General features: G+C 47.0%; 1 protein-coding gene across 1 annotated transcript; it reads right to left on the reverse strand.

The window, feature by feature from the left end:
* Positions 1-39,144: 39,144 nt before the first annotated feature.
* On the reverse strand, positions 39,145-49,495 carry Calm1 (calmodulin 1). The gene is made up of 6 exons (XM_075948318.1): positions 49,308-49,495; positions 46,613-46,643; positions 45,299-45,442; positions 43,109-43,215; positions 42,646-42,781; positions 39,145-42,517 (listed from the first exon to the last, which is right to left on the reverse strand). Exons 1-6 carry the CDS (start codon positions 49,308-49,310, stop codon positions 42,489-42,491), a joined length of 450 nt encoding a protein of 149 aa, XP_075804433.1. The 5' UTR covers positions 49,311-49,495; the 3' UTR covers positions 39,145-42,488.
* Positions 49,496-71,938: the final 22,443 nt, after the last annotated feature.

A 71,938-nucleotide genomic window follows, 5' to 3' on the forward strand; every position in this document is an offset into this window, starting at 1 on the left:
ATGTATTTATATTCTGTGTGTGTGTGTGTGTGTGTGTGTGTGTGTGTGTGTGTGTAAATGTCATGGAACATGTGTGGAAGTCATAGGATAACATGCATGAGTTGGTTCCCTTTTTCCACTGTGTGATTTTCAGGAAGTGAACTCAGGGCATTCTGCCTGGTGGCAAGTGCCATTATCCACTGAGCTACCCTGCTCAATCTCCTTCATTTTTTGAGATGGATGTCTCTCACTGTGTAGCTCAGGCTAGCCTAGAATCTTGCATTCTCCTGCCTCTGCCTCTCACGTTCTGCAGTTGAAGAGTGAACCACCAATCCTGACCCTTACAAGAGAGCTTTCATAATATGATCTTAATTTTAGTAGACATATCACAGCTGCACATATCTCAAGGTGTGTTTCCATGTGGATACATTAGTATAGTATGCAATAATCAAATCAGGATATTCGACCTATATATCACCTCGGGAATAGCATTTCTATAGGAATAGTTTACCATGAAAACTTCCAAATATATACCAAAAGATGAGTTTGGAGCCTATGAAATGGATGTTTTGAAAGTGTCTCACCTGCGTCCATCAACACCCATCTCCAATAAGAAGCAGCCAGCGCTGACCTTGGCTTAGTCAACCCTTTCTGCTCTCCCTCGCTCCACTATGGACATAAAGCTCCTCCCAGACATCTGCTTGTACGAATCCCTCAACAATCAGACAGCTTTTAAACAATATCCCAACACCATCTTCACACAGCTCAAACGTGAATATCACCCCTGATACCACTAACTGTCTGGTCTACTTCAAATACTGCCAGTTGTCTTGGGAATGTTTTCCTTTGCATTATGACGGTTGCTCAGTCTGCAGGTGTTTGGTCGTCTGTGTTATAAGTGGTGGTAGCTGTTTCTTTGATTCCGTTAATCTTTTCTTTCCCTGTGGCTTTTTTTTTTTCATAATGATCTTGAACTTATGATTCTCTTGCCTCCACCTTATCAGTGCTGAGATTTCATGTGGGAGCCACTCCATCTAGGCTCCCCCCCCCCCCCCCCCGCGGCCCCAGAGTGCTGAGGATTAAACCCAGAGCTTCTTACATATAAGGCAAGTGCTCTACCAACCAAACTGCATCCTCAGCCAGCTTCCTCCCCAGCCCCACCTTCTCACCCTTTTCCTTTCCACACATAAAATCTGACCCTAGCCCTATGGTGTGATTTAAACACATTAACCTGTTCGTTTATTGTCTTCTTTGTCATGCCAACAAATCGCATGGCTGGGGTCACTTCTAGAGGCTTGCTCTGATTTGGGTTGGATGTTTTGGCAGAGTGGCCTTCCATCTAAAGTGGCAGGATTCCTAATGCCCTGTGATGTTAGCTGTCGTTGGTAACCATGGCCTGGAGTACGGTCAGGTAGCAGACCCAGCTGTAGAACCACTCCCTCTCAGTTCCCTTTTCTCCATCCCTAGCTGTTCTGCTGGAGAGAGGACCTGGGCTGTAATGCTGCATCCCCCATTTCTCACTCCTCCCCTCCTATACCCCTGAGGGAAAGCTCCCCCATTAAGAGATCGCTAGGGAATTAGAGCCTTGAGTCTGGGCCTAGCCCTACAGATGCCAGCCTCCGAAGTTGCTGGGTTGCTAGGATACGCAGCTCCCAGAGCCTTCTCAAGCTGCATCCTTCTGGAGTAGCTCATGGACAAGTATGGACAGGGTGTGCTGGGGGTGGGAGGAGATGGTTCCCCATAGACAAGCCTGTCAACTGGTCCAGGCCCCTCCTAAAACTACATGGAGTTGGGGGAAATGTCCCCCGGAAGCATCTACCCAGGAATAAATTCTGCTCCTGTGGTAAAGGCCACTCTGTGTATTTTTAAAGCAACCCCCCTCCCCCCCAAACACCACCAAATCCTGTCCTCTATTGCTACCTGCATTTCTTCTGCCACATGTTTCTACTTCCAAAGCAGTCTGTGAGTGAATGCAGGTCTCCTGCCCAGCTGTACTACGGGTGTCCAGTCCCCGTGAAGGCTCACCCAAAGACGGTGAAGCGGCCTTCAGGGCCGCTGCCTGTGCTCCCAGATGCCCATAGTGGCTTTTAGGGCCTCTGCCTGTGCTCCCAGACACCCATAGTGACCTCTCAGTGGCACTCTCCAGGGCTACAGCAGCAGTGTCTGGTTCTCTGCTTGTTTGCCTGCTCCTCTGGGCACTCGGGACTCTTCTTCCTGCCTCTGCAGACAGGGGGCTCCCTCACCGCCATAAGAAGACTCATTCTGGATAGCTTCCAAGCTTTTGCTATGAGACCCTTGGTGAGTCCGCCAATGCCACACTGGCTGAGCCGGTGGTTTCTTCCACCAGACAGCCCTGTGGAGCTGCATCTTTCTCCGCTGCCTTCCAAGCATCCACCAGAAGTAATAGGCAAGAGGATGAAACGTGAAGGATCTAAGTGAACAAGTTTGGCTTTCTGGAGGTCTCCCTAAGGCCTGAGATGCCCATTCTATTGAGCCCCCAGATACCTGCTTCCTCCCCCCTGGTCCCACAAAGCTAGAACCCCCCAGGGACCAAACTGTGGGGCTCAGGTCTTCATGCCAGCATGCTTGGAGTTGAACGTGTCCATCCTTTCCTAGTGCTGAGGCCTGAAGAAGCGGGGAGGACAAGAAGGAGGACATTTCACAAGATCATGGGAAAATCTTCAGCAATTAAACTTCAGGGCTGGGAGATCAGCAACGCGCCAGCATCAAATGCCACAGTGGACCCGACAAGTTTCCTCTGATTTACACACCACTCTCCGTGGGGTGGCGGGGGAGCTGAAATTCTCCAGGGGCTCTGGAGACTGATCCTCAAAATGGTGTGTGCTGATGAGACAGCTGGGGAGGCTCCCAGCAGAACCGCCTACCAGGCAGGGAATTCAAACCGAGTATGACGGTGGGGTAGGTGGCCTCCTTCCTTCCGCAGGCAGGGGGTTATATGCAACCTGCCTTCTGACTCAGTCCTGTCTTTCTGTGAGCTCTAAGGCCCGGTGCCAGCACAGCTTCTCCTCACCCACCTTCCAAGGCTACGGTGTATATCTCTAAGCAATCGGGACTGCATGGGGAGTTAGTATCTAGACAGGATGAACTCCTGGATGAGGCTCAGTCCTGGATCTGATCTTTAGAAAATGCTCAGTTAGCATTAACCATTATTTCAAAGCCCACTTCCCAAATGAAACACAGGACAGGCAAAATTGGTTCTAGGACTCCCAGTCCTGGGCAGGGCGGTCCCTGTGAGTGCGAACTAGAAGGCCTGGACTAGGCAGTTACTTCAGATGGTGAAATCTAGGAGGGTTGGGGCCGAGGAAATCGTTGCCAGCGGACTCCCTGCCTCTCTCCTATTTAATGACCGAACCAGACCTCCTGCAGGCCCAGAGCTCCTGCCCAATCCCAGAGTTCCCTTGTTCTCTGGGAAGTCCGGCATAGAGTTTAGGAATCGTGAGCTGCTAACAGGCCAGGACTGAGGTTACGATGTCCGCCAATGAGAGCCCACAGTGATGATGTAATGCTTAACTTCTACCGTCATTGGATGCCTGTCGTGCTAATCTAGACACTCTTCTGTCTCCGCAGAAGGCTTTGCTGCGTAGACGGAGGTCTAGGGGTGGCTGATTCAGGAGCTAGTGTCCCCGCGGTCAAGAGAGCCGGAGTTTCTGCCTTTACCAAGTTCACAGCTCCCAGGGGAGCTCAGAGAGGAGTTTCTAAGCACCTGCACTTCATCACCCCCTGGGGCAGAGCGGCTCTCCTAGAAGAGCCCAGAGGAGACAGGCGGTCGCCCAGCCCGCTGTCCTAGGAGGGAAGCAGAAATAAAGCTTGCCATTCCAATACCCACGACCCACGGCAGACCTCTGGGAGGTTCCCAAAGTACAGGTTCCCAAATGTGAGGCCCACAGCCCCGAGCTCCGCAGAACTTGGATTTGTCTTGGGGACCACTGTACTTAAAAAAATAAAAATAAAATAAATAAATAAAGTCATTCAAAAGGCCAGGGGCGGGGGAGAGGGGGGACAGGGGTAGGTTTTCTTTTTTCCAAGGAGAATCTAGGAGCTCCGAATCGGAGGGTTCTGAAATGGACGGAAGTTGCATGCTGGGAGGGCTCCCTCCCTCTCCTCCCCGCCCCCCCATCCCGCCCCCGTTTCCATCTGAAGTCCGGGAGTTCCAAGTATTGATGGGAGGCAGTCCACCTGGATGCTCATGTAACGTTTCCTGAGACAACTCCCGCCCCCCCACACACATATTGAGCAACCAACACAGAGGCCTAAGACGACCCCCACCCTCCCAGTTCTCCATGCAGGGTCTCCTTCCTAGCTTCATAGAACCCCCGGTCTTCCAACTTGGGTCTGACTGCGTGGGTTCCTACTCCGCCCGTTTGTATTCCTGCACATTAGCCAAGGAAACGCCATCCAGTGAGAGGAATACTAGAACCCCCTGGGGCTGCTGTATCAGCTTTTGAGAGCAAATAAGAAGAAAGAAAACGAAGGGCTAATAAAACACCCTTCCCCGGGTGAACCTGTTTGGTGATGAATTTCGCAGACATCCAACCTGCAGTCTGGTGCCTGTCAGTCATGTAATGAGACCTTCATTTAATCAGTCACCTGACAGCCAGTCCAGCCAGTCAGACAGCAGAGGTTTTGGATCCTCTGGGTTGAGGGCACTTTGGGGTTGCCCTCCGTCTCCTCTGAACCAGAGGTTTGGATGCTCATTCCCTGGCCTCAAGCAGCCCCATAGCTCTCATCCTCAGAGTGGTTTTCTTTCCTTTCCCTCTGCCTTCATCCAGCCTTTCTCAGTTGCCTGTTGTCAATCACAGTAGCTCTCTACCACAGACCACAGAGCGCTGTAGCTTAAGGATGCTTTTCTTTTTGTGGGAGAGTTTTAATTCCGCCTGGTCTCACTTATGCATCTGCGGCCAGCTGGCCGATCAGATGTGGGCTGACTCTCAACTGGTCTGGAGCCTTTGTTGCAACATCTGGGCTGAGTTGGCTCTGCCCCATATGGTCACTCATCCTTCAAGAGGTTAGTCCAGGCTTGCACACTCTGAAGAGCTGCAGAGTGAGATCCTCTTAACCACTTGGGCTTGGGGCTACTCACTGTCATTTCCACTGAAGTTGACTGCTCTGACAAGTACCAAGGCCATCCCCAAGGCACGAGACTGGAGGAAGCTACAGCGCTCCCTTACAAAGGGTATGGCTTCAGGGAGGTGCCTGGTGGAGCCGTCAAAGTCGTCGTAGTATAGCAAACACCATCTTAGACTGTTGCTATGTTTCTTGATCTGTTCGTACGTGTGAGTGAGTGTGCGCATGAGCGCACGCACACATTGGCTAAAGGCAGCTGGTCTAGGCCGAGTTGGTAGGTTGCTCTGTAGGTATTGAATGAACTCATGCTGGCTTCAGCTGGCAGGCTTGGAGATGGTTCTATTGCACCTGCCTTTCATCCTCCATCTATCACTTAGCTAGCCAGAGTATCTCCCTGTCGTATCAATGTTAGAGGTGCATATTCTGCCCCTCAAGGGCTTGTCAAACTGCTTGTAATATCCTATTGGCCAAAACAGGTCACGTGGTTAGATCGGTGATGAGGAAACGCCTCTAGCTCATAGAAAGAATTGCAAAGTTCAATGGCTACAGTTTTATATTTTGAACCTCCTGAAATCATTCAATTCCTTGTGACAATACAGCTCCCTAAACATCCCTTATGCGGTTGAGTCCATTGTATGCCATATATCAAGACATATCAAAAACAGTTCCCACTTTTCAACCCTCCCAACTTAACAGTACTCATGAGGCTGAGGCAAGGGGATCTTAAGTTCAAGACCAACCTGAACTACATAGTGAGACCCTGTCTCAAAAACACAAAACAAACAAACAGCAAAGAGATAGGAAAGGGCCTCCCGTCCACGATAACCATGGGGCTGAAGTTATAGGGTGCAAGTCAAGGGCCCAGGAAAGGGTAATAAAGGGACCGTCCACGTGGTCTGGGGCTTCTGACAAAGCAAGCATTTGCACCTGCTCTCCTCTCTTCCTGGGTAGCCTTATGCACAGGAAGGGTATCCTCATTACTCAGAAGAGCGAGCTGATGCTCAGAGGCGCACTTCCTCAGGATGACAGCTAATGGGTGTCAGAGGCCTCATTTGAACCTAGTCCTGTTTGGGCCCGTGTCCAGCACTTACTAAACCACACCACGGCAGCCTTTCAAATCTGCAGGTTCCGTACTCACAGGCCCCAACCTTGGATTGAAAATACTTAGCCCAGGGGGCTGAAGAGATGGCTCAGTGGTTGAGAACATTGGCTGTTCTTCCAGAGGACTTGGGTTCAATTCCCAGCACCCACATGACAGCTCACAACTGTCTGTAATTCCAAGATCTGACATCCTGTCTCACACAGACATACATGCAGGCAAAACACCAATGCAAATGAAATAAAAGTAAATTATTTTAAAAAAAAACCTGGCAGGAAAAGTTGTGACTGTTTCAGACATCTAGACTTTTCCTTGTCGTTATTGACTCCTGTGTAACCAATTGTATAAAACCAGTACCTTTACCTTGTAAGTACATCAGTGCACATGTCACATGCCAATGCAGAGTCATTTTATATGTGGAATGTGAGCATCTTCAGGTTTTGTTATTTGTGAGGGTCCTAGATCTAATCACCCATGGAAGACGACTCATTCCTGTGATGGTTGTTTCCATGGGGTTCTAGAGTTGCAGACATTAAAAGCTCAGCCTTGATTGGGAGCAAACTGAGTGAATCACAGACCAGAAGAAGCAAGGAAGAAACGGGCAGGGGGTGGGGGTGGGGGGAGACGGACACACCATTGTGAGGCTGACTCAGGCAACTTTGTCACTCAGGCTCAGAGTCGAGCTCCTAGGGAGTCTGATTGGCTCAGCATGAAGCATAGTGCCCACCCACTGGGTAGGGCTTGATAATTAGCAGGCCAACCCAAGGGGAAGGACTCTGAAAAGACACGTGAGTGACAGCACCACAGAAAGGAGGAAGTGGGGGGTGATTTGAGGGGAGTGTTCATTGCCTTTCAGGAGGCGGGACGTGTTGCTTCCAGTGGATATGGAATCTGACTACCTAGGTTTCCAATCTTGACATTACTACTTACCGGTTTCCAATCTTGACATTACTACTTACCGACAAGTAGGGTTCTATACACCTTTCTGTGCCTCAGTGTCCCCACTGGCAGTGGTTTGTGCCATTACACAACCACCTTGCTGAGTGATTGTACAGTGGAGATGAGCTCACTCTCTACACAGACATTATGATGTAGGTGCAGACATTGCGATGTAGGTGCAGACACTGTGATGTAGGTGCAGACACTGTGATGTAGGTGCAGACACTGTGATGTAGGTGCAGACACTGTGATGTAGGTGGAGACACTGTGATGTAGGTGCAGACACTGTGATGTAGGTGCAGACACTGTGATGTAGGTGCAGACATTGTGATGTAGGTGCAGACACTGTGATGTAGGTGCAGACACTGTGATGTAGGTGCAGACACTGTGATGTAGGTGCAGACACTGTGATGTAGGTGCAGACGTTGTGATGTAGGTGCAGACACTGTGATGTAGGTGCAGACACTGTGATGTAGGTGCAGACACTGTGATGTAGGTGCAGACGTTGTGATGTAGTGCAGACACTGTGATGTAGGTGCAGACACTGTGATGTAGGTGCAGACACTGTGATGTAGGTGGAACACTGTGATGTAGGTGCAGACACTGTGATGTAGGTGCAGACACTGTGATGTAGGTGCAGACACTGTGATGTAGGTGCAGACACTGTGATGTAGGTGCAGACGTTGTGATGTAGGTGCAGACACTGTGATGTAGGTGCAGACACTGTGATGTAGGTGCAGACACTGTGATGTAGGTGCAGACACTGTGATGTAGGTGCAGACACTGTGATGTAGGTGCAGACACTGTGATGTAGGTGCAGACACTGTGATGTAGATGCAGACGTTGTGATGTAGGTGCAGACACTGTGATGTAGGTGCAGACGTTGTGATGTAGGTGCAGACACTGTGATGTAGGTGCAGACACTGTGATGTAGGTGCAGACCTTGTGATGTAGGTGCAGACGTTGTGATGTAGGTGCAGACACTGTGATGTAGGTGCAGACCTTGTGATGTAGGTGCAGACACTGTGATGTAGGTGCAGACACTGTGATGTAGGTGCAGACGTTGTGATGTAGGTGCAGACATTGTGATGTAGGTGCAGACACTGTGATGTAGGTGCAGATGTTGTGATGTAGGTGCAGACGTTGTGATGTAGGTGCAGACATTGTGATGTAGGTGCAGACACTGTGATGTAGGTGCAGACACTGTGATGTAGGTGCAGACACTGTGATGTAGGTGCAGACACTGTGATGTAGGTGCAGACACTGTGATGTAGGTGCAGACACTGTGATGTAGGTGCAGACGTTGTGATGCAGATGCAGATGTTGTGATGTAGATGCAGACCTTGTGATGTAGATGCAGACACTGTGATGTAGGTGCAGACACTGTGATGTAGGTGCAGACACTGTGATGTAGGTGCAGACACTGTGATGTAGGTGCAGACGTTGTGATGTAGATGCAGACACTGTGATGTAGGTGCAGACACTGTGATGTAGGTGCAGACACTGTGATGTAGGTGCAGACACTGTGATGTAGGTGCAGACGTTGTGATGTAGGTGCAGACACTGTGATGTAGGTGCAGACACTGTGATGTAGGTGCAGACACTGTGATGTAGGTGCAGACACTGTGATGTAGGTGCAGACACTGTGATGTAGGTGCAGACACTGTGATGTAGGTGCAGACACTGTGATGTAGGTGCAGACACTGTGATGTAGATGCAGACGTTGTGATGTAGGTGCAGACACTGTGATGTAGGTGCAGACACTGTGATGTAGGTGCAGACACTGTGATGTAGGTGCAGACCTTGTGATGTAGGTGCAGACGTTGTGATGTAGGTGCAGACACTGTGATGTAGGTGCAGACCTTGTGATGTAGGTGCAGACACTGTGATGTAGGTGCAGACACTGTGATGTAGGTGCAGACGTTGTGATGTAGGTGCAGACATTGTGATGTAGGTGCAGACACTGTGATGTAGGTGCAGATGTTGTGATGTAGGTGCAGACGTTGTGATGTAGGTGCAGACATTGTGATGTAGGTGCAGACACTGTGATGTAGGTGCAGACACTGTGATGTAGGTGCAGACACTGTGATGTAGGTGCAGACACTGTGATGTAGGTGCAGACACGGTGATGTAGGTGCAGACACTGTGATGTAGGTGCAGACGTTGTGATGTAGGTGCAGACACTGTGATGTAGGTGCAGATACTGTGATGTAGGTGCAGACACTGTGATGTAGGTGCAGACGCTGATGTAGGTGCAGACACTGTGATGTAGGTGCAGACGTTGTGATGTAGGTGCAGACACTGTGATGTAGGTGCAGACACTGTGATGTAGACGCAGACACTGTGATGTAGGTGCAGACACTGTGATGTAGGTGCAGACACTGTGATGTAGGTGCAGACACTGTGATGTAGGTGCAGACACTGTGATGTAGGTGCAGACGCTGATGTAGGTGCAGACACTGTGATGTAGGTGCAGACACTGATGTAGGTGCAGACACTGATGTAGGTGCAGACACTGTGATGTAGGTGCAGACGTTGTGATGTAGGTGCAGACACTGTATTGTAGGTGCAGACACTGTGATGTAGGTGCAGACACTGATGTAGGTGCAGACATTGTGATGTAGGTGCAGACACTATGATGTAGGTGCAGACGTTGTGATGTAGGTGCAGACGTTGTGATGTAGGTGCAGACACTGTGATGTAGGTGCAGACACTGTGATGTAGGTGCAGACACTGATGTAGGTGCAGACACTGTGATGTAGATGCAGACACTGTGATGTAGGTGCAGACACTGTGATGTAGGTGCAGACACTGTGATGTAGGTGCAGACACTGTGATGTAGGTGCAGACGTTGTGATGTAGGTGCAGACGTTGTGATGTAGGTGCAGACACTGTGATGTAGGTGCAGACACTGTGATGTAGGTGCAGACACTGTGATGTAGGTGCAGACACTGTGATGTAGGTGCAGACACTGTGATGTAGGTGCAGACGTTGTGATGTAGGTGCAGACGTTGTGATGTAGGTGCAGACACTGTGATGTAGGTGCAGACACTGTGATGTAGGTGCAGACATTGTGATGCAGGTGCAGACACTGTGATGTAGGTGCAGACACTGTGATGTAGGTGCAGACACTGTGATGTAGGTGCAGACACTGTGATGTAGGTGCAGACACTGTGATGTAGGTGCAGACACTGTGATGTAGGTGCAGACGTTGTGATGTAGGTGCAGACACTGTGATGTAGGTGCAGACACTGTGATGTAGGTGCAGACACTGTGATGTAGGTGCAGACACTGTAATGTAGATGCAGACACTGTGATGTAGGTGCAGACACTGTGATGTAGGTGCAGACGTTGTGATGTAGGTGCAGACACTGTGATGTAGGTGGAGACACTGTGATGTAGGTGCAGACGTTGTGATGTAGATGCAGACGTTGTGACGTAGGTGCAGACACTGTGATGTAGGTGCAGACGTTGTGATGTAGATGCAGACGTTGTGACGTAGGTGCAGACACTGTGATGTAGGTGCAGACGTAGTGATGTAGGTGCAGACACTGTGATGTAGGTGCAGACACTGATGTAGGTGCAGACATTGTGATGTAGGTGCAGACACTGTGATGTAGGTGCAGACACTGTGATGTAGGTGCAGACGCTGTGATGTAGGTGCAGACACTGTGATGTAGGTGCAGACACTGTGATGTAGGTGCAGACACTGATGTAGGTGCAGACATTGTGATGTAGGTGCAGACACTGTGATGTAGATGCAGACGCTGTGATGTAGGTGCAGACACTGATGTAGGTGCAGACACTGTGATGTAGGTGCAGACACTGTGATGTAGGTGCAGACGTAGTGATGTAGGTGCAGACACTGTGATGTAGGTGCAGACACTGTGATGTAGGTGCAGACACTGTGATGTAGGTGCAGACACTGTGATGTAGGTGCAGACACTGTGATGTAGGTGCAGACACTGTGATGTAGGTGCAGACGTTGTGATGTAGGTGCAGACACTGTGATGTAGGTGGAGACACTGTGATGTAGGTGCAGACGTTGTGATGTAGATGCAGACGTTGTGACGTAGGTGCAGACACTGTGATGTAGGTGCAGACGTAGTGATGTAGGTGCAGACACTGTGATGTAGGTGCAGACGTTGTGATGTAGGTGCAGACACTGTGATGTAGGTGGAGACACTGTGATGTAGGTGCAGACGTTGTGATGTAGATGCAGACGTTGTGACGTAGGTGCAGACACTGTGATGTAGGTGCAGACGTAGTGATGTAGGTGCAGACACTGTGATGTAGGTGCAGACACTGTGATGTAGGTGCAGACGTAGTGATGTAGGTGCAGACACTGTGATGTAGGTGCAGACACTGTGATGTAGGTGCAGACACTGTGATGTAGGTGCAGACGTAGTGATGTAGGTGCAGACACTGTGATGTAGGTGCAGACACTGTGATGTAGGTGCAGATGTAGTGATGTAGGTGCAGACACTGTGATGTAGGTGCAGACACTGTGATGTAGGTGCAGACACTGTGATGTAGGTGCAGACGCTGTGATGTAGGTGCAGACACTGTGATGTAGGTGCAGACACTGTGATGTAGGTGCAGACACTGTGATGTAGGTGCAGACACTGTGATGTAGATGCAGACACTGTGATGTAGGTGCAGACACTGTGATGTAGGTGCAGACACTGTGAGGTAGGTGCAGACACTGTGATGTAGGTGCAGACACTGTGATGTAGGTGCAGACACTGTGATGTAGATGCAGACACTGTGATGTAGGTGCAGACACTGTGATGTAGGTGCAGACGTTGTGATGTAGGTGCAGACACTGTGATGTAGGTGCAGACACTGTGATGTAGGTGCAGACACTGTGATGTAGGTGCAGACACTGTGATGTAGGTGCAGACACTGTGATGTAGGTGCAGACACTGTGATGTAGGTGCAGACACTGTGATGTAGGTGCAGACACTGCGATGTAGGTGCAGACACTGTGATGTAGGTGCAGACGCTGTGATGTAGGTGCAGACACTGTGATGTAGGTGCAGACACTGTGATGTAGGTGCAGACACTGTGATGTAGGTGCAGACACTGTGATGTAGGTGCAGACACTGTGATGTAGGTGCAGACACTGTGATGTAGGTGCAGACACTGTGATGTAGGTGCAGACACTGTGATGTAGGTGCAGACACTGTGATGTAGGTGCAGACGTTGTGATGTAGGTGCAGACGTTGTGATGTAGATGCAGACACTGTGATGTAGGTGCAGACGTTGTGATGTAGATGCAGACACTGTGATGTAGGTGCAGACACTGTGATGTAGGTGCAGACACTGTGATGTAGGTGCAGACACTGTGATGTAGGTGCAGACACTGTGATGTAGGTGCAGACACTGTGATGTAGGTGCAGATGTTGTGATGTAGGTGCAGACGTTGTGATGTAGGTGCAGACACTGTGATGTAGGTGCAGACACTGTGATGTAGGTGCAGACACTGTGATGTAGGTGCAGACACTGTGATGTAGGTGCAGACACTGTGATGTAGGTGCAGACACTGTGATGTAGGTGCAGACGTTGTGATGTAGATGCAGACACTGTGATGTAGGTGCAGACACTGTGATGTAGGTGCAGACACTGTGATGTAGGTGCAGACACTGTGATGTAGGTTCAGACACTGTGATGTAGGTGCAGACACTGTGATGCAGGTGCAGACGTTGTGATGTAGGTGCAGACACTGTGATGTAGGTTCAGACACTGTGATGTAGGTGCAGACGTTGTGATGTACTTGTAGGCAATGTGAAGTAGGTGCGATGGCCATTCTGTCTGCATCACAGTGTCATGGGAGCTGAGGCAGCAGAGTGATGGCCTCCCTGGAGACACAGCACAGCTGTCCAATGGAGCTGCGCTGGCTGAGACAGCTGTGTCCTGGCCTGGAGAGGCGCAGAGGCTGCCAGGCTGGCCAGGCTCCTGTGTTCTGAGTTTAAGTGGAGGAACTGAGAACTGAGAATTCAGTACTGGCTGAGTCACCCTCTCAGGAAAGTCCTTTGGAGAATGAGACAAGGGCATACTCATGTCTCCAAGTCCTGCGTTTGTTGGCATGCCACTTGAGGTTCTGGGTCCTGCCTTTGGTCCCTGGGTCATGGTTTCCTCAGCTGGTACAGGATGAAAAGGCAGCATGGAGAAGCCCTCCAAACACGAGACACTGCTTCAGCAGATGCGGCCCTAGCGTCCTCCATATGTGCACTTGACAAGCTACCCAAGCAGGGTTCACGCTGTCCAGGAAGAGGCTGACCGAGGGACTCCAACTGCCACAGAACTCCCTGGCTCTGCCCCACAGAGCTTAACCCCAGAGTGGGGGCCAAGTCTACCATTTCTGACAAATAGCCAGGTGACCCTAAGGGTGCCACTTTGCTTTTCTGCCTAAGCAGGCACCGGGGTTCAAAACAACCAAAGCCTCAGATACTCAATTCTGTTTAGGTGAACCCCATAGTCTAACAACTCACAATTTGAGTCCCTGCACTGGCATTTCTGGCTGTGAGTATCAGAGCAGCGTCGTGATTGGACGGCGGTCGGGGGTGGGGATGAGCAGTCAGAGGATGAGGTGGGCTCACTGCACAGGGTACTCAGGGTACACAGGATACTCTCGTCCTCTCCATCCGAGAGATGCAGGAAGAACAAGGCGGCTCCTCCTAACCCCTGGCTCTTGGCAGGGCTCCACAAGCCACCAGCGTGTTATGCCCCCAGGCTGCCTGTTCACTCATAATCTCATGATCTCCAGGAAGGAAATCAGGTTAGCCTGGCAGGCTCATCTTTTATAAAGCAGCTTTTTTTCCCCCCTTGGGTGACACCAGACTGCAATAAAGGATTATCCTTGTGGAAACAGACTCGAGATCTCGCCAGTGTCTAACCCCTTCCTTCTCAACCTTCTACCAAAAAAGAGGGAGACAGGGTAGTCCAAACAACCAGGGTTCAGATCCTAGCTCTAGCACCGAGTGACTCCAAGCCTGTCATTTAAGCCTCACTGTGCCTCAGTTTCCCCATCTGTGTAAAGGAAACAGTAATGCTCCATTTGAAAATAGAGTAAGTGCCAATAAAACTGTCAGGGTGTTTTCTCAAGTGAGTTAGCACATGGGGTGCTTAGGGAAGTACCCTGTACATCTGGAGGGTCCCCAGCTTCCAGCCCTGAACTCGCTTCCTTGCTGGAGTCTGTAGTATTCCTGGGGAAAGGACTGTGTCATCCTGAAAAGGGGCCAAGGGAGTCTATAAGGAGCACTCCAGAGGGCTTTTCCCTAGGCCAGGGGCTATGGCAGGGCCTTGTCTTCACAACCTTGTCTCCTTTCTAAGCACTCTGACCCCAGCCGTGTTTCTAAAATGCCCAGTTTGTTAGTTTCTGATTTTGTTTTGCTTTGGTTTTTGGCTAATCTGCCCTGCTCACACACTTCAGCCTCTGTCTGCCCGACATCTCCAGGCTCAGATAATCATGTCCTCTCCTTCATTGCCTCCTCTCTCTAGCCGAGCAACACCCCTCCTCCCAAGTCTCGCCCCCCAAGAATGCAGCAGGGGATGTGGCCACCTTCATGGGGCTCCCTGAGACGATATGAGGGAATCATTATTTCTGGTAGCTGTTGAAAGTTATTGGACAGCGTTTCCAAGACCTTAAGCATCCGAAGCTAAGAGACTGGGAAAACACAGAGCAACATGAATGAGCAGTTCTCCAGGGAGGAGCAGGAGTCTACTCTGGGATTTCCAGCTGCCACAAATGCCACGATTTTATGCGATTTTTTAAAATTAACATATTTTAATTATATATAGCAATGGAGTTTCATTATGACATTTTTATATATGTATACATATATAAGCATTTTGATTTTAATATATAATTTATCTTCATCATATATACCCCTCATTACTTTTTTTTGTCCCTTTCATCTCCTGTTGGTCCCCTTCCTCTTCTCCCCTTCTATTTTTATATCTTTCGCTGTGTTACCCAATGAGTTTAATTGGAGTAGCATGGCTGAGCCTCAGTAAGGGATATTTGAGGAGCCCTGGCAACATACTAGTGGCTACAGCACTGAAGAAAATATCTGCTCCTTCCCCAGCTAACTGCCTATAGCTCCAACAGCTCTTCAGAGTGGGTTGGGGGGGTCTTAGGAAAGCTCTGTTTCCAGCATTTTAGTCTAAAAGTGTTGGTCTGAAAGGTGAGGCTGCCTACTTACATTTCGGGCTGACTTTAACATTGTGGCCTAACTCATATGTGGACATACGTGCTCAGTGAGGTTTCTGTCTATGGCAGAACATACATTCAACAATGGTCCCATAAGGATTATAAGAAAGTTCAAGAATTTCTAGGCCTAGCAGCATCGGTGTCATAATGTCTCAGCACAAGACATCGCTTGTGTCCTTAGAGATGCTGGTATTGAGAAACCGGCCACCACTGGAGAGTCATAAAAGCATAGAACATCAATTGCAGCCAGGACAATGTATACAATAGTGACGGTAACGCCGCTGTGTTGCTGGTTTATGTATTTACTCTATTTTCTTATTATTATTTTAGAATATGGTATTACTGATTTTTGTTTGGTTTTTGTTTTTTTGCGGGGGGGGTGGTTGGTTTTCGAGACAAGGTTTCTCTGTAGTTTTGGAGCTTTGTGCTTTTTGGAGGCAAGGAAGTTGTTTTGTTTAGTGTTTTGTTTTTCGAGACAGGGTGTCTCTATAGCTTTGGAGCCTGTAGGTGGAGCCTGCACCACCACCCCGGCTCCTGATTTTTAAAAAAAAAAAAAGAAAAACAAGCCGGGTGGTGGTGACATACACCTTTAATCCTAGGATTTGGGAAGCAGAGGCAGGTGAATCTCTGTGAGTTTGAGGCTAGTCTGTTTTACAGAGCGAGTTCCAGAACAGCCAAGTCTACACGGAGAAACCCTATCCCGAAAAACAAAAACAAAAAGGGAAAGAAAAGAAAAACAACAAAATCAAGGTAAGTGGGTAGAGGTGCTTGTTTCTAGACTGATGGCCTGAGTTCTGTCCACATGGTGAGAGAACCACCTCCTGAAGCTGTCCTCTGGCCTCCATAAGGGCACCACGTCATGTGCATGCCCCCTAAAGCCGGTAAATGAACTGATAAATAATCACGACTTAAAAAGGAACGAGTGTGCTATAAGCAGCAGGCCACGTTATGCCGACAGCAGCCTCTTGCCTCTCGTGTTTACTGCCTCTCTAGATTGCATCATTCTCTCTTGGGCTTGGCTTAATTTCATGTTGTTTTGTTCATCACGGTCCTAGGAACAGTAGATTATTGTGCGCGCGTGCATGTGCACACACACACACACACACACACACACACACACACACCCTGAGAAGCAGGGAGGGAAGGGGAAGAGAGAGAGACAGAAAAGAGAGATGCTGTCATGATTACACACACACACACACACACACACACACTGAGAAGCAGGGAGGGAAGGGGGGAGAGAGACAGAAAAGAGAGAGATGCTGTCATGATCATATACACACACGTATAGCCTAGACACATGGTACCTTATGACATATAGGTTTGTAAGTATACTCTGAGATATTTATACAATGACATAAATTATATAACATAAAATTCATTAGTACGTGTCTGGTCACTAAGCCCAATGTGGCCATTGAAGAAACTGAAAATGACTAGCCTATTGCTATAGCTTGGTTCCACAAAATTCCTCAAAGGCCCATGTGTAAATCCTTGGTTGCCAAACTTTGCCTGATTGGGAGTTGGAACTCTTAGGAAATGGGGCCTGGTAAAGGGATCATAGGTCATGTGGGACATACCCTGGAAGCAGTTGCTGGGACCTCAGCCCCTTCCTGTCTCTTTTGCTGCTATTTTGAAGTTCTGCCTTAGTGCAGTCCCCAAGGCAACCAGTTGTGAATTGAAACTTCTGAAATCGTGAACCAAAATGAGGCTTCCCTCTTTTTAAGTTAAATTGCTTGGGCATTTCATCCCGTAAGGATGGCTGGCTAGCACAAGAAGGGCTGAGTGACAGGACACAGGACACATGCTGTTTGAGGCTGGCTAGCACCTCCTCCTAGTTTGCTTTGAGGGACTCACCCTTCCACCAGAGTCTCAAAGGAGAGTGATTTCAGGTGCAGGGCTTCTTTGTCTGGAGCCTGTGAGTTTGACTCAGCCACATGGACCATCTCTTGTGTCCTCAGTCTACCAGGGTGGCCTGGGAGGTCATCACTGGGCAGTGCAGTGAGAGAGTGTGGCTTCCCACCCCACTCTGCAGTGACTAGGTGCTTGTCTTTTGATGTGCCCCTCAAGCTCTCTGGGGAGCCGTTTCTTCCCTCTCAGAAGACAACTGCGGCTTTGAGTTGCTGGATACAAGCAACACATACTTTAGGGTGCCATAGACGGACCCTTCAGAAACCCGCAAAGGCTTTATGACTTGGAATGAAAATACCCTGTCATAATTGGTTTTTCAAAAGGAAATGAGACCCGACACAGCACACACCAGTAGTCCTCAGCTACTTGAAAGATGGGACAGGAGTATCCCTTGACCCCAAGAATTTGAGACCAGCCCACATGACAACACAGTGAGACTGCCCCACCCTGAAAAGTTAAGTAAAAACCAGGGATAAAATTGTCTCCGTAAAACCCTGGAGCAGTCACTAGGGAGTGTAATGGGGAGGAGTGAGGAACTGGTACCTGCCCAGGTTGTGGGTCACATGGATGTCTATGATTGCCAATAACTGTGTGTGTGTGTGTACACATGCATACGTGTAGAGCCCAGGCATCATTCCTCAGTTGCCTCCCACTTTGATTTTGTTTTTTCTTATGGAGCAGAGTTGGGGTTTAATAAACATATATTGAAAATTTTTTAGTTGCTTTTAGTTATTTTATGTGTACGTGTGTGAGTGACTGAGCATTTGTGTGCATACTACATATGTGCATGAGCCGGTGTCGAATCCTCTAGAGCTGGAGTAACAGGCAGTTGTCAACCACCATGTGGGTGTTGAGAACTGAACCGGGGGCCTCTCTGCGAGAGCAGTAAGTGCTCCTAACTGCTGAACCATCTCTCTGGTCCCTAATATAGACCAGTGCACAAGAGTTAAGACGGGGGGGGGGATACTCAGAAGAAAGCAAGACACCCCCAGAGCACAGTGTGGGCCTCTCTGAGAAGAGTCTCAGAAAGTAAGACACACTCAAGCGTGGGTACAGGCTGGTCAAGGGAGCATCACCCCACCTTACTTTTTGGAGACAGGGTCTCTTGCTAACCTCGGGCTTGCCAAGTCCGGCCAGTCAGTGAGCTCTGAGAATCCTGCCATCTCCACCTCCCTAGTGCTGGCTTCCAAGCCTATGCCACCATGCTAGGAGTTTTTACATGTGTTATGGGGCTCAAATTCAAGTCTGTGTGCTCGCATGCCAAACACTTTACTGACCTGACCCCTAGCCTGTTACTCGTAAGCCTTCCTGTCGTTCGTGTCTTTTCCACGGGTCTGCTCTGAGAACAATGGATGAAAATGGACCATGGTTTACAGCAGTCTTGTAAACTGCTGCCCACTGTTTTTTAAATAATAAATAATGAAAAACCCTTCAGCAGTCAGTCTGAAGAGACTGCCACACAGCTCCCTTTGGTGGGGCTTATTATAGTAAGGGCCTCAAGGCCATGATCAGGCCTCTAGGTGTGCAGAGAGATTGCATAGCATACAGCAGCAATGGAAGATGATAGGGCCTTAAAACAAAGGGAGGCTTCCTTTTTAAATCTAAGAGGAGCCTTTTCAGAGAGCAGCCTTGCTCTCTAAACCAACTTCAGGCGGCCTCCCTGAGGAGTCTCCAATCCCCAGAACAACAGACATATCTGACTTATATAATCCTTTTAGAAATGACCGGAAGTTCTGCATCACGTGACAAGGACCATGCATGGAGGAGCCAGGTACCATAAAATGAGGATGACTTCTTAACTCTGTGCCCCAGAGAGAGCTGCAGGGAAATGTGGCCTTGATTTAGGTTATGGGATCTGGCATGTGTTCTAACACCCACCGATTAGGGCTCATGAACAACTTATTCCCTTGTGTCTTTTTTTTTTTCAGGTTCATAATCCAGATTGTACAAGACAGAAAAGACCAATCTTGTTCAGCCTCCCTTGTCCCCTCTTATGAAGGAGTGAACTGAGGCCCAAGAAGGCACCACCTAGTCTTCTCTCCTAACCCCCCTCTAAAGGTTCGGGACCTAAAGTATGATTTCTCCTGGGATCTGAGGTTCTCTTGCCTTCAGCTTCTGGAGTGTGCGGGGAATCAAGAGCCCACAAACCATTTCCTCTGCTTCTCGACTCCATCTCTGGCTGGAAAAAATAAAACACTGGCAGTTTCCTCCTGCCTGCAGCTCCACTCAGATGTGCTCAGCCTCACAGTAGAACAGGCTGTCTGGTGTTCTTAAAGAATGCATGCGCACCGAGCCCAGCTCACATCCCTGTTTCTGCGCAGCCTTCTACCAGCCTTCCAGAACTGTAAGAACTGGGTGGGGAAAGAGCATGGGCCTGCCGCAGAGGGAGCAAAGATTCTGGCTCAGACCGTACAGATCAGGGCGTGGCTCTTTGTCCACTCCTCACCTCAGCAACCGCAGCCTTAGCGGCCTTATTTCCCTCCGCATAAACTGCCTCCGCTTGGAACCGACAGGAACTTTGAAAGCAGCCCAGTTTCCGAGGCTGGTAATTTGCCAGACATCAGCAGTGACTAAGCCACACTAGCCTCTCTTTGTTCCAGGAGAGGGGACCAGCTTGTCTTGTGGTGGATAGGAGGGCCCGAGGCAGCCAGGGCGAGGGCTGATCTCTGAGGTGTGCCCGCAGCCCTCTGCCTCATGAGAGCACTGGCTTGCCCTGATGGTGGTGCTTCTCTGTCCTTTTTCCGTTCCCCTCGTCCTTGTTTTCCAGAACAAGAGAGAATCACAATGCAAAGACGGAATTCCATGTTGCCAGCGTTTTTAGAAGCTTCAAATTTTCCCAAAGACCGCGGAGACCTCTGCCTCTAAGAACAAATGAGAAAGGTTCGGACTCGAGTTTGCGGACCTGTAATTTGCCCCCAGCCCAGGCAGGAAGCCACCACATGATGGATCCTACCTTATGAAGGACCAGGCCCAGACCTTGGTTGCAGTTTAAAGATGGGATTAACTTTCTTTCTCTTTTCTTGGGCTCATCGTTTGTCCCGGCAACCAGACCCACGCCAGGCTGTGATCTGAAGAAATAGTAAAATGTCAGGGCCTGACGCAAGAGGCAAATGTGAGGTCCTTATCCAAAAGTTACTCCAGTTTTTGAGATGGTAACTTAGCATTATGCTAAGTGTGGGTCCTTCTGAGTTGGCTGTCCAGGTTTGTGTACCTGTGGAATCTGTTCTGGGAGAAGGCATTCATTCATTCATTCATTCAGCAAACAACGAAGGACTACTTGTGCCAGGCTCAGGTCACACAGCCACCAAATAAATGCTAAATGTGTGTCACGGGCCTGGTAAACAAGTGGATGTGCAACAAGTGGTGCCGTGTGTGTGTGTGTGTGTGTGTGTGTGCCCGCACGCGCATGTACATGTGTGGGTGCGTATGTTCATGTACAGGCATACATGCTAGTGCACTTGCACAGGGAAGCTAGAAGAGGCACTGCCCTTCTTTGTCGCTCCGCTGTCTCATCCTCCCAAACCAGGATGCCACAGTCGTGCAGCCTGTACATGGCACAGTGAGAACGAAGCTCCCTGAGTCTCCGACGAGCTGCAGAGAGCCGAGGCTACAAGCCAGTTCACCCCCGTTTCATGCTCAGTTCTTGAGAACTGGTCCCTTAAGCCCCTGCTGGGTTCCCAAATGGATAGAGATGGGTTAGCGATTGTACCTTTGCCTCCACCCACAAACCCACCAAGTACAGCTTAAGCCAACCCTGCAAACTGACTTGAAGGTAAGTCTTCGGATGGAGAGGTGCATGGTCCCCGAGCTGTAATCATGGAGATTCCCAAGTCAACTCTGGGCTCTCCCTAATGTCACGTTGGGGGGGGGCGGATGTTCCCTCTAGTTCCTTTGGCCAGTCCAAGGTTAGACAACAGCCTTTTAATCAAGACTTCATAGAAGTCCTGGGGTGGCAAAAGGGATAAGCTATCCAGTCACAGCTTGCTAGTTGTAGCTGTCTCCAGTGCAAAAGGGAACTTGGGAGGAATTCATTCCCAGCTTTCCCCTCTCCTGCCTCAGGACCCCCACCATGCAGGAGAGAGGTCTTCAGGGAGCAGAGGGAGCCATGGTGGGGGGGGTGGGGTAGTCACTTTGGAGAGAGGCAGCCTAAATTCTAAGCCTCCTGGACCTCCTAGTCTCTTGTCACTATCTTCCATTGATTCTCCTGAAGTTCCTTTTTTTTTTTTTTTTTTTGGTTTTTCGAGACAGGGTTTCTCTGTGGCTTTGGAGCCTGTCCTGGAACTAGCTCTGTAGACCAAGCTGGTCTCGAACTCACAGAGATCCGCCTGTCTCTGCCTCCCGAGTGCTGGGATTAAAGGCATGCGCCACCATCGCCCGGCTTTCTCCTGAAGTTTCTATCCTTTTGTTTGTTGAGACAGGGTTTCTCTGTGTAGCTCTGGCTGTCCTGGAACTCACTCTGTAGACCAGGCTAGCCTTGAACTCACAGAGATCCTCCTGCCTCTGCCTTCCAAGTGCTGGATTAAAGGTGCCCAGCTGAAGTTTCCGTCTTAATCAATCTCAGAGACGAAATATCCAGGTTTAGGTCATAAATTTCCAGTCCTAAGCTGAGCGGTGGTGGCACACCTTTAATCTCAGCACTCCAGAGGCAGAGGCAGGCAGATCTCTGTGCATTAGAGGCCAGCCTTGTCCACAGAGTGAGTTCCAGGATAGCCAGAGCTACACAGAGAAACCCTGTCTCAAAAAACCAGAAACCAAAACCAAAACAAAACAAAGATTCCAGTCCTGAGCTAGGGAAAAAAGGCTTGGTGGAGAGAGTGCCTGTCTCACAAGCACAAGTACCTGAGTTTGCCCCTCATGTTAGAAAGCTGGGTGTGGTGGCATCCGTTTACAATCCCAGGGCTGGGTGGGTGGAAACCAGCAGATCCCTGGGGCTCTCCAGCCAGCCCAGCTAGCCTAAGTGTCCAGCTCCAGGCTGATGAGAAACCCTGTTTCAAAAACAAAGTAGAGGGCTGGGAAGAAGGCTCAATAGTTAATTAAGAGTATACACTGTTTTTGCAAAGGACCTGAGCACCCACTTGGGAAGGCTCACAACCACCTGTAACTCCATCTCCAGGGGTTTCCCAAACCTCTGGCCTCCTCAGGGCGTCTGCACTCAGTGTGTCCATACCTATACACAGACTTACACACAACTAAAAATAAAATCTTTCTAAAAATAATAAACAAGGTAGCTAGTATCTAAGGAACCATATGTGAGGTTGTCCTCTGACCTCCACATTCAAGGCGCACACCACACACACATGTGCAGCCCTACAAGCATGAACAGGCATACACAAGCACACATGCACACATTGTTTCTTGCCTGAGCAGTTGTGTGCCCGTGTGGCCTCTGGCTTGCCCCTCTGACCTTCCGTTTCCATCTGTAACATGGAGACAGTGTCAGCTTTCCTGGGAAGAGCCTGCGGACGCAGGCAGGATGCGGGGGAGGGGGGAAGTATATCTCTGTGTTTGTCACAGAGACACCCTGCTGTAGCCTATGGGGACTTTCTGTGTAGCTGGACACTGTCCACCACAGGGCTGGAGGCACAAAGACCTCCAGTGGCTGTTTCCCACCGAGAAGCCAGCCAGCGGTGGCTGCCACCTCCTGCTCCCAGGGAGAGAGGAGAGATAGATGGGATGAAGGCTCGCCCTGTAACTTGCACAAGCCCTCCCCTTCCCACAGGATTTTTGATTGATTGTTTGAGGTGATGAAATTAGCAAGGAGATAGCGGCTGTGAATTCAGAACAGCCAGGCTCTGTTCTTGCTGATTAAAAGTGGGGCGGGGTGAGAAGGAGGAAGAGATAGTGTCGCCCTCAGATAGAGACAGAGGAAGTCGATGGTGAAAGAGTTTCCAGGGAGGCAGAAGAAGAGACACATGGTGGCCCCAAAGAGCCCGGAGTACTTAGAAAAATGGAGACGAAGCTGAGACAGAAGGGTGGGTGAGGCTGTGTCTAGAATATGAATAGGAAAACAAAAAACAAAAACCTCAGAACGCACTTTCTCATTAGTCCTGCCACCCTTCTCTCCAAAGCCACAAAATCACCTTGAGGAGGGCGACGGGTAATTTGCATGGTGAGAAGCTGCAAATTAATATTAATCTGATGTAAAAGAGGATCCAGGCTACACCTTAGGTAGGACCCAGCTGCCTTCCCTGATGCGCTCTCTCTCTCTCTCTCTCTCTCTCTCTCTCTCTCTCTCTCTCTCTCTCTCTCCCTATCCCTCTTCCTTCCTTCCTCCCTTTCTTTCCTTCTTTCTCTTTCTTTTTGTACATTTATTTATTCAGTGTGGAAGGGGTCATAGCGCGTCACGGTGCACTTGTGGAAGTCCGGGGACAGCTTGCAGGAGTTGGTTCTCTCCTCCCACCGTGTGGGGTCCAGGGATGGTATGCAGGTGGTCAGGCTTGCTTGAGAGTGTGTTTACCTACTGTGTCATCTTGCCAGCTCTCCCTAATGTTTGCGGAGCAGGGTTAAGTTCCAGGGTATAGCAAGCGAGTAACCTCAGCCAGGTCAGGGAGTCCAGTCCTCCTGGGATGGTAAAAGAATGATGGAAAGCAACAAATCCAGGAAAATGAGGCTCCTTCTCCAGGCTGACCTCCCCAGCCCCTTTAGGCTTTCCTGAGTCTTCCTTCCAGCAGCAGGTGCACAGGCTCAGAGCTACCACCATTTAAGTAGGACTCTGATCCCTCCTGCCCGTGCTGCCTGGTGGCTTCACAGGGGTAGAACCAATGCTTCATACCCTTGGTGGCTTCCCAGGGGTAGAACCAATGCTTCATACCCTTGGTGGCTTCCCAGGGGTAGAACCAACACCACATGCCCTTGGTGGTTTCCCAGGGGTAGACTCAATGCCACATACCCTTCCTTGGTGGCTTCCCAGGGGTAGAACCAATGCTTCATACCCTTGGTGGCTCCCCAGGGGTAGACCCAATGCCACATACCCTTGGTGGCTCCCCAGGGGTAGAACCAATGCCACATACCTTTGGTGGCAAGAGCGTGGGTATGAATGAACTGTAGGGCCAATCTAGTCCGTCTACCAAAATAGGTAGATGGTGGCCAGGCATAGGTCCCTGCACCTCTGCCTTCCTCCGGTCTATACCCCAGGTCCCCAAAAAGAAGTGTTTCCAGAAGGATCTTGGAAAGGGGGTGGATCTTTGGCATAAAATGAAATACAATTTTGACGCATTTTGCAAGTGTAGAACAAAGCGTAGACAAACAACAGTTCTTCGACTTCAGTCGCTGCAGTCAGGGATATTTGCGAATCTGTCCTAACAGAGTGTTTAGTTTCAAGAAACAGAACATTGAGCTGACAACATGTTGTTTACGAACAAATTCTAGGATCTGGAGGTAAGAAGAGAGAAGCCAAGCCCACGGACTATTTTCCCAGTGTGGAGGGAGCCTCTGCTTCATACTCACAACGCCCCTTTCTATCGGCGTCCCTTCCCCCAGCTTTACTCCTCCAGTGTGGCGGGGGCAATCACAACAGAGACTCCAGGTGTCCCCGTGGCTCGTCTCTGTGGGGCATCATCCATCTTTGGAGCTTAGACCTCTGGGGACCCTGCATGGTGCAGGAAGGAAGGGCAGAGGAAACCGAGCTGTGGGCCGGGGGCGTGGAGCGAAGCCTGTATTCGCTCCCTTTTCACAGAGAAGACTGTTTACCTCCAAGCCTGTGTTTTTCACGGAAATGGAGACCAGCAGAGGAAAAACGCCCTTGTGAAACATTTCCATGAATTTATGTCGTTCATCTGGAGCGTCACAGGACTTCAAAGAGGCCTCTGGGGTTTTACATGGCCAGGGACACAGGCTGCTAGGGCTGTTTAAGATCCCTAGCTACCTGGTAACTGGACCGCTGGGTGCCTCATGGAGAATGCCATCCGGTGAGGTTACTGGTGCCACTTTGGGCTTGCAGGGCCTAGGGCGGGTGCACATGCCCGCCCCACACACATCCAGACCCAGCTCTCATCAGAGAAATAAATACAGAAACACACGAGGCGGGGGTTGGGGTTGGAGGGTGGGGCACAGGGCCGTGAGACCCTGGGCAAGTCACTGCAAATCTCTGAGGTTCAAGGTCATGTTCACACTGTGATAAAACCTTGAGGATTGTCGTGGAGACTCGGTGAGGAAATGAGGATCGTTTTATTTTCTTTACAAACGATACAGGACCATGACCTGGGCATCCTTTGGCCTGACTTCCCGGCTGAAATGCTCCGTGGGATAAGAATAGCGCCAGGCCAGGTATGGTGATGTTCACTTTTAATTCTAGCACTCAGGAGGCAAAGCTGAATAGATCTTTGTGAGTTCAAGGCCTGCTGGATTACTTAGTGAGTTCCAGGCCGTTCAGGGTTCCATAGTGAGACTCTACCTCTAAAGAATAGAAAGCTACTGAATGAAGCCAGAGGCTGATCAGTGGGATTCATGAACCACTGAGATGAGGAACAATAAGAAACCTGGGTAGTCAGGGCGAATATACGGGAGAAGATGCCTAGGAAGAGGGAGGGACTTGGAAGTAAGTAGGTGATAAAATAATAGCACAGATAATACATGCCGTACTCCAGGGCCTGCAAAAGTCTGCTTCCAAGACCCCGTCAGCTATCCAAATCCCCCACATTCAGCCCCCCTATGAAAAATGGTTAGTCTTTGTATATAACATGCATGTACATTGAACCATCTCTAAATCCCTTAATATAATGTAAAGACTATATAAGTGATCGTTGGACAGGATTGTTTGGGGAGTAATGACAAGAATATATGTTTGGTTCATGCACAGTTGGCCCTTGTTGTTTCCTGTCCCATCCCCCACCCCAGTTCACAGTTGGTTAATGCTGCCCTTGTAGAAACCTCAGGCCACAGCAGCAGAGACCTTTGTCAGTTTGCCACTAGTCGCTCGCTGGGATTGAGTCTCCTACTGAGCAGTATAATGGGTCCACGCCATCACCTGCAGCAGCCTCAGAGCTGAGACAGGACAGGGTGGGGCTATAATGGTAGCTGAGCTCAGGAGATGAGAACTGGTTCCCAGCCTTCCCTCACCACCTCCCCAATCTTCTTTTCTTTTAATCTTGCAAAAAGCCTTCATTTTTCTTTTTATCTGCAGTAGCATAGAGGATTTGGGTATTTTGCATTCCAAATGTTTATTCGTGCTTTAGTCTAAACCCATAAAGCAAATTCATAACGCTCAGTGTTCTACAGAAACCCCCAAATCCCGAATCCTCTCTGCAGCCAGACCAAGGTCTCATCAAAATAATGCAGCAGAAAAGGATTTGTATGTGAAGTGTGGAGGGAAGAGAGGGGAGGGGAAAGAGAAGCAGGAGGGGTTTTTTGAGATATAAAACCCCTAAGTCTTTTAAATTTTGGATGGTTTCCATGGAAACTGATGTTTTTTTTCTTTGTTCTCTCCAAGTTTCTGGAGACACCAAGGCAGCCTTCATAGCTTATCGACTAGGTTAGGTTTGGAGTAGAGTTCCAAGGTCCAGGCTTGAAAAAGGAGCAAGCCCCATCTGGAGCTGCCTCGCGGGACTCAATCCCCATGGGGATAAAGCCTAGAGCTTGAACAACGCCCTCACTGATCCCAGCCCCCATCTTTCTCACTTCTGTCTGTGGACTCTTCTGTGGCCCTGCAAGATGTGAGCTTCCTGGAAGATGCAATAAACTGGCAGGGTGCTGCAGGAGACATCAGGGCGGCAGTGAGTGGGGAGCAGGCTGCTCCTGCCCACAGTCTACCTGCTTTCTGGGACGCCTGTCTTGGATGCTCAGAGGCCCCACTGCTTGGACATTCACAGGCTTTGTTGGACAGCTCCTCCTGGGTTCTCACTGCCTTCCGGGCTCTCTGGATCTACCTACTATAAACCTTTCACAGCAAGAGACTCACACAATGTTTATTTGTGCATGCGTGCGTGTGTGCATGTGTGTGTGTGTGTGTGTGTGTCTTTCTTCACTTAGCATGATGTCCTCAGGATTGTGTCCATAAGTGATAATCCATTGTAGGGTTGAAATTGTTCATCCTTTAGCATGGCTTCCACCTTGTGATCTCCGTTACTCTGTGGTCCGTGAGGCATGAGCCTTAGCAGGACTCCTGGGGGAAATGCACGATCTGGTACACTAAGGTTCCTGTAGTCATTTCATTGTTGAGGGGGGCAATTCCAGAGCCCAGACACTGGGGTCCTCACTCTGACACTTGAGTCCTGTGTACCTCCTGGGAGCCTCTCAACACATCCGTCGGGTAGGATCACAGGGTTCAAGCTGGTCTGTTTCTCTTGCCTGCAGTGTGCAGCATTGAGAAACTGGTGTTGGACAAAGAAAGTCATGCACCAGAAGCAGACTGTGACATTCCACTGTAATAAAATAGTCTCTCTAGGTAAATCCACAGCAGGGGGCAGACTATGGCATCCATAGAAGAAGGAGCTAGGAAGTGACTAGTAAAGGCAGTGGGTTTTCTTCTGGGTGATGATAACTTGGTAGAGGTGGTGGCTGTTCAGCCTGTGATACTAAGTCACTGAGTCACACACTCCTTTCCTTCCTTCCTTCCTTCCTTCCTTCCTTCCTTCCTTCCTTCCTTCCTTTATTTTTCTTTCTTTCTTCCTTTTCTTCCTTCCTTCCTCCCTCCCTTTCTTCCTTCCTCTCTCTCTCTCTCTCTCTCTCTCTCTCTCTCTTCCTTTCCCTAAGTTTCTCTATGTAGCCCTGGCTACAATTCACAGAGGTCTCTGCCTCTGAGTGCTGAGATTAAAGGTGTGTGCCACCAATGCCCAGCAAGTCACACATTCTGTAAAGATTTTTATTTCCTGTGTATGAGTGTCTGTATGTATCAATACACACCACATGTGTGCCTGTTGCCCGTAGAGGCCAGAAGAGAGCAAGAGATACCCTGGAACTGGAGTTACAAATGATTTTGAGCAACCAAGTTTGGGGTGCTGGGAACTGAACCTAGGTGTTCTCTAAGAGCAGTAATTGCTCTTACCACTGAGCCATCTCTCCAGCCCCTTCACTGCACATTCTCCTAGGCTCTGAGCCCCGTATAAATGCACCCCAAACAATGGAAGAATACTTTTGGTTCTGGTAGCGTTCATCGGTCACTTCAAAAGAGGATACCCTGTGTGTTCAGTTGCTTTTTGAGCATCTGTGATTCATTTCTCTCATGGCTTTGTGGGTGAAGAATTCATGCCTGGTCTAGCTGGACTTCTGAGTTAGTCTAGAACCCAGCTACTTAAACTGTAGATTGCATTACAGAATGTGGGAGTCATGAAAAAAAAATGGCAACAAAAAAAGTTTCTAAACACACAACCACCAAAAGCTAATTCAAAGTCAAAAGTTTTATGAGGAATATTGAGGTAGCTCATTGAGTAAAAATAAATATTTTGCTAAAGGTATGACAAAATCTGAGGTGTTTCTGGCATGCTGCAGCCTTGGCTCTGAACACACCACATGAGCAGTTCACACTGTGCCATTGCATTATGCCATGCAATACTAAACCAACACTTCCCAAAGTGCCTCAGATTACATTCCTGATTATTGCATATTATGGATTACACGAACTTTTCTGTTCTTACAGAAATATGACTTAGTTATGAGAAACAAAGACATGTACTATCTTCCCACTGTCAATTCCTCAGCACATTGCACTTCTGGGTGTCTTTGGTTTGGAGTGTGTGAGGATGTTTGATTTTTAAATTTCTAAAGATTGCTGTTTGAGGCATTAACTTGAGTTTCATTACAAAGACTGTTAAATGACTGTTGGCTTGGGATTGGGACAGGGTTTCCAACAACTTCTGGTATGATCCTACACAGGCTTTTTTCTATTTTGTACTATGTATTTATGTAAAGTAGGGTTTCTCAGCATTAACAATTCTAAAATCAAATATTTCCCAATCCTGAGAAATATGAAGATGCTTCCAAAGATAGAGGTGGAAAACTCTAACTTCCTAAGGCTGGGCCTGGATCCATCGCTTCTTATGACAGATTCAAGGGGCTGAGATGAAGATCCCATCTTTCAGTGGGAGAGCAAAGCATCCACAGTCATCCAATACAAGTAGATCTATACTTAGCTCCTAATTTGAGTCTTTGAACAGTGTTTTAGTCAGTGTTCCATTGCTGTAAAGAGACACCATAATCACAGAAAATCTTATAAAGGAAAACATTTAATTGGGCTTGCTTACAGTTCAGAGGTTTAGTCCATTTTCATCAAGACAGGAAGCATGGCAGTGTGCAGACAGATATGGTACCTTGAGAAGTAGCTGAGAGTTCTACATCTGGATCCATGGGCAGCAGGAAAAGAAGGACACTGGACCTGGATTGGGCTTTTTAAACCTCAAAAACTACCCCACTGGCACAATTCCTCCAAAAGGCCACACCTCCTAATCTTTCCCAAGTAGTGCCATTTCTTAATGTCTAAGCATTCAAATATATGAGCCTATGGGAGCCATTCTTATTTAAACCAACGCAAACAGGTTATTTAAACATTTCTATTTCTTCTTGAGTCAGTTTTCTGAGGTTTGTATAGTTACTAGCATCTACATTCTTATACTATAATGGGGGCTGTTGTTTTATTACTTTTATTATTTGTGAGCACATGTGTATGGGGGCTTGTGTGCCACGGCATATGTTTGGAAGCCAGAGAACAACTTGAAAGGGTCATTTCTCTTCTTCTACTGTGTGGGTCCTGGGGATCAAGCTCAGGTCATCAGACTTGTACGTAAGTACCTGCTGAGTACACATTGGGATGGCTCAGTATATGTTTTTTTTTAAGATTCCTGTTCAACTTGTGATTATGTCCTCATTTTGATTTTTAACATTTTTTACTAGCATGGATGACAGTTTGTCTAATAATCTTTGTTAAATGAAATAATACAAATCAACTAGCATTATAAGATAATGATTAAACAACATGGGAATGGTACAAAAATTAAAGGGAGGGTTGTAATGCCTGAGAGAAAACATCAGCAGCAACTAAGTGACTTCAGGGTGGCACTGTCTCCCTGCAAAATTCATTCTGCCTCTTTGACTTTATTCATGCTGAGATTGAACCTGGGGCCTGGTACATACAAAGTTCTACGAGTGAGCTACATCCCTAGCCCTGCTTCCTTGACTTAAAAATAAATAAATAACCTCTGAGACAGGTGGATGGTGCAGGCTTTTAATTCCAGCAGATCTCTTGAATTCAAAGCCAGCTTGGTCTCCACAGTGAGCCCCAGGCCATCCAGAACTACAAAATGAGACCCTGTCTCAAAACAAAAATTTGTGGCCAAGTGTATAGTTTACGGTTCCAGTGGTATATACTCTCACTGCTGGGCGACACCATCGTTCATCCTCAGATAGTCTTCGTCTTGCAAAACTGAAGCTGTAGAGTCATTCCCAATAACTCTCCATTACCCTGCCCTTGGTGTGTGTAGAAACTCCTTCCTGTGTCTGTGAATTTGACTACCCATGAACTTCATAAAAGTAGAATTATACAGCTATTGCCTTTCTGTGATTGGCATATTTCACTTATTATAATGTTTTCAAGACTCATCAATGTCAGATCAGGTGCCAGAAAGTCTTTTCTTTTCAAAGTTAAATAACATTCTAGTGTGTACACACACACACACACACACACACACACACACACACACACACTCAATACATATAACACAACAGCACTTGTTTTTCCTTCCACCCATTAATGGACAGTTGGGTCCATAAAAATAAGGTTTTGAAACTTTGAATACTATTCCTCTGAACATGGGTATGCAAACATCTACAGGAGTACCTACTTTCAATTCTTTGGGACATTTGCTCAGGAGAGAAATTGCTAGATAACATGGCAACTCCACTTTCAATATCTGTCACAATGGCATACTGCTTCTTACCATCTTGAGCCGTTTTTGTTGATTTTTGTTTTGTATCTGGCCTTTGATATGCAGATTTCTTTCATTCAATCTTAAAAATTTTTGTAGGTTTTCATCTTCATTGACCCATTAAGTTGGGTTGAATCATTTTGTTTCTGCCAAAGACCTGCAGCTCCTCACACAGTAGAGATGTTCCTTCCAGAATCTGAAATCCTCTAATTTGGAGCTTGAATATTATAAAAACCAAAACTGAGGATAAATCAAGAGAATACAGTTCTCTCACTGACACAGTCACTCACCTTTTTCTTTTTAATTTTTTTTTTAATTTACCTGGGCAATGGTGACACACACCTTTAATTCCAGCACTCAGGAGGCAGAGGCAGGCGGATGTCCACAAGTTCGAGGCCAGCCTGGTCTCCAAGAGCTAGTCCCAGGACAGGAACCAAAGCTACAGAGAAACCCTGTCTCAAAAAAAAAAAAAAGAAAGGAAGGAAGAAAAAAAGAAAGAAAGGAAGAAAAAAAGAAAGAAAGAAAAAGAATACTTTATTTATTTTTTAAGATTTATCCATGTGCATTGGTGTTTTGCCTGCATGCATGTTTGTGTGAGGGTGCCAGATCACCTAGAACTGGAGTTATAGACAGCTGTAAACTGCCATGTGGGTGCTGGGAATTGAACTTGGATCCTCTGGAAGAGCAGCCAGTGCTCTTAACCACTGAGTCATCTCTCCAGCCCCTCATGGTCACCATGACTAAGACAATTTATAAAATAAAGCATTGAATTGGGGTTTCCAGATGCAGAGGATAGAAGAGTACAAGACCACCATGAAAGGAAACATGGCAGATAGGTAGGTAGGCGTGGCTCTGGAGAAATAGCTAGAACTTACCTATGATCCACAGGCACTGTGCAGGGGGGGGGCATTAACTGGGAACGGTGTGGGCTTTTGAAACCTCAAAGTCTACTCCTAGTGACACACCTTCTCCAAGAAAGCCACACCAGCCAATCCTTCCCAAATAGTTCCAACAAACCTATGTGCCTGGGCTCCGTTCTCACTCAAAACCACATTCTGCTTCCTGACCCCCACAGGCTTGTGGCCACATCATAAATCAAAATTAATTTAGTCCAACTTCAAAAGTCCCCATAGTCTTTCAGTCTCAAGACTGTTTAAAAGTTGAAAGCCTTCTCTGAGACTCAAGGCAATCTCTTCACTGTTACCCCCTGTAAAATAAAAAAAAAAAAAAGCAAACTGCATACTTCCAATATACAATGGTGCTGAATATACATTCCCATTCCAAAAAGGAGAAATAGGGACATAGTGAAGAAAAAGTGGATCAAACAAGTCCAAAACCCAAAGGACAAACTCCAGATCTGATAAGAAAGGGCTTATATGGCTCTCCTTTCCAGCTTTGCTGACTGTAACACCCTTCCCTCTCATGGGCAGGTACCACTCATTCCCTGTCTACAGCTCTTCCTGGCAGACATCCCATGGCCCTGGCATCTCCAGCATCTTGGGGTCTCCAATGCAATCCAAATTTCAACTTCATAGCTTTACACAATAGCCTCTCTAGACCTCCGTGCAAGGACTCCCCGCCACAGGCCTGGACTCAGTGGCTTTCCTTAACCGTAGAGGAAGATTCTACAACCCCCTTTACTCTGCATCCTCTGTGACTCTAAGGAAGAACCAAGTGGCCAATGCTGTCAACTGCTGCCTGCTTAGGATAGAATCTGGCTCCCTCCCTGATTTATATTTGTGTAAGCTTTGGTTTGTTGATGATTTCCTTTGTCGAATGAGCTTTTCTTTGCTTTAGGAGCAGGTATTCCTCAAACATTTCCTTTTCACAGATTGAAAGTTTAGCTGGGTGGGATCTTGCCCTGAGGGCACCTCCCTTTATTCCACTTTATTTCCCCTCAGGCCTTTCTTTAGACTGCTCCCTTTGAGCACAAGTCTTGGCTATGTTGTTATATTCTCTGGTGCTTTTTGTTTTCCTCTTCAAACTTATTTTGTATTTCTTTTTGTTCTGCTTGCCCATTTTCACCATAGGTCTGCATAAAAGTGATTCCTCCTAACCAGGTGGCACAGTCAATGCTAGGCCGCCCTGAAATCTCTGCCAATGAAATTAGTCTCAGACTCCTCGGGTTAGCTTCAGGCAGATTTTTAAGGCCAAAATCAGCCACATTCTTTGCCAAAATATCACAGAAATGATCTCTTCCCCAGTTGTTAATATTGTTCTAGGATCTTTGGAGCTGGGATTCCACAGCCCACATTGCTCTCAGCACAACTGCCTTCCAAGCACCTAGGCCCCGATACAGCTTTCAACCACTTCCTCATTTCTCCCCAAAACAGCACCGTCAGGCCTGCCAAAGCAATGTGCCCCTCCCTGGCACCAACTTCTTAGTTACTTTTCTCCTGTTGTGAAAAACACCATGACCAAGGCAACTTACAAAAGAAAGCATTAATTGGTGCTCTCTGTGCCCGAGACATTATGCCAGGGAGCAACGGCAACCGGCAGGTGGGCATGGCAGCCGGCAGGCAGGCAGGTGGGCATGGCTGTGGAGCAATCGCCGGCCACTTACCTCTCATCCACAGCACGAGGCAGAGAACAAACTGGGGACAGCATGGGCTGTCGAAACCTTGAAGCCAGTTGCCAATGGTGCACCTCCTCCAACAAGGTCATACTTCCTAATCCTTCCCAAATAGTTCCCTCAAACACGCGAGCCCACTAGGCTATTCCCACTCTGGCTACCACGCTCACTCTTCCCTTTACGCAACTGGACCTTCCACTAGAAAAGGAACCGACGAGGAAACGCGTGATGGATTCTCACAGGGCTGCAGGTGCAGGCTGACTGCAAAGATCCAGAAGTGTTTGGAAAGCTGAGTTAAAGCATTTCCCCTGTTTGAACAGCTGCTCCCAGCCCAAGTTCCCTCCCTTCAAAGCCGAAGACTCATTATGACTTAGCCAACTCTTGGCTCACTGCCGACTTCTGGAGCTTTTCCTCAGGGTGTTTGACCTTGAATCGGAATCAGAAGGTCTTGACTGTTGAAGAGTATCTGGTTATTTTTTTTAAGCTGAAGATTCCAGACTTTGGCAGAGAAGACAGGCCGTGAGATTTGAGCAGATGGCTTCACTTCCCATGGTGCCAGAGGAGTTTGGGATTGATCCAGCCACAGAAGAGAATCGCTTCAGGCTTGGGGGAATGAGCATCTCTCAAGCATTAGTCAATGTCTGATAGAACCCTAGGAGTCCCCAAAGAGAAGGAGCAGGAATGGGGCTGCTCTCTGCCGACCACGGTGTGGAACATCTGAGCGAATGTTCAGAGAATGGAGACCCAGGCCACCAGCCTCTTCCATGCTTAACACTTCTAGCATGCTCAGATAGCACCAAACCTTCATGTGTCCCAAACGCTGCAGACATTGCATACGAAGTCACCAAGAAAATGTACCTGAAGTTCCAGGTCTAGCCTGGTGGTTGAGGCTCAGCCACCCTCGACATAAGCTTGGCAGAGTAGGTAGGTTCCAGTATATTAAAATCTGGAAGCTTTCACTATTCTATCCTAAGGAACCAGCATGAGCTAGATCAGACCAGCTGTCGAAATGCCTCATTTCCTCTATGGTGGATGCATTCACCTTGTGTGGCTGGGAGTATTTTCCAGCACCTTCCACTGAGCAGCTAATACAGTAGAACCCCCCCCCCCATCTCATTTACCCTCACAGCCGCCTTGTGAGGAGAATGTGTTCCCACTTCTCAGATGGATGCACTAGAACACAGAAGTGCCGCTTGCCAGAAGTCATCTCCCCAGAGAAGTCAGGCCAGGATTGGCTGTCCAGGGTGACCCCCACAGAGTCACAGCAGGACCGATGTGTGGCAATGAAGGGCATGCCAATGCCCATCTAGTCCCAAGTGAAAACAAGCTATAAGCCAAATGGTCTTTATGAGGGTGCCAAACTAACACTAACACAGCCAGCTCCTAAAAAATGCAGGAATTTAAGCAGGTGGAGAGAAATCCGCACTCTACAAAGTGAAAAAAGGCTAGAAGACAGAGAATACAGAACCTCATTTACATATCCAGTATAGACATAGTGATGGAGATGGAAAGTAGGTTAGGACTTGCTGAGGCTGGGGAATGTCTGCCAGTAAGTAAAAGCTTTCTTCAGATGAGTGATGAAAATGTCCAGATATGAGGGGATGGAAGTTTCATCTTCATGGGAGAACACTGGAAAAAGAAAAAGGAAAATACCCTAAAAATAGGTAGTGGTAAGATATTGTTGTGACTACATCAATAACCATGTAAGTATATGAATCCTATCTTAAGACATAAATAGAAAAATCATAACATATATGTAATTGTATATACTAAAGACTACTTAATTCATTTTAAAATTGCATGAAGATTCTGTGATAGCCATGGTATTAACTGTCAACTTGACAGGATCTAGGGGCACATAGGAAACGGGCCTCTGGGTATTCCCGTTGGGGACTGTCTTATGCTAATTAAGTAGAAAGGAAACATCCACTATGGGTGGCACCATTCCCTGGGCTGGGATGTTGGAGACAGGGAGCTGGGTACCAGCATGGATCCATAGCTCTCTGTTCCCAATTGTGGGAACCACGTGACCAAGCTGCTTCAAGTTCCTACCCCCTCAGCTCCCCCACATGATGGACTGTACCCTTGAACTATGAACCGGAATAAGCCCGTTCTCCATTAAGTTGCTTAGGTTGAGGTGATTTATCACAGCAGCAAAGAAGAAGCTAAGACAGCCCCCAATATATAAACTGCATCTCTGGATCAATAATGGCCAGAAAAGATTCTGGAAGGAAGTAGAAAGTGATGGCTACAATGTATACAGTGGTGGGTGATTTGATAGCTCATAGTTTGGAGATAAGGTCTCCTGTAGTCCAGGCTGGCCTTAGCCTTGGACTCCTGATCCTCTTGTTTCTCCCCCGAAGAGCTGGGATTATTAGGGCATGTTGCCACATCCAGCTGATGTCAATTCTTTATAAATACATAGCATTTCTTTTTGATTCAGAATACTTTTAGAAAGAAAGGATAACCTATCGGTAAGTTCCTTGTCATTGGAAACATTCCATAAAGCTGGAGAACCATTAGATATGGACGTTTACGTTAGCAGGAAATTGGAGCTGACAATGTAAGGTAGTACTTTTTAACTGTATTATTGTTTTATAACTGCGTGTGCGTGTGAATGGATGCATCAGGGCACACATGGCAAAGATCGCAGGACAACTTTTAGGGGTCAGATCTCTCCACCATGATTTCTAGAGGCCAAATTCAGGTTTGCCAGGCTTTTCATGGTAAGAACTTATACCCAGAGCCATTTCACCAGGCCCTTCCGTGTGTGTGTGTGTGTGTGTGTGTGTGTGTGTGTGTGTGTGTGTGTGTGTGTAAGCCAGATGTCTTCCTTAGTCACTCTCTAAGCAGGGTCTTTCACAGAATTGGAGGCCACTTACCGCCACTGATTCAACTAAGCTGGTTGGCTGACAAGCTCTAAGAATTCACCTGTCTCTGCCTCTCCAGGCTGGGTTACTGCCCTGCTGCACCTGGCTTTATACATGGGTGCCAGGATCCAAACTCGGCTCCTCCTACTTGCAAAGCAAATGCTCTTTTGACTAAGCCATCTCTCCAAAAGTCCCTTTTATAAGGTTCTAGGTTTATTTTAAGATCTATTTTTTTTCGTTGTCTTTTTCGAGACAAGGTTTCTTCGTGTAACAGCTCTGGCTGTCTTAGAACTCACTTGGTAGACCAGGCTGGCCTCAAACTCAAAGAGATCCTCCTGTTTCTACCTCCTGAGTGCTAGGATTAAAGATGTGCACCACCACACCTGGCTAAGATCTATTTTATTTTTAATTATGTATATATGGGGGGGGGGGCTATGTGCACCTAAACATGGGTGTTCTGAATTGTTGAGTCATTTCTCCTTCAATCCCAGTAGTTTTTTTTTTGAGACAGGGTCTCCCTGTAGCCCAGGCTAGCCTCAAACTAGCTATTTATCTGGCCCGTAACTCCTGAGCTTCCTGCCTCTACCTTGTGCGGGGGTTATAGTCACATGTCACCGTGCTATAATATGGGGTACTTTGTTCAGGGCCTTCTCATGTATATTAAGCACATGCCCCACGATGCCACATATATTTGTCATTTCACTTTATTAATCTACTATCTTAAATATTGATATTAATCTCTCTGGTGGAAGAAAGCCTACATTTTTACAAAATGAGTAATTATAAAAAATTGCAGTTTAATTAGTATACTAAAACGTATTTTTAAAAATTAGTTTAAAAACAAACTCACCTGTCTCTACAAAGTCAAGACAGAAAGACTACATTCTAATAAAATGCTCAAGAACCCACAGGGGTGGAGGGTGGGCGTGAGACGGCTAAACTGGAAAAGGTGCTTGCTGAGCAAGTTTGGCAATGTGTTTCCATCCCTGGAACCCAAGGACAGAAAGAGAAAACCAGCTCCACAAGTTGCTCTTTGACCTCTAGTTGTGTGCACAGTCATGTGAGAGTCTACACACACACACACCTCACATCATGTGTGTGTGTGTGCATACACAGGCACACAGCTATAAATAAAAATTCTAAAGCTTATCAAAGAAGACCAGGTTTTCTCTTTGGTCTTTGAAAACTAAAAGATAAATGTTAAGATGAGACATTTGAAATACTATCTGAACGTGTTCGTCCAGTCACCCAAAGGTTGCTGACGCATAGAATGAGTAATTCTTATGAGAGAAACCAGCCTTTCGTTTTTTTTTTTTTTTCAAGTTCAGAGACTGTCAACGAGATGGGAAGCTGGCCAAGCCAGCCTCAGGACTCTGTCAGTTTTGGGGTGTGGCTCTGCAGCAGGAGCTGGTTCCTCGAACTCCCGGGCAGCAGTCAAAGAAAAGCCGTGAGCTCTAACAAGCTTTTCCCTTCACTTCACGGGCATCCCGAGTCACTGGACGCCCAGGGCAGTCCGGTTTAGACTGGAAATGTGTGGCTTTTCACTGCTGTGTTTTCCACTGGAGCTGCTGACAAACCCAGCAACGCTGTCAGGGGGACCCAACTTCTCAGAGGCCCAGTGGTGGCTTCCTGTTTCTGTCCTGGGAGAACGGAAGTCACCAATTATCCACTTTTCTAACCCACCATTGCCTCATGGTCCTGACAGTCAGCTTAGCCTGTTTAACCCAGGATGGAGCTGCTGAGAATGTTGAAGTCCCATTTATCACCTCAAAGGACACAGAGAGTGCTGATGCCAAACCAGATTGATCAGAATCCCAGAAAACCAGACCTGGGTGCTGGTCCGATTATCATATTTTCAGGTTGAGATGGTAGGGAACCTACCAAATCTGAGCCCAGCCCTACCACCCCAAAGTGGAACTCTGTCCTCCAGGTAGTACCTCCAGCCTGTGTGCACAGGACAGATTCTTTAAGTAACCTTCTGGAGATATGGCTCAGCTTTTCTAGCCAAAGCAGGGGCTCATCCTGTGATCTTTCCCTTTTTAGCCCTCACTGCGTCCACAGGTTGGGGAAGAAACTCGGGGAGGGGCCCTAGATAACATCCCTCTAAACAGAGGGTAGGAATTGGGACGTGACTGTGAATGACCTTGAATTTCTGATCCTCCTGCCTCTACCATCCCAGCGCTCAAAGTGCTGGGATTACGTCACATCCCTGGTCTAAGATACCTGGTGGTGCTGAGTATTAAACCCAGGACTTCACGGATGCTCCCCCAAGCACCCTACCAACTGAGCTACATCTCCACTAAGAATTTTAAAATGTTTTGACACAGGGTCTCACTATATAGCCTTGGCTAGCTTGGAACTCTAGTAGACCCGGGAGGAACTTAAACTCGAGAGATCTGTCCCCTCGGCTTCACCATGCCCAGCCTAAAAATACGCTTTTGAAATTCAAAGGATATTAATCAGCCAAGAGTTTGGGTAACCCCGGAAATACTCGATGCTGGAGCACGACTGCTTTGGGCCATCTCTGCCAACTTTAGCCCACACACTCACCGGCTGCACGGTCCGGGGCATTCTCTTGAGGGCATGAGAGCTAAGAACCTACACAGTTCGCAGTAGAGAGGTGAAAGGCTACAGCAATGTTTATTGAATACAGTGCCAGGTTTATAAATAAAACTTATTTACAATTTCCATAGAGTTGGTCCCCCATCAGCGAGGTGGTTAAATCTCCACAACAGTTTATCTCAAGATTTACAGAACGTTCAAGTACATCTCTTTTTCAAACAGCCACAGTGAAGGGTGACTTCAGTAACAGAAGGACCACCACCATCCTTGCTCTAGGTGTTTAATGAACATTGTAGTAGGTCTAGGGGAAGAACACACATCCCTACCTTCTTACTCAAAGGGATAGACAGCAAAGAACTGTCTTCTATTGGACAGTGTCAAGGGATAGTTAAAAAGAAAAAGTAGGTGACTGCCAGTTGAGGGGTTCAGTTAAGACACAACAGTATAAATCTGGTCGCTGCCAAAGGAAAGTATTTAGGACACACCATAAATAATTCTAGTGGTTAAGATAATTGAACTAATAGTCGACTTGCCTGAATTGATTCTGTTCAATAAGTTTCCAGGATGCGGAGGGGTGGGTGGTATGTGCTATCCCTCTAGTGTGATAGTAACGCTAGGCCTACTGGACAGCCATTCCTTACCATATGGTTACGAGTCGGACATGCACTTAGAAAGAGAATATAAAACTATGTACAACAGCTTGTCTTCAATGTAAGTTGCTCAAAGACACCAATTAAAGTGTGCAAAAATTTGTCAAAAAATCAGAAAAAGCCTTCCCTGGAACAGTGCATTAGCCCATCTGAGCCATCAAGTTGTTTGCCTTGCTCAACAGCTCCCCCGAACAGTCGGAGAACACAGCTATGAAGAGGTGGGCAAGTCTCAGGCTAAAGCAGGATGCCAGCTAACTAGTCACTTTATACATATATATATATATATATAAATATATGTATATATTTATAGAGTACTTAGTAAGTCAAAGAGTTTACAGGAGAGTGCTATCCGGACTCCAGGACACCCAGCTCTTTCCCCTCACAAACTCAGAAGCTAACACCAAACCCTGGGCTGGTTGTGTCCCAGGGTGTGTGGTGGGGGAGGCCCACGAGGTGGGGGTGCTCTGCCTCCCACAACTCCAAACTTCAGCTTCCTGTTCCCTGGGGGTTAGGGTTCTGCAGTTCCCATGCAGGGTTCCTGGCCACACAAGAATCCTGTTTTAAAGGTAGCCTTAAGGGACAGGCTATGGGGGCTGCTAAAGCAGAGTCTACCCAGCTTCTACAAAGACTTGGTAAAAGGTAAAAGATAGGAGGTAAGTTTTAAAAAAGTAAGTCACCTCCAACCCCCTTTGAAACTACCAAGAGGTCAGACCACAAGCCTGAGACTGGGTCCACACTGGGCAATTCCATCCACCTTCCAAGACAAAGCCACCGCCATTGCTCACACCTGGAACCCTCAGTGCTCTCCCCAGAAGGGAACCCCCAAGGCATTCTCAAGAATACCTAATGATTCAGTTCACCAACCTGTCTGCCAACCCCCCAGCCCAAGGGCCAGCAAGGGCACACAGCGTCTTTCTCTCCACAGCTCTGACCCACCCCTCTGGCAGAAGAAAGCAAATACAAAGGAGCTACGAAACGCCAGAAAGGCAGGGAGTAGGAGAGTCAGAGAAGCAAGGGTCTACACAGCAGCCTTGAATGCACCCATTTGGCTGCCAAGGGCTTCTCGGTGCCTTGCTAGAAGCCTGCCCGTTCCTGGCCACCCCCACACTCAAAGCCAAAGCTCCTTGCTAATCAGATACAACCAGTTAACACCCTGAAAAATGTACGAGGCCCTTGTTTCAAAAATGAGCTCTGTACTAAATGCAACACACTTCTGGGGAGGGGGTAGGGGTCCTAAACAGACCAGGACCAGCACATCTGACTTTTGGTTATAGGTTTATAATTAGACATGAAATTCATTCTGGGCTACAACTTTTGGTTTTGTTCTTTTTTTTTTTTTTTTTGTGGTTTTCTTTCAAGCCAGAGGCTTAAGTATTAGTTCTACTTACAGGGAGAAAAAAAAATCAATTAAAAACCGTATAGAAGCTAAAGGGTATCATAAGTTAAAAACTGAACCAAAGGTGACTGGCAGTCTTAGATAACCAAAGACTGAGTTACAGACACACTCATCAAGTCTCCTGCACAGGTGGCCTCTTGTGGTCAGCAGCAGCACAGCTGAGATCTCCTACACACACGCACGCCTGGGAGAGGCTGTTCCCTCACTAAGCTCCTCTGCCCGAACATCAAGTGACCAAGATAGTCGAGCACGTGCGCACACAGAGACACACAGAAAACATAAGGAGACTTACATGGCCAATGATGACAAAGCAATCAGTGTCGGCCAGGTTTCAGGAGTTGATGCTAGGTACTTGGGAGGGAAACCCAGGTTATCCTGGATGGTGGACATGTTTCTATGTACGCTGGCTTCCCCTCCAATGGCCTTCTCCTCGTCCCCCTTCAGAGCTCAGCTTACAAAGCATTTAACACCACTTTTAAGTTAATGGTCTTTTTATTGGAAAAAAAAAAAAGACTAGCATTTACAACTTGGAATGGACGTAAATTCTAATTTCCTGAACAGCAATGTTGATGGTTGTGCTCAAGTCCACAGCCACAGCCTACTCTGCTGGCTCCGGGTCATGGTTCACAAGGTCTTAAAACAGAGAGTCCAAAGATGCTCCCTTGGTAAACATTTCTTATTAAAAATTTGTGTGATTTGGTGACAGCCTTGATGTTTACTTCACTCTAGCACAACACACACAGCACTAAACCATCACTCAGGCACGCCACCAGGTGTCATTGTCACCATGGGGTTGGAGCACTTGAAGGACAAGAGGGCCATCCTACTTCTGGGGCTGTATCTCAAAGTTCAGCTTCACCCATTTTCTGTACATCATCCTGAGGTAAACCAATTTTAAATGTTTGTTTGCAGCAAACTGGCTACTGACAATTGATCTGAACAAATTGTAGAACCCATCTGAGATTTTGAATTTGTTTTTTCCATTTTTCGGTTTTAATACAAAGGCCTGACTGTGCTCAATCGTCAAGCTGCATGCATGAGAAACTGGCCAGCCCAAACAGTGTATTAATCATTAGCAAATGGAACTTTAAGGAGTCCACTAAGTGCTTCCTTATAAGGTAGTACGAGTATTATACTGTAAAACTGATGTGGGGGCTTGATCTTTAGGGGACAGGACCACCAACCAATACATGCAGATTTTGTGTGTGGACAGAAGGTACGTTTGACATTCGGTTTTGCTAGATAGAAACAGAATGAATAAATGAACTTTTTTCTTTTTTCTTTTTTTTTTTGTAAGAGGTAAGTAAAAGATTTCAATTTGATTCTTCTAGAGGGAAAAGTAGTTGAAAGTGGGTCTTCATTTTGCAGTCATCATCTGTACGAATTCTGAAAAGACAAATATAAAGTTTATCTTTAAAAGAAGCGGTAACGGACAGATTTACTGTGTACAATACAAGTGGTGGCTGTGCACAGTAATCGCTGCTAAAAACCAGGCTCAGGACATTTAGCCTTACCTTCATAGTTGACTTGTCCATCTCCATCGATATCTGCTTCTCTGATCATCTCATCTACTTCTTCATCCGTTAGCTTCTCTCCTAAGTTTGTCATGACATGGCGCAATTCTGCTGCACTGATGTAACCATTTCCATCCTGTCAACAGACAGCAGTTGTTACAAGGTGATGGCAGATGGAGGTTCTGGAGAGCAAGCAGCTGACTGTCCAAGCCTCCCTCAAGGTACCGTCAACATTCCTCCCAACCCAGCTCCCAGCAGTCATCAAACACAAAATGCACAGTTTTTCAAAAGCAGACACACTGAACACAACAAAGACAGACAGTCAGATCAGCACTTCTCTCTGCTGGGGCGTCAAAGGAGAGGCTCTGGCACTCCGGCTAACTCTAACCAACCGTTACAACCTTCAGCGGTGACAGCCCAGAGCCATGTAATGTGCCTCTCCAAGGCAAGTGTGCAAGGTTACCTTGTCAAAGACTCGGAATGCCTCACGGATTTCTTCTTCGCTATCTGTATCTTTCATTTTTCTAGCCATCATGGTCAAGAACTCTGGGAAGTCAATGGTGCCATTCCCTTTAATCACAAAAAGAAAAGATAAGCATCACACGGACAGCCCTGTGCAGTAATCTTAGAACACTGTACAGACAAATGCACTCTGTACAATTCCAGCGATAACTACAACGATGAACTACGATAAACTATTTTTTTTAAAACTATTCATTTTTCTTAGGCCAACCTTCTGTAACCTCACAGAGCAATGTCACATGTCAAGCAACATCAAGCAACTCGGCAACGTGCAGCACAGCATTTACAGCAAAGGGAGCTGCACATCTGGGTTCACAATAGCATTTACAGCAAAGGAAGCTGCACATCTGGGTTCACAATAGCATTTACAGCAAAGGAAGCTGTACATCGGGGTTCACAATCATGAAAGCAGACTACACCGTTTGGAAAAGGAAGCATGCAATTGCCTGTCCAGGGAGAACACTCAGTCCTAACTAATAATGTCCTAGCAATGTTCAAAACACTTTAGGGGGAAAAAAGTGAGAGCAAGAAAAAAGCCTACTATACCCTGCCCAGTTCCCCAAGTCTTCTCCAGATGTACTTCTGGCCCTATTATATATGCGATCTAACCATGCTCTTATCCAACTTGGCTTTTTGTTTCTGTTTTGGTCCTGGGGATTGACCCCAGGGCCTCTCATTGTGCCAAGCACACACTCTTACTCCCAAACCCCCAATTCAGCAGCTTCATTTTCCATGAAGGGAAAAGCTCAGAAGCCGTTCTCAGATTAGGGTCATTAATCTTCAGTAAACTGTCAGAGGAATCCACCCAAGAGCCAACATTCCAAACGATTCCTCTAAAGCTAAGGGATAAATATTCCCAAAGACAAATCCCAAATTAACACTAACTTGAATTAAATGGAAATAACATCACAGAAAACAACAACAAAACCAACAGAAAAACCCCACCAAAACAGGAGTTATTTAAAATTCATTTTCACTAGCACATTTAAAGCTAGTAGCTTTCAAAGGCTTGTGTGGATGATGGTTTAGTGCCCTGGGTTCAATCCCTACAATGGTGTAATGATGTAAGTAAACACAACATCAAAAATTCCTAGTCTTTGAAGATATTTATATAAGACAAAATAAATGACTAAGTGCTACCTAGAAGCATGTGAAGAGATCCTTAGGAATCAAAACAAGGCTTGATGCAGGTTCTCCCACTGTTTCATACACTCTGACAGTCAAACATAGTCTCCTACCGAGCCTGGTTTCCCAGGATTTACAGAAAACAGAAAGGCCTGCCCATGTTCCCATATGGTTCATCAACCAGACAGAATTATGGACGATTTTTCCTAAAACAGCACTGAGGAGAATCATCTTTGGGGGTATTTTAATGGTACAGAAAACCCACGTCTAACACAACACTCTCCGGTGCCATGTTTTCTAATAGCTGCTCTCACAGCATCGGTCGACAAAGCACAGCTGAGGCCCAGGCTCTGCCTTCCTAGCTCCTTTCCAGTCTGCAGTCTTAGGACACACATTCCTGGACTTATGGGACTTTTCAACTAGGGAGAGTGCTTCCAAACCAGCTTACTGACAAAAAGGAGAATAAACTCTGTCTACTACTGTTCTCTCAGACAGACAGACAACTATTAGGGGAGCTGCTGGTTCTTCCGGCCCTCAGCCTTACATAGCTTTTCTTCCACAAATGTAGTCTTCAGACACCACTCAGTTCCCAGCTAATGTCTAAGGGTGCCCTTCGGTCACCGCCCTCAGGTTCCGTCTCTTAGAAACAACAGCAAGCTCTCTGGCTACTCATTTCTACTTCCCCCACAAAACTTGGTATAGCCTCAGGGGTCAGCCAATAAAGATTAGAGCTGCAGGTCCCAGTAAGTAGGAAAAAAAAAAACCCAAAACATAACAAACAAACAAAAAAATCCCAGTGATCCAATCCAGGAAATGCTCTAGACCACAGCAGAACGAACTGGACAGCAAGCCCACTGTCTTCTATTTTAATGTCAAGAGGCTGCGAGGCAACCATAGAAAGGAACTCTGAACATTTGTTTTACTCTAGGGACCTTAAAAACATTCTGTGACAAGTCTGAATTTGAATTACACAACAGTGGTGTGCATTCAGTTCTAAAGCCCTTACCGTCAGCATCCACTTCGTTGATCATGTCCTGCAATTCAGCTTCTGTTGGGTTCTGACCCAGTGACCTCATGACAGTCCCAAGTTCCTTTGTTGTGATGGTGCCATCACCATCTTTGTCGAACAGAGAGAAAGCTTCCTTGAATTCTGAAAAGAGAAGTTTACTAGAATCAGTGTTTTTACCCAACACTGTTGTGATACACACGCCCCTGGGGCTTGCCAAGACAAGCTGTCCAAGTTATCAGAAACCACCTGGCCTTTATCTACAGAAATAATAACCACAATAGGCCTGTAGGTCTGGCCAGCACACAGTAGCCCAGAAAGCAAACATTGTCCTGGTAACCAGTTCAATAAAGCCACGATATCCTATTTTTTAAAAAAGCTAGCCTGATCATTCTTAACTTGGTCACCAAGTGCAATCTGAGATGCCGATTTACCAGTTACAGTAAAGTCCCTTTCATGTTGCACTTCTATAGTTTCATAGCAACACGGTTACTAAAAGGGTTCATTCCCAGGCAGCCACATCCAGGATATTTTCAGAATTCCAGGTTTATCTTATGTGCATGCCTGCCTGCCTGCATCTGTATGTCCATCACGTTCATGCCTGCTGTCTGAAGAGGTCAGAGGGCAGTACTGGATCCCCCAGAACTGGAGTTAGAGACCACTGAAAATTACATGTGTCTTGGGGACCTAACTTGAATCTTCTGCAAGAGCAGTAAGTGTTCTTTCCCACTGAGGCATCTCTCTAGAAACCACCTTAAAACATTAAGACGGAAACATTAGAGATAAAGTTGCTGGGCATGGTGGCACCCTGGAGGCAACTGCAGAAGATCTCTGTGAATTCAAAGCCAGCTTAGTCTACGCAGCAAATTCCAGGACAGCAAGATTTACAGAGAGATCCTCACCTCAAAACAAAAAACAAATAGAAAAAGAAAAACTGACCTCCCTCCAAGAGTAAAGACTAAATAAACGTGACTCATCTCCCAGTTATTACAGCATTAAATCTACCCGTTTCCATATATTTTAGCATAGCAAGCACAAGCTTCACTGGTAGACCACTGAGAGACCTGTGTCTAATAACTCTGGAGTAGCAGGGTCAGTGCATCTCCTTCTCTGGGCAGCTGTGCACACCCCAGAGTGTGCCAGGCTGGCAGGGTCCATTCCACGTCACCTCTAAAACACCTGACCTCACTGTTTCTGCTCAAGAATTCTTAGAAAACCATGCGAACAGGAGAGGGAAAGAGACAACACAGGAGATACAGTAACAGGTCAGAACCTAGTTCCCATTTCCTGGGGTCTCCCCAGTCTTCAACTTACCAGCAATCTGTTCTTCAGTCAGCTGATCAGCCTACACGGAGAAAGAAAAGGTCATAATTCAATCTAGGCAAGTTTGGTTGATAATAACCAAGCTTTCCTAATTATACTTAAAATTGTGGGTTTTTTTTTAAATCAGTAATTAAAAAAAGCGAGTGTTTCAAAATCATTAGCACTGCCATTAAGTGAAAGTTACTATAAGAAAGGAAAACTATTTAGGCTCGCTTAACAATAAAGGGTGACAAAGAAGTGACAGCATGTGCTGGTTTCATTTCTTTGGCCTGCTGCTTGCAGTTCGCACTGCAATCCAGTAATGCAATGTGGAAAATGGCGCCTCTAGTGGTCAAAGTATTCACAGCACCAGCAGCAGCAACACGCAGAGAAAGAAGAGCGCCACCTACTGCGCCAGAAACACTGCAGTCGCTGGCTCCATCCAAGAGACCCAACCCAATGCCACCGACAAGGCAGCCAGCACCAGGATCCTGTCCAGGGGCAGGCTTTTAGTGCACCTTGCGCATAGCTCTGGGCCCTCCAAAATCTCCACAATGGCGTTACATAATGGTATTGGGTTGGATTATCAGGCTTTTATATCCATTTTATGAGAAACAATTAAGTGAAAAAAATATACAGTAATGGGTTACCCACCACCCCAGTTTCATTTCTACGAAATAAATGCTTTCCAATCATTTAAATTAGGCAGCGATTTGCTAAAAGTCTACCATTTACAATGGCTAATGCCTTCGGCCAAATTATCCTATGCTTAGGAAGCCAGGAAAAAAACTGAATCTTAGGACTATTATAAAACTGCAAAAATGAAGCACACAGAAAACGATACTCTTTTTGAGGCGATACAATAGCCTTTTCCTCACGTACAGGAATAACTATTATCATTTTCTGGTATTAACACTGTCCGCCTTAAGAGTGACAGAAAAGCTGCTGATCGCCAACATTCAGTATTTCCATGTACTAAATGACCACGAAGTAGCTTTTTATTTTTTTATTTTTTCACTTGCACTATTTAGTGTCTGCAGCCCTGAACCTGTGCCTCCAGCCAGGGGAACTCAAGATCTCAAAGAGAATATATATTTTTATTTTAATGAAGCCAGTTGCAAATTAAACTCCAAGAGAAACCCGGTGGCACTGGAGTTTATTCTTTTCTGTGGAAACTCGCCTTATACATTGATTTGGGGGAGGAAAGACTTTCTACTTTTTTATATTTTAAATGGGTCTTCCTCCTATCCATTACTGGAAGCTACTTTCAAGGCAAATGGAGACACGATGATTTATGTAATGCCCAGCCATGTCAGTCTTGTACGACAGGAAGCACTGCCACACCTCGTAGGAGAAACTGTCTGCTCAGTGAGAAGAGTTCCACCTCCCCGAAAAATCCTGACTGGAGGCCTATCAAATGCATCTACCTTCAGGACAACGACTCCCCCCACCCCCAAGTCATTCTGGCCTTGAGTCAAAGGCGTTCTAGCAGCCCCGCCAGGGCAGAAAGTGCTGCTGGTGATGTCAGCTCTGCCTGGCGAGGGAGAAAGGGGCTACGGCACACGCACCGGGCCAACCCGCACAGTCGCATCTGGCAATCCAGAGGCTGTAGAGAAAGCGGAAACGTGGAGACGGGCATCTCCCTGCCGCCCAGGGAGTGGCGTGAACAAGAGGCACACAGGGCGAGGGGCCAGACCGGGGTGCAGGCCCAAAGGGGCCCCAGGACGGGGGTGCTGCCTATCCCCGGCACCTCCTACCGCTCCCGCTCCCCCAGGCACAGAGCCTGCCGCCGCCTCCTCCCTAGCAGAAACTTTGCGTCTCTAATGGAAACCGTGGCGCGCGCCAACTCTCTCCTCCCCCGCCCCGCCGCCCCAATTAGCGCGAGCCGAGCGCCTCCCGCGGGAAGGGGCCTCCCCGTGGACCAGGGCGATCGCGCCCGCCTAGCACCGCACCAGGAGGGCGGAGGGGGGGGAGGTCGAGGTTGCATGGCCCGGCCACGCGCGCGGCCACCCCGCGGGGCCCCGCCCGGCCGTAGGGCGGCCGCTTCCGCCCTCTCCGCCCCCCAGCCTTCGCCTTCCTGCCCCCAACCCCACCCTTCCCCGGCTCCTTCCTTCCCAGCTCACGCCCGCGCCGCGCCCCCCGGGAGGAAGGAGGGGACCGCAGCCGAGGGAGGGTGCCCAACTGGGTCGGCCGGGTGACTGAAGGTGGCTGAGGGCACCCAGGAGCCCTCGGCCCAAACCCTGTGCGCCACCGGCTCGCCCCGACCCATTCATTCTCCGCGGCTTGGGGCTGGCTACCGGGACGTCGCGGCCTGCCCCGCCCGGTTTCCCCCCCGCCCTGCCGGCCCCGGCCGAGGCGCTGCAGGCAGCCCGGGTGCGGCGCGCTGGATGCAGTGGGTGCGGGGCTGGGGGAGGGGGTGGATGCGGAAGGCCCCGGTGCAGCTGTGGCAGCGGCTCCAGCCCGCGCACAGCCCACTGTAGAGTCCAGCCCCAGAGGCGTCCAAAACTCAAGAGGAGGATCCCTGGCAACCAAAGCCGAGATGCAAACCCGAAATGCATCCTTTTTAACCGCAGCCTCCGCGTAGCACCCGGCAAAGAGGGGTGGGGGAGTAACCTCAGCCAGGAAAAGGGGGGAGCCCCAAGACTCAACTACAAATCCGGGGAGAGCTTGGGCAGCTGCTAGCCTGCGACTGCCGATCCCGACCTACCATGGTGCGAGCGAAGGAAGGAAGAGCGGAGCAGGCGAGGGTGGCTACACCAGCGCAGGGGCTGTGACCGCCGAGGTGCCTCCGCTGTTGCTGCTGCTAAGGCGCTACCTGCGCTGTGCGCTGAGCCTCAGCCGCCGCCCGACTGCGAGTAACGGCACCGCGAACACGAGACTCCCAGCACCACTGCCGTAGCGCGAGCCTGTGTGCCGCGATATATATACGATGCGCCGTATCCCTCCGCCGCGGCAGTACCGCCTCGCGCAGGGCGGCGCTGCGGCAGCCGGGCCTCGCCGCAAGGCCCCGCCCCCCAGGCGCGCCCGGCGCGGCGGGCCCATTCCACGGGCAGGGGTCACTGGGGAGTCCAGTGCTCGAGCGTGGGTGCTGGCATGTGCCACAAGCATCCCGTGGACATGGAATGCCCCTGAGTGAGACCTGGGGACCGCCTCGGGCTTTCAGCCTGTGCCAGTCACCTAGCCCCACTCCACCTGTGTATCGCCCTCCCACCACCTCCTGGTGGGTACGGGGTCGTAGAGCCCACCCTTCTGGGTCCCCACGGGCCGCCTAGTGCCCTAGGAGCCGCGGGAGGTCTGGGGGCTGAGAAAGCCGCTTGGAGGAGGAGGGGAGGAATCGGCCTCCCACTTTGAGCAGCAGAGGAGCAGAGGAACTGTGTGAGGACAAGGTGGACGGCCTTGGAGAAGAAATTAATCGGATGTTGTACTTTTCTCTTTTTGGAGAACTGTCCCAGGCACAGTTGATAAGTCTGTGCCGTGTTTACAGGCTCAACCAGTCTAGTTTTCGTGTTTTTACATTTCCACTAAATTTTTAAAGATGCTGGAAGATTTGTCCCCTGCTGGGTTTGTTCCTTTTCCTATGACAGATTCTATTCTGCCTGCTTCTTAAATGAATGCAGTGAGTAGCTTATATAGACCTTAAAACCTTACATGCTTTTTCCTAATTGTCCAGGTCCTGAAAATCCATAAATTCATATACACAAAGGAGGGGAAAGATACTCAGAATGCCTCTGCTTACAGCTGGAACACGCACAGCCAATTGATTCTGGTAGGGAGCTAGACAATCTTAATTACAATCTTAATTATAATCCTTAAATAATATTTTAATCTTTAAATTCGCTATTCTCCATTCTCTGTAAACTGGGGAGGGGCAACACAAAAACTATCTCGGGTCTTAATTTGGCGCCTGGGACTTAAAAAAAAAATCTTAACAAAAAATGCTGCAGTTTCTTTGCTTGCCAAGACAGAATACAGAATTTGATCTTTTGCTTGCAAGGCCAGGACAAGCTGCAGGTTGTTTATTCTTTCAGAAATTGTGGCAAAAAATGTGTGATTAGCATGCCCTGCTGGGAAAGTCGTATTTTCCTTGGCTTTGGCAGAGGCTGCAGATAGGTGTTTTAAGATAATAGGAAATGTCCCTGCATGGTGCAGATGCCAGAGGACCTCTTAGGATTGCCTCAGACAGCCTGTCAGCCACTGGAGGACTGGCTTACCCGTGTTCTGGAATGCTGCAGAAAGGGGGAACCTGCTGTTTAAGGAGAAGCTGTAGCCCCAAGCCTGGGAACGGTGCTGGCTTCCTTCCCTCACAAACACACATACTATCCCTGGGTTCACAGAGAACAGAGATTAATACAAAGTGAATTTAAAGCATATTCAACAATCTAATGAATTCCAGGTCTACATGGCCAAACTCATTATAACTGTTTCGTTCCTAATAGAATTTGTCTTTCTTTTTCTATCAGGCTTTTCATAAGGTAGTTAGCTAAATGCATTTTAGCATTTGGTATGCGATGATAAGGGAGAAATGGTGGCCTAAAAATGAGGTACGTTTAATTATTGTGGATCCTTTTGTTTCTGGTAGTCTTCCGTCCCTTATAATTATTTTGGTTACATAGATACAACCCATGGTTTCACAAAACCAGCCAAATATTTTCCTGTACCATTTAACTATTTCACTAAGTAAAATGTCTGAAACATTTTCATGACTTACCTTGCTAAGCACCATTCATCCTAAAGTTATTTTAATCATCACAGAACAATTTTCTGTCCGTTCATATTTTACAAATGAGTGCTCCTTTGGAATTCTTTAACATATCAAAGCACATAACTAGCTTTCAAGTGTAGTGGGTTGGTAATGAGGTCACGCTTTACACAGCTTTATGGCTAGTTTCACACACTGAAATATAAGAAGGTCAAGTGACTTGCCCAGGATCTTCCTGTGAGTCGGTGATTGGGCATAAACTAGAGCGTGAGTCTTTGCTCAGGACTCTAATATTAGATTGTATATTAGTTAAATCAGTATCTGAAAATTTAAAGATACAATGTTAAATATTTGCCTATTTCAGAGATCAGATTCTCTGGCTGGCAACTTAGGTCCACTGAGTGTTCGTGTCCCAGGGAATTAACTTCCTAATTCCTGAAGAGGTCAGCAATTATATAAAGCTTCATTACTGTAATGTACCAAGATCCCAAAAGCCTATGGAACATTCTGTGACATTAAAAAAATAGTTCTATGTGAAATTATTTAAATCAAATAATGTTAAATAGAAGAGAAGAGGAAAGAATGCGGCCCCAGGCCAGAAATCTAAAGACTGCCCCGTGCCAAGCCTCAGCTTCTCTCCATGACCCCTTCAATCCAGCTTTCATGCTGCCAAAACCAGTACCACGTGGGAGACTCTTAATGCCAAGTTTGGCTGCCAGCTTGAGATGCAGCCTTGGCCCCTCTGGACCACAGCTTTGTGTGCTGACACTAAGGAAATACTTCCCAGAAGGTTTTTGCCTCTGTGATGTTGGTGTCTTCTTATTCACAGCTGACTTGTTGCCCAGATGGATGCACCCATTGTCCAAGGAAAGATTTCACTTTCACGGATTCGGTTTTTTTTTTTAAAATTTTAGACTTATTTATTTTACTTTATGCAACTGTATATATGTACACCAGATGCTTGCCTGTTGGATTTCCTGGGACTGGTGTTACAGATGGTTGTGAACCACCACGTGGGTGCTGGGAATTGAACCCAGGTCCTTTGCAAGAGCAACCAGTGCTCTTAACTGCTGAGCCACCTCTCCAGCCCCTCCACAGATTCCTGATTGAACTATATCACACAGTAGCATCTCTGAGCGACTCTCAAACTCCCTCCGGGACTTTGCAGGCCTTGATCATCTGCATTTTTCTCAATATTCTTTTCCTCCACATTCTTACAAAAAAAAAAATCTCACTAAACTCTGAGGACTCAAGAGCTTTCCCAGCTCAGTTTCAAATGCTTCCACACCTTCCCCAAAGCCAAAATGGTCAGGTTCATCACAAAAGAATCCCCCTCTTAGGTATCAATTTCTACTCTAATTAGTTTTCTGTTGCTGCAATAAACACCATGACCAAAATCAACTTGGGAAGGAAAGGATTTATTTTAGCTTGTAGGTTATACAGTCCACCAGGGAAAGATGCCAAGACAGGAGCCCAAGGCCGACAGCAATGGAGGAATGCTGCCTTCTGGAGTGCTTCCCTACACCTTTTACCTCAGTGCTCAGCCAACATTCCTGTATGGCCCAGGCCCACCCATCTAGGGATGGCGCCGCCGGCAGCAGGCTAAAACCCTCCTGCATCAACTAGCGGGTAAGAAAAGGCCTCACAGATCAGTCTCATTTGGCCAGTTCTTCAGCTGACTTTTTTGTATCAAGTGACAGCTCAAGTTAACTATGACGCCACCCTTTTGCCCACGGTCACAAATATACAACACAAGAAGATGGAGTCAGGGATAGAGAACTAGAGCACAGAGAAATAGCTGGCCTGACTTGGGCCTCATCGTCCCTATGCTTTGACTGAACTCGGAAGCCACGAGCAGCCAGTGGTTATAGAGACCAGCGGAACCGAGTGCATGAATTGAGAGAGTAAGATGCCCATGGGATAAGATCAAAGTTTCATGCTTCAGTTGTTCATACTGAACTCAGGCTCCTTTAAAAAGAGGCATCTGTGATGTTGTGCAAAGTAGGGTTTTGTTTTTTTGAGAGTCTTGCTATGTAGCGCAGGCTGGCCCAGAATCTCTATGTAACCCAGGCTTTTGAATTTATTATCCTGTCTCTTTCTCTGGAGTGTTGGGATTAAGGATATGCTACCAAGACGAGTCCTTTAAATCATATTGTTTTGGAATTAAGTAGGCAACCATTTTCTTTATAATCCAAAAGCCAAATTCAAAATTACCTTTAATCAGTATTCAAATCGGAGTCAGCAACTTACCGTGTCTATCAAATGTGCTGGGAGCGGGATCTCACCCTAGCCCAGTTCACAAGGACAAGCTTTCAGCAATTGTTTAGTCGGGGGCGGGTTGTGTGGCCACAGTCATCTGGCATGGTAGGGTTTTTTGGGTGACTCAGTTGCTTACAGAGCAGAGTGAGTGATTGGCACAAGTTGGGATGTCACCAAGGCCTGGATGGGCATACAACTGAACTGTAATGCTAAATTAGATAAAACGATGCTGGTTGCAGAACATATCAAAACATGAGCTCGCCAATTCCAGAAGAGTGAAGATCCAATTGGTAGGAGCTTTGGAGATGGCACAGTGGGTGAGAGGGCTTGTTGCACAAACATGAGGACCCGAGTTTGAATCCCCAGCAGTCATGTAAAAAGCTAGGCCAAGCTGCATGTGCTTGTAATTCTACCACTGGAAGGCAGAGACAGAAAGACCCTGGGATCTCATTAGAAAGTCAGCCAGCCAGGCAGGTAATCTTCACAGTAAGCTTCCAGGTCCGTGAGAGAGCCTATTTTGTGGCAACAAGACAGAGTGACAGAGGAAAACATCCTGTGCTCCACATGGGGGTGTGGCCCCTTACACACATTCACAACATAAAACAAAACAAAACAAAACAAAACATAAAATGATCAAGTTAAGTAGTAGTGTGGTTGGGTTTTCATTCATAGTGAATAACCTTTGTCCTTTCTTCCAGAGCTGAGCTGTCCATTGCAGGAGCCACTAACCATGTGTAGCTATTTAAATCAAGCAATTCCAACTTTAAAATACAGTTCCTCAGTTTTGCTAGCAGTACATGCTCCTATATGTGGTGGCCATGGTATTGGACAGTGCAGAAAACATCCATCCCTGAAGAAACTTCTGTTGGGTGACACCATTCTAGAGATTTTTTAAAAAGGAACAATGCATCTATAGGTGCCTAGATAAGTGACCCTGAAGCCCCCAACATCTTAAATATCACATTCACAATTCTTTGTTTAGCCCAATGAACCACCCCCTTCCTAATTCACAGAGCACACAGTTGCCGGGTTGGTTTCAACGTGTCAGACCCCCATTCAGCACCCCTAGTGGTTTCTTTCCATTCAAACCTCCTCAATTATCACAGCTCCGGAAGTTACCATCTGATGCTCTTTGAGTTTGGGATAGTGCCAACAGATTATTGAGTTAGAGTGTAGTGCAGTCACTTCTGGGACCGGAGAGGACAGACGTGAGATCAAATGGAACAAGGCAAAGGAAGGCTCCTGTTTCACTGATGACCTACCACTGAAATCACTCTTCCGTAATTTGGTGGCACCCCATAAGGCCCCAAGACACACTAGACTGGCCCTTGCTTTGACTCTGACCTGTGCCCTCTACTGCCCTAATGAATACCCAAAAGGCTGGTCCTTTTCTGCATCTCTCTCCAGGAGATTACATAACCGGCTCCAATCCTCGCTTCTTACAAAAGAGGAAATATGGCCAAAGGCAAATTGGACTTTGGGAAAGCTGTTTTTCTGCCCAGATTCAAGAGGCTGCAGGAATTTTATTTATCCCAAGTAGAGACTCTGAGTTATTGACAAATAAACCAACTCTCGGCATCACAGCAGCATGGCGGACTCGAGAGAGCAATGAAAAGGAGCCCTTTGCAGTGGGTCTTCAGTTGCACAAGGGAGAATAGCTGTATCCCGTCCTTGTCACATTCTCTTCTAAAAGCCACATGACACGCAGAAATCTGTCCTGTTTCAATGACAGGCTACTCGGGGCTTTGTTTCATTTGGTTCTACAAAGAAAGCAGTTATTTCCCAAGCGAAGGACAAGACTGTAAATAGCAATGTCTAGTTGACAAGGCTGCCTGCCTGTTTCCCTCATGTCACAGTCCCAGCCATGTAATCTGGGAAACTGGTAGAATGGCGCGCCTTTGGGCTTGGTGTGAGGGTCACATGAGAGGGAAAAGGTGTCCAATTCATTCATAGACAATAAGCCCCAGAGACAACTGTATGGTGTGCTTGTTCATGATATGTGGAAGACCAGTCTGCTAATACAGTAGAGTAGGTCCCAAGTCAATTCACAACCAAAACCACAGAGCTGGAGGAGTCTAAGGGATCAACGGGAGAAGACCGAAAGAGCCCTTCCTTCTTTTAGCATCCTCAACAGGCAGGGTCCAGGGGTCAGAAGCCCCGGGCTGCCTTTCTCTCCATCGTGCCGCCCCTCTCCAGGCATGCTGCTGGGCCATCAGTGCATTCCAAATCCCGAGAGACCTGTGACTCCAGAGAGCTGCTTTATGATCTCATGTTTCTGGACTTTGGCTCTACCTGGCCACAGTTTCGGGTTAGCACCTGTTTCACACCAAGTTGGAAACAGAAAAACTCCGAACTGTGCCATGAAGACCTACTGTAAATGGTCTAGCGAGTGGTTCTAACAGAGGCATTTCCAGCGTTCAAAGTCTAAGGAAAGGTGGGAGACTGAGCAAAACTATTCAGCACTGTGTCTCTACTTGGTGGTTTGCATACCCACTGCAAGCAATGCCCTGGATGGCAAGACTACAGGCTCCTGCCAAGCCATTCCTACCCTCTTAACCTTTGCTAGGTTAGGGAGTCAGGGTGCTGCTAAAGCCACAAAATGAGCACTTTGATCTGGGAAAGAGCTCAGTATGCTAAGCAAGTCCAGTCACACCTGTTTGAACCACCTGGGAAAACCTTTTAAGACACCAGGTAGAAGTTGCATAATGAAAAGCAAAAATACGACCGTGAACTTTTGATCTATTACCTCCCCATGCTGGGATCGCAGGTGAGCACCAGCAAGTCTGGCTTCTCATCCACGGCTAGGGTTTGAACCAAGAGCTTCATGCATGCTAGGGAAGCACTCCATCAACTGAGCTACACCCCAGCCCCTGTTCTTTCTTTTTTCTTCTTTTCCTTTTAGTTCTCCTCCTCTCAAACTCCTTATCCCCAGTCTCTTTATGTAGCCCAGGCTGATCCCAAGCTTATCATCCTCCTGCCTCAGTGTTTCTAGCACTGGGAATATGGGTGCATAAACACCAAGCCCCATTTATGATTATTAATTATTGGCACTTTACCATACCTCTAAAAGTCCCTTCAGGATTTTACACAAGCTACTGTGTAGCTACATTCCTTTGTCACACAACTCAAAAAATAAGCTTCTCGCTATTCTTCTAGGGTTGAGGAAAGGAAATAGAACCACCCTGAAGAAGACAGAAGTAAAGAAACCATAGGCTTAACACAAGACAGTGTCAGCAACTTAGATGAAGGGCAAAGATTTTAAATAAGCAGTATAGATAAGGCCTAGCTGGGAGAACAGTTCTGCACGGCCAGACCTTAAATGAAATAACAAAGTCCAAAGCAAAATCATCTTAAGATTTTCCACAGTCACTGGGAGGCCCTGAGAATGATAACACCACCTGCTTTCCTTATTGTAACCGCTCTTTGATGACAAGGTTTCCAGAGGTCGAAAGTCAGAGGGAAGAGCAGTGTCACGTGATCCTAAAGCCTGCTCCAACCCATTCCCTACTTCTCACTTCTCAGGAGTTAGTTTTCTTCTCAGGAAAACGGGAAAGTCAGATCAGGCAGTTTTTCTCTGGTCTCTTTTGGGTTAGAAAGTTCGGCATTCTCAACAGTTTGGTTGTGGAGTTTGTGCAGAATTCCCCGAGTCAGGAGACATGTGGAGGCAAAGATGTTCATGGATTTGAGTCAATAGTTTTGTTCTTCTCCAGATGTCAACCCTTTAGAATACAGAGTGCCACTGAGCCATATGACACTTGTATAAATGGAGTCCAGGGGAGGCCATGCCTACTCAAAAAGCGATCCTGATATCTCTCCCTCCAAAATACCACAAAGGAGGAAAGGAAAGAGCTGTGGGAGGACATTACCTCGTCACAAAAGACCAGAGAAGCAAAGACAGTGTGGAAAGCCAAAGACTTGAGTGACTCAGATTTTTTTTAAAATGAGTTTCTTCTAACTCTTAGTATTCTTCAAAAAATGTAATAAATACAAAAGAGAGTTTAGAAACCAATGCTGAAATTTAAGATTTATGATTGCTCCATAATGATATTTCCTTATGAAAATCAAAAGTGAGCCGCACTCCCAGCACTCGGGAGGCAGAGGCAGACAGATCTCTGAGTTCGAGGCCAGCCCGTGTTCCAGGACAGCCAGGGCTACACAGAGAAACTCTTGTCTCAAAACAACAACAAAACACAAAAGTGGGGATAACGCAAGAAGACAAACTGTACCTTCTGTATTGTAGACGTTCTATGAGTATGAGTTGATTTTTTTTTTTAATCCCTCAGACCAATTCTACATCCTTCTACCACTGACCATTCCTTCAGACCTCCAGCAGGCCGTCACTGGGCTAGAATGCAAAAGCAAATGTACAAAGTATAGGGAATATAAGTACATACTGAAGAGGCCCCATCCTGAAGGAGCTCACAACTCACTGATCCCAGGGACAAAACCCAATAACTTTCCTGTGTACTAGAATTGAAGTAACATGCTATAAAGACTATTTCATATTTAGATAAATCAGTGACAGGCTTTCTAGATGATCAAACTTCTTTGTAAATTCAGAGCCCCCCAACCCCCGAAATACTTTGAAGACTGAATTTGAAAAGAAAGTTAAAAGCCACTTTGAAAAGTTGCAAGTACTGTAAACAGGAACAGTTCTAAACATGACACAATTAGGTTATGGTTCAATTTCTTCATAGCAGAATCAAATATTAGCGCTGGGAGGCAATCTGCAACTCATCTAATCTGATCCTCTCATTCCGCAATCTAGACACCAGAGGTTCCAGGAACAGAGGAACTTACCCAAGAATTCCTCATTTGTGTAGTCTCAGATCTCTGTTCTCACTTCACGATCTGGGTTGATACCAGTTAAGTCACCGTAGATACTTCCTACTCCAGGTACGCCGCAAAAGAACTGCGACGAATTGTTTGTACAGGCAGATATTTCTGAGCTGAAACGGCTGCATGCTAGTGCCAAGTTATTTGCCCTCTTGGTAAACATTTTAGGAGCGGCTACTAACGGCCTCCAAGAAGAAAAATCACCGCTTTTCTCCTTTCTGAACGAGACTCTGAGTTTAAGAAACAGCAATAGACAATTGGCAGCTACAGCTTTGGATCTAAGGATAAATTCTGTAGGAAGGCAATGCAGACACCTGTAGGAATGCCAGAGAGACCCACTATAGACTAGTCTTTGAAGAATGATAGTTGCAGCAAAAACCAGATCATCCAAACCCCTGTGTAACAAAATCACAGATGTTTGGAGCGTTAAGTGGCAACTTTAAGAAATCCACAAATTTCACTTCCTTAGTTGGATTTTTACAGCCGTGATTATAACCAAGTAGCATTTCTTCTCTGGGCAGCTTCCCTTGATTCCTAGGCTGTGAAGTTAGTTCCCCAGGGGCAACCTCACAGCTGTTAGTCCAGCTCTAGAAAGTGAGCCGAACCTGTAGTTGAAACCTAGCTAGGTCGTGTGTTCTGAGCTCTGCTTCTCAAATTGCTGTGAGTTAAGGCGTGACAAGAGTTTACAACGTGCTTAGGCGTCCTGTGAAAGAACCGGGCGTTCGGAATGTTTTTTATCAAAGCCTCTCTCTCCCCTAGACCCTCGGGGAAGCCCAGCCTTGGGAAGGACTTTGCTGGTCCTTTTCGAAACAGAAGTGCCCATGGGAGTGCTTCTCCGAGGGTGGGGGTGCTGAGCCCTGCGCTTCTAAACAAGGGGTCAATCCGAGCCAGGATTTTAGGACGGGGGGAGCGGTTCTCCTTCCTCGCTGGCAACTGTTTTCACTACCGCTCCTGGCGACAGCAAAAAAAAAAAAAAAAAAAAAAAGCGCCACCTGCGAGCAAGGGAACCAGCGAGGGTCGCTCCAGATCTTCCCTTTAAGGGACACACTGGACACGCCACAGGAACTTGGTATTATTTTTAGGTATGCGTTTCAGAGGGTCCAAAGCCCACTTCGAGGAGAGGAAGAGCAGGCACTCTAACTCTCAACTCCTGCTGCGCGGCGGGCGGGGCGGGGCCGGGCGAGGGCACTATATCTCTCCGCGGAGGAGCACACAGCTCCGGTCGTACACGCTGCTGCCAAACGCGGGCTGTAGCCGGTTGCTTAGTTGGCGCTGCTGAGGTTTCTTTCCTCGTAGAGTTTGACAAGGATTCCCTGATAGGCCAGAGGGACCCTGCAGTGGTTGGCCGGAAAGAGTCAAGCTGCCTGATTGGCCGCTCCGCACCTGCAATGCGTCAAGCCACGGCGGGCGTGGAGGGCTCCGCGTGAATGGTCCTGGTTGGCCGGGCAACCCGCGGATTTCCGGAGGGAGCGGCTCCGCCTATGGCCGCCATCTTTACTAGGGGCAGCGCGCACACGGAGCGGCTTTTACCCCCGCTTCGACCTGTCGATAAAAAGCTCCGCGAGAGGAGTTTTGTTGGGGTTTTCTTCTTTATTTTTCTTGGCCTTGGGTTGTGTCTGCACAGGTCCCAGGGATGTGACTTGGAGAGGGAAAGCTAAGGGCTCCGGGCTGGCGCCCAGGGCAGGTTTGGCTACTCGGGAAGGAGGACGCCTCAGGAGGGTTTGGATATCGCCCTAATAAAACCGCTTGGTTTGGGTCCTGGGCTGGGCATCCAGGAACACGATTCGATTCCATTTCTATAAGCAGAAATGAGACTCGCTTTCTAGGCATCTTGTTCGAGCTGGAGGGTCTTTCTGGAAAGCTCGCCCGAATAAAATACGTCATGATTTTTGCTCATGCTGTGCGCGATCCCGCGGGCTCTTAATGCGTTTTGTTTTTATTATAACTGTACCCCCAAACGACCGTGCTGGGAACTGTTTCTCCACTCCAGATAAAAGGGTCCTATAGGGGCAAAACTGCCCTACATGCACGCTACGAGAATGAGATTTTGATCGTATCCGTTTATTTGCCTTTTTTAGGCAAATGTGTACGTGTGTGTGCATCCGGTTTTCATCCCTCGATGATGCCCACTCCGTTAAAAAAGAATCTAAGTAGCCAAAAAAAGTCGTAGTTCAGGACTTAGCTTCTTTTCTGTGGTGAGAGAATGAAGGAAAAATGAAGTTCACCAGTTGAATTAGAAATCTGGGAAGTAGAAAAAGGTCACGGTTGTTTTAGTTCAGTGGGTGGTGATATCTCGGTTTTATTTGAGCTGCGTAGGTGCACCTTCGGTGGATCCTGGATATCCAAAGGTGAATTCTGGAACGCCTTGGTGTGGGTGTTGCCATGGCTACAGGGAGAGAGGAGTCAATGAATTGTGAGACCAATAAAGCCGACAAGGACCGGCCTCTCCGTTTCCTGAATCCTTGGTAATTGGCTGCCCTGGTTTGTGTATCCAGGCTTTCGCCATTGCTGTGCCCCTGCAGGATTCCTGGATTGATCCACATCTGCATACATGGGTGTGTCCATTTGTCTTTGACTAACCCGGGCGCACTCAGCAAGTGTATCTGATTTTCCGATTAGATGATGCATCTAGAAACAGTTTGTTTTTCTTTTTTTAAACCACTTGCCATACATTCTGATTTTCAAGTTTATTGCTCTTCTTAATCTAACTAGTTTTGAACAATTGTTGACTTGCACACCTTTTAAACAATATTAAACCATCACTGTGAGTGCCTATCAAGTTAATGTCAGAGCGCTGGAGTTCATGGATATTGCAAAAGAACGTGGAACTTTGCATAATCTCGACATAGCAACCACCATTCCTGGCCCTAACATACAGTCAGTGTTTGGCAGCTGATGCTAGGAGGCTACTTTTGCTGTGGGAAGTGGAGCAGAGAAGTTTTCAGAGCCTGGATTCCTTCAGTGGTTGTGTGAAAAAAATTATCTCATGCAATTCTGAGGATTGCATGGTCCCTGAATGTGGCAAGACTGCAAACTGTAGAACCATGAACTCTGCCCTTTAGAGAGGAAGACTGTTCGTCCGCCTGATGGAAAGAACGGATGAACAAACAGACTAAGATAAACCTTAAACAATACTCTTTTTTAAATTTTATTTATTTATTTATTTATTTTGTTTTTTCGAGACAGGATTTCTCCGTGGTTTTGGAGCCTGTCCTGGAACTAGCTCTTGTAGACCAGGCTGGTCTCGAACTCACAGAGATCCGCCTGCCTCTGCCTCCCGAGTGCTGGGATTAAAGGCGTGCGCCACCACCACCCGGCAATACTCTTTTTTTTAAAAAAGAAAAAATTCTTTTTATATTTTTGTGTATGAGTTCTCTGTCTACATCTGTATCTGTGCACCATGTGTGTGCCTGGTGCCCAAGGAGTGCGTAAGAAGACGCTAGATCTCCTGGGTCTGAAGTTGCAGACAGTGGTGAGCTGCTACGTGGGTGCTGGGAATCGAGCTGGTACTATGGAAGCAGACCAGCTAAGAGCAAGTGCTTTTAACCTACAAGCCATCTCTCTAGCCTCAACTGTTTTTTTTGTTTGTTGTTTGTTTGTTTGGTTTTTTGTTTGTTTGTTTTGTTTTTTTTGACACAGGGTTTCTCTGTGTAGCCCTGGCTGTCCTGGAACTAACTTTGTAGACCAGGCTGATTTTGAACTCACAGACAGCCACCTGCCTCTGCCTCCCAGGTGCTGGGATTAAAGGTGTGCCACCATACCTGGCTTTTTTCCTTAATGTAAGTACATTTAATATAGCCTTATACAGAGTCTGACTTGATGGGCTCATAAGGCAGTGAGCTTTATTACAGTCTTTCAAACTCTCCTAGTTTCAGCATTGGCTGGGTCTGAGAAAGCCCTCTGTCCTAGGCAAACCAGACAACTTTGAACCGTTTGTTTCCGGTGCCTTAGATGGATGGATGGGTCAAATGGAAAGTGAAGGCAGAGTACGTGTAGGTGTTTTGGTTCCTTGCAGCTGGAGTTTGGTGGGCACAAGAAATGATCGCACTTCCAAAGTCAAACCGACAGCTTGTTCTGTCTTTGCCACTTTTTCTTCTTAGTCCCAGAACATAGATTGGGTGATTGGGTTTAAGACTTTTTTTTTTTTTTTAACCTCGAGACAGGGTTTCTCTGCTGTCCAGGAACTTGCTCTGTTATACTAGGCTGGCCTTGAACGTGGAGATCCACCTGCTTCTGCCTCTGCCTCCTGAGTGCCAGGATTAAAGGTAGGGACCACCACTTCTAGGTTAAGATATTACATTGTTTTTCCTGTTAAGTTACCATTTTTGTTAAAGGTGTTACTAAATTTTTAATCTGTTGAAGATCATGACCTGAAACTTGTAATCTTTCTGTGTGGCTGGGATTGCAGGGATGGGCTACATGCCCAACTTCTTTTAGACACTTGAGAATACTGCTTTCTTCTGCTGGCCCGATGGAGCCTAATGCTTGTGGAGTTTGTTTCTTCTGCTGGCCCGATGAAGCTAATGCTAGTGGAGCTTGTTGCCGAGTCAGAATTCGGGCAGGCTGCATTCAGAGCTCAGCTAAGGGTGATGTGCCTCGCTCTGTCCTAGTTCACGGACCCTCTGAATTCTCTCCACGGAATCAAGGGTGAAGACGGTCCTCCCTCGGTTTCTCCATTGCCATGCTCTTTCCACACTGTCCCGCTCTGTTTTCTCACCTCTGCCTCCCACACAGGTCAACAAACCATCTCTGCTTTCCCTGTCACAGGTTTTTATCGGTTTTTTGTCGTTTGCTTCATCTAAAGCAGACTGCCACTGAGGGGAGGCTTTCAGAACAGCAGATGTTATTTCTCACCGCTTGCTCTGTGGCAAGATTAAGGCACCACCCGCCTCTCTGATGAAGGCTCCTCCTCCATTTCTAAGATGGTGCCCTTTTTGTTGCACCCTCACATGCCAGGAGGTGGACGGGCAGAAGGACACAGCTACTGTGCCTCAGGTGGCAGAAGAGATGACAGATCCAGGCAGCTCTGACACCTCTTTTTTTGTTTGTTTGTTTTTCGAGACAGGGTTTCTCTGTGGCTTTGGAGCCTGTCCTGGAACTAGCTCTGTAGACCAGGCTGGTGTCGAACTCACAGAGATCCACCGGCCTCTGCCTCCTGAGTGCTGGGATTAAAGGCATGCACCACTACCGCCCGGCTGACGCCTCTTGTATAATGACGTTGAACCCACTCACTGGGGCAGCCCTGAGTCATCACTGCCCTCGTCTCTTTGTGGTGTAAGTTCCAACCTGAATTTTGGATGGATGCACAATCACATTCTGGAACTTTCCCATCCCTGATTCTATCCTATGCCCTCAGTTTAATCCCCAGCTCAATCAGTCACATCTAACTGGATCATTGGCCTGCTCAAACACCACCTGAATTTCTCATTAAGCCCAGGGTCCTTAAGGAATTCCCTCAGAGTCCTCATCATCTGGCCCTTTTCAGCCCTAAAACCCACCCTTTGTGTTTCTCAAATTTCAGCTGAATAAATTGTCTTTAAAAAAAATCTTTATGCTGGCTAGGCAATTCTGGTGCCTGCCTTTAATTACAGCAGCTGGGAGGCAGAGGCAGGCAGAGCTCAGTGAGTTCAAGGCCAGCCTGGTGTACAAAGCAAGTTCAAGGGCAACAAGGGCTATTAAGTAGAGAAATCCTGTCTTAAAAAACAAACAAAAATCTTTATGCTTCTCCTCTTCAGTCCTTTATTCATGCTGCCCCCTCATTTCTGTCATCTTTTGCTCAAAGTCCTAAAATCCTTAAATTCAGATGTGAAGTCAGCTCACATAAATACTTCTTCTCCTGGGGCTCCCTCAGCCCTTAGATCACTCCTTCCTGTTCCAACATTCTACTTCTATTGTGGGTCTCTGATTACTCATTCGGGAAGCATTTGTGATACACTATCATGAATGCAGCTCTGGACTGGAGACCAAGGTGACGAAAAGCATGACAACCCTGCACCTTGCTTTTTAAGGGACTCTTCTCAGCTGCAAGAAAAGCAAATGTAAGCAGGGAGACAATAGCCACTAACTACTTCAGGTGTCTAGAAGGAGAATCCACTCTGCTGGAAGGATCACAATCTTGGCGCACCTGGACTGGCTTGGAGGATCAATACCCTATATGGATGTCCCCAGGGAAGGCAGTCTACCAGGAGGGAATACTGGGAATGCAGGTGAAGAGGTGAAGAGAACAGAGCATCAGGGAGGGGAAAGAGTTTAGTTTGTAACAAAGGCCCATCAGGAAAGGCGAGGTGCTGCAGGATCTGTTAGGGTAGATAGTGCCCTCCAGTGTGAGGAAACAGCCCTGTGTACCGGGAGTCCGCTGAAAAGATTGAGAAGCGGTAGACAAAGCCACAGGTATTCCAGATAAGGAGACGAATGGAGTAGTAGAGCTAGGGAAACCAGCAGATGCTGTGGAGTGTGTCCCCTGGGCTGCTGCAGTTTCCTTCTTTCTTTTTTTTTTTTTAAAAAAGACAAGGTTTCTCTATATAGCCCTGGCTGTCCCGTAACTCCAGCATGCATTGGGGAAGCAGAGGCAGGTGAATCTCTGTGAGTTCAGGGCTAGCCTGGTCTACAGAGTGAGTTCCAGGACAGCCAGGGTTATACAGAGAAACCCTGTCTCAAAAAACAAAACTAAACAAAACATAAAAAAAACAGCAGCAACAACAACAAAAAGGTCCCAGTTCCCAGGAAAAAAAGCAAACCTGGGTAATTCCAGCTCTGACCCTCTTTCTGGGCGCCACTGTGCACAGCCTGCACACCACCCACGCATGTCCACTAACACCGACATGTATACAATGGCAAACAACTGACATTTAGAGAAGAAACATTACATAAGGTTTTAACTACCTTCTCTCCACTGATGTGCTGAAAATGGAACCGAGATCCTTTTTAGATGTCAGACGATTTTAGGTTTTCAGAAGTTAAAGAATATACAAAGAATTCTCATGTACTTTTCATCTGTATTTCCCGCGTGGATTCACTTTATTAGAACTTGTGCACATGTGTGATCTTGCTTTCCCTCTCTCCTCTCTCCCTCAACAGTTCCATGTGTAATGCCTTAATTCTAGGACAGTTATTAGAATCAGGTCAAGGGTAAGCCGCCACCATCTGATATTGTCAAGTCTATAATCGCTGGGGCTGAAGAAATGGCTCAGTGAATAAGACCCCTGGTTGCTCTTCCAGGGGACTGGGGTTCAGTTCCCAGCACCCACATGACAGCTCACAACTATCTGCAGCTCCAGTTCTAGAGGTTCCAACAGACACCCTCCTCTGGCCTTTTCGGGTGCCAGGTACATACATGGTGCACCGATATATACACAAAACACCCATTCACTTAAGTGTAATTATTTAAAAATCTGTATAATCATTATATTAATGTTCTCAACAGAGAAGTAGAACAATCCCAGCATATTTAGAGTCTTCAGTGTCATTTCATCCTTCAGTCTCTGTTACTCAGGACTAATTTCATGATCTCTGCCCAATCCATGCTGAGGATTCTTAAGGAACTGAGTATATTTGCAGTAAGTAAATTAATCACTGTCAAGACACACAGGGAAATACCTAGGCCCTCCTGTCAGATGCTGTATTCATTAAAAAGGTCCGGGAGAGTGGTGGTGCACACCTTTAATCCCAGCACTCTGGAGGCAGAGGCAGGCAGAGCTCTGTGAGTTTGAGGTCGACTTGGTCCACAGAGTGAGATCCAGGACAGCCAGGGCTATGTGGAGAAGCCCTGTCTAATAAAAAAAAAAGTCCAACAGAATGGCAGAACAAGAGGGTGAAAATGGAGAATTCTAGATTTAGCCTCCCTGTCTCCACCACATATTAACTCAGTGTCTTCTTGGTAAAAAGCCCTGCAGCTCTTCAGCCTCCAAGATCTCTATACCGTTCCCCAGTGCATAATCCTTACTACAGAAACAGTTCATGAGCTTCTAAAACCAGCACCTTGGATTGATTTTACTAATTCTGTCCACTGTGCTTGATTTTCTCACAATTCTGGCTGGCAGTGTTTCTGTTCCATATTCATCGTCTGTAATAGTTGCTACTTGATTCACATTATCTTCTTCATAATGTACCGGGTGTCATGCGGAAGCTAAATGTATCTCGGGACCATCTGCATAGTGTTTTGATAGCAGCATGGGTTTTTTTCCCCCCTAGGATACAGTTGTAACGTGACCTTGTTGTGTAGGTCATGGAAGACAGTGGGAGCCTTTTAACCAGGTCCTCTCTGAGCTTGTACCAAGGCACTGCACCGGCTTCCTACTGCAGGTTTGTGGGAGTGCTTGATCCAGTCCTTATAAATTATACAGTTCTTTGACTCTTGTGTATTTCATGTTTAAAATTCATACAGATTTATCTTCTCGTTAGAAAGAGCTTCCCCCATCCCCAAATAAAGTATTTATTCTTCCTGTGGTTTTTAGTGCCTGCTTTATAATGCTACCGCCTGGTCTGAGAAGTACATGAGCTAATTTATCTCGAGAGTTATGGGATTCCTCACCTGAAGCCCAGACAGAGGGGCTGAAGTGACTCACGTGTGGCTCTCTGGGAATTAAAAGGTGGTGATGGGAACCCAAAGGTGATGGGAACTTCTGAGCACAGAGCAGTATCTGGGCTGTCAGGCCACCATGGCGATGTGGATAAATGCTGTGGATGTGGGGACCAACACCGATTGGGAAGAGGGAGTCAAGATTCAGGTCCTTTGCTATTCTTTTTGCCTGTGACTTTGGACAAGGTACTGAAATTTGGGCCCTGGCTTCCTTGCCCCGAAGCAGAACCAAATAGGTAATCTCAAGTTTCTCTGGCTGTGCCTGTCTTTGCTTTGTGTGTGTCGCTCATTATGAATAGGCTGCATTGGCTAAGTTACAGGTGGTATGTTTCATGATTTACAAATACAGCCTGACAGATGCCAGAAATTACTCCTATCCGCAGATGTCGGAGACTCCCCAGTATCTATGCTAAGACAACCAGTATATTTACACTTTCAACTGTCACTGTGAAGTTGAGGAATGCCATCCATGCATCCTGAATGGTGTGACTGAAACCCAGGCTAGAGTATCTGCTAGTGTCAGGGGGTGATTCTTACACAAATCAAGAGGACACCTGCTCACCGAGTGGACATGTCTTTCCAAAGTTTATACAGCAGTTTGAATTTTGTTCTCTTCAGTAACTCTTTCTATGGGGATATGCTGAGATGAACCCCAGGTTTCAGGTACACGCAGCAAGTGTTCTTACCAACTAAACCATCTCTCTAGCCCTAAGTCCTTAGAATTCTTCATTTAGAACTTTCTGGAAAAGAAGTAAAAGGAACCCCTACACCCAACAGACACGTACCCTCGACTTTGTTCATTGATCCTAATGATTATTTATTTACTGAAATGTTTATAAGTATAGACATTTCATCTTCTAAGTGGCTATAGGTAGGTAGCTCCCTTGGCTTCTGAAAAGCTTCAAACACCACCAGAAAGCGCTTTGAAGTGATTGTGTGCAAGTGCTGGCTCATACAGTTCGTCAAAGCTGTCGTCAGCCACTCGGCCACGGCTGTGGTTTCTAACAGTCTGCTTTGTTCTTTTTATATAGTTGGAAAATGATGGAACACAGGCAGCCTGCAGCTCTATCCTGGAATTTTCTCTCAGCCCCTACTGATACACCTGAATGTTCCTCTTTTACCCCCCGGATGACGCAAAGCACAGGACTTTTGTTCGTCAGGAACATGGCTGGAATTGGGACAGAAAAAAGATTTGGGTTTTTTTTTTTTTCAGCTCTTTCAAAACTTGAGAGCTGGCAAGATGGCACAGCCAGGAAAGGGTTTTGCCACCAAGCCCAACACCCTGAGTTTAATCCCTGAGACTCATAGAGAGAACTGACTCTCACAAGTTGTTCTCTGACAACAGGCTTGCCATTGGGTACATACGCATTCACCCACCCCCATCCCCATGCATTAAATAAATAAACAAACGTGATTTTAAAAACTGTAATAAAAAAGAGCCAAGGATAAACCATTGTGATTTCCTACGTGAATTTTGGAATTCGTCTCAATTATACTTTGGTACTAAACCAGACTTAAGTACAATTATTTTGTCTCTTTCTTGCTCAGATGATCTGAGACACTAGAGTATGCGAGATTGTTTTTAATGTCCCTCTTCCCAGTGCCCAGGATCATATCCAGGGCCTTAGACATGCTAGGCAAGTGCTCTACCACAGAGCTACAAGTCCAGTCCTCCACTCCCTCTTGCGAAGGATTGATGCTGATGGACACTGTTATCTCCTCCAGGGATCAATAGGGGAGTTCTTTTTAAGGCTGCTGGTTCTGTGATGTTTACTAGACCACATTCAGTTGCCACTGGTTTGCGAATTGCTTTCAGTACCGTTCATTATTCATGGAGGTTTGGATCCCTTGTGAGCTGGAATGGAATTACAGCATAGTCGAAGGTAATGCTTGGACTGGTAATGTGAACACGGGCTGTGGATCCTTATGTCTGCATCTGACCTCAGCAGGGGATGCCGGTCAAAGAGAACTGAACGATAGGAGCTCACGGGCTCCACTCACCCATATCTCCCTTTTTAATTAATTAACTAATCTATTTGCTACCTGGAGATCCTGGCTGAGCTAACTTCACTCCTGCTCACTCCTGGGAGGCTTGTCCTTTTCCTTATCATCTCCTGGCTTAACGAGCAGATTCGCGCCCTCTAGACCGCCCTCTCCTCCTGGGCTGATCCAGCCACGTCATTCGCTTTCAGGAAGCTGTGTGAAGTCTTAGTGTTTCACCCATCAGAAGACAATGACCTCCAAAGTTTCCCACTTATTTCGGTTACATATTTAAAATTTTTATGAATATTTTAAATATTTTAAACTTCTAGTCAAAATTGAAAGTATTCTTTTGGGCCTGGAGAGATAACTCAGTGGTTAAAAGCACTGGCTGCTCTTCCAGAGGTCCTGAGTTCAATTCCCAGCAACTACATGGTGGCTCACAACCATCCGTACTGAGATCTGGCGCCCTCTTTTGGCTTGCGGGCATACATGGAGGCAGAATGTTGTATACTTAAAAAAAAAAGTATTCTTTTGTGTGCCAGTTCTGCTAGTTTACTTAGCACATATTTGAGAAGTTTTTGGAGTTTATTTCCAGTTGCTTAGATCATGTTTCAAAATTGCTGAGTCATGTACATTTGGTCCTGTTCTTTTATTTCTCCTTTATTCTGTGACTGTGTTTAATAATCCATAGACTAGTAGATCCTGACTTCTTCAAATGTCTTTCTATCATTAGCTGATTAAATGTTAATACCCAAAAATGCCTTCTATTCTTTTTTAATTAATTGATTGATTGATTTTTAAAATGTATACTGGGGTTTTAAAAATGTATACTGGGGTTTTGCCTGCATGTATGTCTGTGTGAGGATGCCACATTCCCTGAAACTGGAGTTACAGACAGCTGTGAACTGCCATGTGGTACCAGGAATTGGACCCAAGTCCTTGGGAAAAGCAGCCGGAGTGGTCAGTGTTCTTAACTGCTGAGCCATCTCTCTAGCCCCTGTCTTCTACTCTGACGTGCCAAGATATGGGAATGGAACTGTTCCCAAAAGGAAGTTGCCGTAGGAAAGATACTTCCCAAACGAGTTCTGTGAGGTTCAAGCTGCTCAAAGAAGGGCAGAGTTTGAGTTAGCCGAAGCTGATCTTTGGGAAGGGCTGCAATCATGCGATTTCCTTGTTGGAATATAAATCTGTAGCTGTTTATTTGATTGCAAGATCATCGATTTCATTTGAAAGTTTAGTTTGCTTTCTCGCTACCACATGAAGGCTCTAGTACGATGAATTCAATTCTGATCCATGCTGGTATTGTAAGTGCCTACCACAGTGCCTGGGTTTGTGGTCATTGTTGTTTGGCTTTGTTTTTGTGTGGGGGCTGGGACTTGAACTCTGGTCCTCATGTTTGTACAGAGAGCACTTCACCAATTGAGCTGCCTCTCCAGGCCCCATTTTCAGCATTTTAATAAGCACTCATATTAATTTCCATCATACTGACTGCACCAGGTTATACACCCTTTAACAGTGAAAGGATTCCTTTCCCCCCACCCCCGCATCCTCACCAGCATTTTTATCTAAATTTTTTTTTTAGCTATACTTATTTATTTTGTTCGATGTGTATTAGTGTTGTGCCTGCCTGCATGTTTATACACCACACGCAGGCATGGTGGCTGTGGAGGCCAGAAAAGCATGTCAGGTCCCCTGACACTGGAGTAACAGACTTTGATGGGCCACCACGTGGGTGCAGGGAATTGAACCTGGGTCCTCAGTGAGAGCAGCAAGTGTTCTTAACCACCCACTGAGCCAGCTCTCCAGGGTTGTCATTTGCTTTCTTGATGATAACCATTCTTACTGGAGTAGGATGAACTCTTAATGAAGTTTTCATTTGCATTTCTCTGATGGCTAAGTTCATTGGACATTTTTAAAAAATATTCATTGTTCATTTGTATTTCTTCTTTTGAGAACTCTTTAATTCATTAGCACATTTAGCAAGTGGGTGATTTGGATTTGGTGTTTAATTTTTGGACTTCTTTATAGATTTTAGATATTATTTCCCTACCAGGTTTGTGGTTGGTAAATATTTTCTTCCATTCTGTAGGTTGTCCCTTCGCTATACTTGTTCCCTTTACTGTACAGGAGCCTTCTAGTTTCATGTGACTCCATTCGTCAACTCTTGTAGTTTCTTCCTGTACTCTGGAAGTCCCACCTGTATAACTTGTTGCAAATAATCTACAGTAGATGATGATGATGATGATGATGATGATGATTTTACTACAATAGTAGTAACCTGGTTAGAAACTCAGATTGAAAGATCTATGGGATTGAAATCTTTCCTTTACTTCTCTGCAGGAATGGTGAATCTTCATCGTCAATTTGCCTGGATTTGGAATCACCTAGGAGACACGCCTCCTGCTATGCCTGACACAGCATTTCCAGAGAACTTTCACCAAGGATGGAAGATCAACCCTGCATATGAGTGATTTATCCCACAGTAGGGATCCCAAGCTAAAGTGAAAGAGAAAAGAGGTAGAGAAGGGAGCGCCAGGGTTCAAGCCGGCTGTTTGACCACATATGCAATGCGACCAGCTGCATCGAGCTCCTGGTGTCAGAGCTAGGGCCACCCTGGCTGCCAGACTGTCCCATCATGGTGAACTGTATCCTCAAACTGCAAGCCCAAATAAACCCTTCCTTCTTGTAGTTGCCTTTTGGTGCTAGCTAGAAAGGTTGCCAGTGCAGGGTTAGATGTATTGTTGCTGTGATCAAATATTTGATAAAAATAACTTAAAGGAGAAAACATTTGTCTTGGATCATGATGTCAGGGCTTTCGGTCTCTGCTCTGTTGATTCTGGGCTTGGGAGAGTGGGGGTGGGGGCAGAATATGATGACAGCAGGTATGTATAGACTTTCCATGGTGATCAGGAGAAAGGGGGTCTGGGATAACATACCACCCCAAGGACATACTCCTGGTGACCTACTTCCTCAAGCTAAGCCA

Source organism: Microtus pennsylvanicus, chromosome 14 (genome assembly GCF_037038515.1).
Source record: "Microtus pennsylvanicus isolate mMicPen1 chromosome 14, mMicPen1.hap1, whole genome shotgun sequence".
NCBI lineage: Eukaryota > Metazoa > Chordata > Mammalia > Rodentia > Cricetidae > Microtus > Microtus pennsylvanicus.

Coding starts and splice junctions, on each gene's coding strand:
- Calm1 (XM_075948318.1), bottom strand. Junction 45,443..46,612: donor GACTGAAGAACAGATTGCTG/GTAAGTTGAAGA, acceptor TTCTCTTTTCAG/AATTCAAGGAAGCTTTCTCT. Junction 43,216..45,298: donor CAACGAAGTGGATGCTGACG/GTAAGGGCTTTA, acceptor TTGTGATTAAAG/GGAATGGCACCATTGACTTC.